Source organism: Camelus ferus, chromosome X (assembly GCF_009834535.1).
Source record: "Camelus ferus isolate YT-003-E chromosome X, BCGSAC_Cfer_1.0, whole genome shotgun sequence".
Classification (NCBI taxonomy): Eukaryota; Metazoa; Chordata; class Mammalia; order Artiodactyla; family Camelidae; genus Camelus; species Camelus ferus.
The window spans coordinates 74,932,609-75,004,697 of NC_045732.1; the positions used below are offsets into that span (position 1 = coordinate 74,932,609).

General features: G+C 36.4%; 1 pseudogene; it reads left to right on the plus strand.

The window, feature by feature from the left end:
• Window positions 1-51,567: 51,567 nt before the first annotated feature.
• Window positions 51,568-52,074, plus strand: LOC102522452 (annotated as a pseudogene).
• Window positions 52,075-72,089: the final 20,015 nt, after the last annotated feature.

Here is a 72,089-nt window from a genome sequence, read left to right on the forward strand (position 1 = left end):
AGAGTTCCTGCAAGGAGAAAGTCTTTAAAATTTTGATGGCAATAATGATGGATGGCGGACATAAGTAAAGAAATGAGTGTGTTCTCGAATGTTGCGTGAAGGGGGCTGATAAGACCATACAGGAGAGAGAAGATCAGAACATAAAGATTCCGGGAGGCTAACGTCCCAACTTATCTGAGGCCTGCAATAATTGCTAAGAACATAAATAAGGATTTTTAAAGCTAGAGTGACCAACCATCCCAGTTTTCCCAGAACTGAAGGGTTTCCCAGGACACAATACTTCCAGTGCTTAAGCCTGGGACAGTCCAAGCAAACCAGGATAAATTGATCACCCGATTAAAGCTACATGCAGAACAATACAGTCAAGAAAGAGATGTTTTGCTGCCTGAGGTATATTAGATAATGTTTATAAGTGCCGAAAGAAATCACAATTATTCAACTCTTACTTAACATCTATTCTCTGTCAATGAGAATTATTTTACATGGAAAAAGAGCAAAAATGGCTGTGAAGAATTTGAACTTGATGGAAAGAGAGCCTATCACTTCATCAGATTAGTTCATATTTCATTCATTCAGCATTCAGTGCACCAGACACCAATTAAGTCCTGGGGAGACAAGGTGAATGGTATTTCTCACTGTCTACTTGGCACCTTGTAACCAAGAACGGTGGGAGAGTCTAAAACCTGTCATTGGCACTGTACCCCTCCCTCCCAGACCATCCTACAGAACCTCTGCAGCTCTGCTTCGCTGCAGGGCTCCCACCCTGCCATAATTCATGAGTGTCAGGATTCGCAGCTCTAGAAGTACCTGATTATTTGCTGGCTCCACCCTTCAAAATACCACTTTCTCCCTCTTCTGAATTTCACTCCTGATTAGAGCCCCCACCTGCACTGCGGTCTTTGAATCTGAGTCCCTCCCTTACTTTGAAACCTGCTCAAAACTAACATCCATCTGTGTACTGGAAATTTGCTAAGAGTGTTTTTCAGGTGCTCTCACCATACACACACACACACACACACACACACACAAACCACACAGTTAATTATGTGAAGGTGTGAAGGGATGTATACATTAGTTTAACTGTAGTAACCATTTTACTATGTGTATCAAAACATCATGTTGTACACCTTAAACAAATACAATTTTTATCAAAAAAAAACTCTTCCTCCAAAAAATTTTTCTTGATCAAGCTCACTCTAATCACTTATTATTTCATGTCCCCGAGTTCTTATATACTTTACTCAGTAAGTATGTTAATTGTAACTGCTATGACTAAAATTGTAATTGTGAGTTTGGTCCACAGTCTATGTGATGTACACCAGTTCTAGGGTTGTATATCTGATAGGAATCAAAGTATGGGTTGCCATAAGGGAGGGTGATTATCTCTGCTCACTTGTGTTTTACCTTGTACATGCTCTTAATTACTTCCCCCTAAGAGAGGAGGTAGGACATATAATCTGTCAGAGTACAGCAAAGATGAGCACTCCGTATCCTGTCCTGTGTTGTTGATGATTGGCTAATTCTCAGGGCTGATCTTTTGACCCAGTTAGAATTTGCTGACCTGAGAATGCTCTGCTACGCAGGAAGAATTAATTCTAGGAGCCCCTCATGTGACTTGCATTCCAGTCCCCAGACTCAAGTGAATGACGTCTCTACGTCACTGGCAGATATTGCATCACTTAACAGCCCTGAAAGTTACCATTGGTTTTTACGAGCATGTTTCATAGAACTAAATGTTTCAGTATCCCCCTCATTACAAACTGGGTGATGGAAAACTAGAAATAGATTAAAAGCATCTCAATTTTTAAGAAACAACAGTGAGCCTGACATTGTCCTGAACCAAATTCTAGAATGATTTATCACATAGTTTGTGAGCCACGAGAAAAAATGATCACTAGGGTCCAATTTGAGCTGACTAAAAATAAGTCAAAGCAGTATAACGTAATACCCTTTGATATCAGGGAAATTCACCAAACAAGTGAATCTGAAATTCATCAATGAGATTTGATTTGATATTTGGCTAGGTATGGAATGAGATATATGTGGAAAAAATAGAGAAATGTCTCTTAGTACAATTGGGAATCATTACCTGCCTGAATGGCCACACTCAAAGAAAATGATTAACAGACTGTTACTCTGAAGAGAGATTTCCAGTGAGGGATCTGTTCACAGCCTGATCCTTCTAGCAATTTATTAAAGGCTTGCATGTTGTATCAAAGGCATATTTAGAAAATCTGTGTGTGTCAAGATAGTAAACACACTATATGGCAGGATCAAGATATGATGTGATCTAAATATACCAGAGTGATCAAATCTAGTAAGATACAACTTAACATGGATAAATACAAGTTACATACTTACACACAGAAAACCAATTGTATATGTATCCATTGGGGGAAATACAGCAGCCTTTATGAATAAGAGACTAAAATGTTTTCACTGATCAGTATTAGTCAGTACTGCTGAGAAAGCTAGTGCAATCCTAAGCTACAATAGAAATGCAGCATCTGGAAGGAGTGAGATGATAGTTCCATATCTCATAGTCTTTTGTGCTTAACAGGCCACATCTGGAGTCTTGTGTTGAGTTCTGAACCCTACTCTTTAGGTGAATTTTCCCTTCTCGTTTCTCTTCTCATCCTTAAGGTAACAGTTTCAATTCACCTAGAAATCAATGATTCCCAAATCTGTATCTCCAGCCAGAACCTTTCTCTGGTTCTCACATCTACATTTCTTTATTTCCAACTGCTTAACCAGACATCTCTAATTGGTTGTGCCCTTGGCATCTCAAATTCAAGACATCAAAAGTCAGAGTCATCATTCCCACCCATGTGTCGCCATCTATTACCACACCAATGCCCATGCAATAAAACCTGTTCTTCCATGAGTATCTTTAACCTCTGATAATGGCATCCACCTGCTTTAACACATTGATCGTCCACAGTGAATCAGGTGTTTCCTGCAGGGCCCAAAGTCACACTTCACTGCAGTGTGACGCACTAACAGTATATGTGGTTATAATTAATCTATTTGTTTTTCCAGTATAATTGGAATTGTTTTTTTAAAAAACAATTTCTTGTTTTTAATTTTTAACCTCTTTACAGTTTTATTTCTTCTTGGAGTATCATTATTCTACATGGAATAAATTCTGCATAATTGGATGAGGGAAAGCATCACCCATATCTGGGTGATGGGGCCCCTCAGGAAACATAATTGTCACCCAAATCTGGGCGATCAATATATTAACCTGAAGCCTGGGAACTATCCTTGATTCCTGTTACCTCACTCCCCATACCCAGTGTTAATCACCATTTCCTATCATTTCTACTGTTGCATCTCTCTCCAATCCCTTTATCTTCTTCATCTTAACTTGTCACTGCCTGAATTTCAGATGTTAGTTCATTATTTCTCAGATTACCTGCATTTCCTTGAACCCCAAATTTCCCTTATGTCTCTGTGCTTTTGAATTTACTAGTATTTATACTTATAATACACATATTGGACATTGGGCTATGTGCTAGAGAGAAAAACGTGTATTTGCCCTCAGTTTGCTCATGGTTTAGTGGAAGGAAAAACCATATAAATTATTATAATGTTAAGCATCAAGATCGAGGTCTTATGGAGGTGCAGGGGGAAAACCTACCTAAGTCAAGGCTGGGGTGGGAAATTTTCTTGAAGGAGATGAGACCTGAATTCAGAGGGCAAAGGAATTAGCCAATTCTGGAATTCCTGGTAGAAGGTATAGAGCATGAAGAAAGTTATGAAGATATGAAACAGACAAGTATACATGGAAAAACAGAACTTTTGGTATTGATATGTGATAGAACAAGAGACAGAAGGCTGGCTGTAGATGAAACTGAAGATGCAGGTAGAGCCCCGATCATAATGACATGAGAAGGAACGTGAGCTTGATTCTATGAGTAGCAGTGAGGTCATGAAAGAATTTTATTAAGAAAAAATTGAAATGATCTCATTAGTATTTATAATTTTAGTGATCTTTGATAACACTGTTTCACATTTTAGCGTTAACTATTTTTAATAGCTTTATTGAGAGATAATTCAAATACCATACAATTCACCCATTTAAAATATACAATATAGTGTTTTTTCAGTATATTCATAATTATGTGTAATAGCACCACAATTTTAGAATATCTTCATCACTTCAAAAATAAACCCTTGACCCTCTAGATACCACAAGCCTATCATACCATCCTCCTCTCCCTGCCCTAAGCAAACACTTAATCTCCTTTCTAGCGCTATAGATTTTTCCTACTCTTTTATATGAATGGAATCATATAATATATCATATATGGTCTTTTGTGACTAGCTTCTTTCATTTATGTTGTGACATGTATCAGTACTTTGTTCCTTTATATGGCCAAATATTCCATTTCACTTACATATATATATATACAATTTTGTTCATCAGTGGATGGGTATTTGGGTTACTTCAATCTTTTGGCTAATTACAGTATTATTTCTATGCATATTCATGTTCAAATTTTTGTGTGGGCATACTTTTTCATTTTTCTTAAGTATATACCTAGAATATAGGTATATAGGAATTTCTGGATCATATTGTACCTCTGTGTTTAATGTTTTGAGAAACTGCTAGAATGTTTCCCAAGTGGCTGTATGTAGCATTTTACATTCCCTCCAGGAACATGAGGGTTCCAATTTCTCTACATCTTGCCAACACTTGCTAATTTTTATTATTATTGTTATTGTCATTGTTATTATAGTTATCCTAGTGAAGTAGTATCTCATGGCTTTTATTTGCATTTCCCTCATGACTGATGATATTGAGAATTTTTTCATGTACTTATTGGCCATTTGTACATGTCCCTTGGAGAAATGCTTAGTCAGATCCTTTGCCCATATTAATTGGGTTATTTTTCTTTTTTATTATTGAATTGTAATGTTACCAGTCAGAACCAGGACCAAACTCAGGTTCAGCTGCTCATCACTCAGAAGTTAAAGTTCAAGAGACTAGGGTTGGTGGAAAAAGAAAGATACTTTATTCAGGAAGCCGACAACCTGGGAAGATGGCAGACTAGTGCCCCCAAAACTATCTCTCCATTGCTGATCACAGGGCAAGAGCTTTTGAAAGAAAGCTTCAAGTGTGTGCAGGCATGGAGCTATGTGCAGAACAGCATAGTGAACTCCGACAATCATCTTGAAACTAGTCATGCGGTGGTCTGGTCAGCGTCATCTTCATTGTTTTAAGCCCAGTTAATCTTTTAACTCCAGGGTCAGTTTGTTCTCATTCCTTGAGGCCAGTTTCTGGAATTGTGCAAGATGGAGCAGCTTATGTCATGGCTACAGTCTGGTCATCATGCAGTTAGCTTTTTCCCTCCGGTAAGTGGTTTTAGTATTTCAAAACAACTCAAGAATATGTATCAGACACTGTTATCTATGTCCTTCAGGGAGGAACTAAAGATTCTGTGATGGCCATATGGCTGATTTACTGTTTAGATTGTTACCAGTTCTCCTGGCCCAACTGCTACTTTTGTCACTACATGTTCACATCCTTTCAATCATTAATTCTTGATTGTGACTTGGGGCTTTTGTGACTTGGGGGAGGCCTAGGAGATTACTGCTTTTCTACAAACAAGAGGAAGGCAGAGGACATAGAGAAGGGTGGCTGTTCTGGGAAGACCCCATAGGGTCCTGCTCAGTTACAGTAAGAGCTCTCTATATTCTAGATACAGCCCCGATCAGATACATGAGTTGAAAATATTTTCTCCTATTATCTTTCAACTTTCTTAATGTTTTCCTTTGAAGCACAGAAGTTTTTAATGTTGATGAAGTCCAGTTTATTTTTTTTTTCCTTTTGATGCTTGTGCTTTTGGTGTCATATCTAAAAATCCTTTGCCAAATCCAAGGTCATCAAGTTTTACCCCTGTTTTCTTCTGAGTTTTATAGTTTTGGCTCTTACATTTATGTCATTGACTCATAGTATGTTTATTTTTATATATGGTATGAGGTTAGGGTCAAATTTTATTATTTTTCATGTGCCTATCCAGTTGTCCCAACACCATTTGTTAAAAAGACTGTTAGATGGTCTTAACCACCCTTGCTAAAAATAAGTTGACTAGGTATATATGGGTTTATTCCTGTATTCTCAATTCAATTCCATTGGTCTATATGTCTGTCCTTTTTACAGTACCACACTTGATTTATAACATTGGCTTTTATTAAGTTTTGAAGTTGTGAAGTATGTTTTTCACACTTTGTTTTTCATTTTCAAGATTGTTGGGCTATTATGGGTCCCTTGCAATTCCATGAGAATTTCAGAATCAGCTTGCAATTTCTACTAAGATATAAGCTGAGAATCTCGTGGGAGTTACATTCAATCAGTAGATAAATTCTGGGAGTACTGTCATCTTCACAATGTTAAGTCTTCCAGTCTGTGAACATGGGACATTTTCTCAGTTATTGAGATGTCTCTAATTTCTTGCAGCAATGTTTTGTAGTCTTCAGAGTATATCTCTATTACTTCTTTTGTTAAATTAATTCCCAAGGATTTTACTCATTTTTTGTTGCTATTGTAAATGGAAGTGTATTCTTAATTTCATTTTTGGACTGTTTATTAAAAATTCATAGAAATACAGTTGATTTCTGTATGTTAATCTTGTATCCTGCAACTCTTTTGAACTTTGTTAGTTCTAATAGTTTTTAAGTAGATTCCTGAGAATTTTCTATATATAAGATCATGTCATCTGGAAATAGAGATAGATTTTCAGCTTCCTTTCCAATATGGTTGCTTTTTCTTTTTCTAGCCCAATCATCCTGGCTAAAATCTCCAGTATAGTAATAAATAGAAGTGGTAAGAGCATACATTCTTGTCTTGTTCCTGATCTTAGGAGGAAAGCATCTAGCCTTTCACTAGTAAGTGTGAAGTTGGCTGTGTGGTTTTTGTAGATGCCCTTTATCAGGTTGAGGAAGTTCCACTCCATTTCTCAATTGTCGGTTTTTCTCATGCAATGGTATTAGATTTTGTCAAATGTTTTTCTGCATCTAAGATGATCATGTGATTTTTTTTCTTTTTAATTCTATTGATTTGATATGTTAATGGATTATCAAATGTTGAATCAGTTTTGCATTGCTGGGATACATCTCATTTGGTCATGGTATAAGATTCTTATATGTTGCTGGACTTGGTTTCTTAGTGTTGAGAACTTTTGCATCCACATACATAAAAAATATTGGTTTGTAGTTTTGTCTGTGTGTGATGAATTGGGAAGTCTTTCTTCCTCTTCTGCTATTTGGAAGGGTTTGAAAATTTGGTATTTAAATGCTTGGTAGAATTTGATGAAGCCGTCTGGGTCTGGGTTTTTCTTTGTAGGTAGCTTTTTGATTATTAATTCAATCTCTTTACTTGTTTTAGGTGTATTCAGATTTCCTATTTCTTCTTAAAGCGGTTTTAGCAGTTTGTGTCTTCCTAAGAATTTGTCCATTTCAACTGAATTATGTAATTTTTGGCATACAGTTATTCATAGTATTTGCTTATAATCCTTTTAATTTATTAGGGTCAGTAGTAATATTCCCTCTTTAATTTTTGATTCTATTAATTTGAATTTTCTCTTTTTCTTGGTCAATCTAGCTAAATGTATGTCAATTTTGTTGACCTTTGCAAAAAAGTAGCTTTTGGTTTAATTTATTTTCTGTTTTCTCTTCTGTATTTCATTAATTTCTGCTCAATCCTTATTTCTTTCCTTCTGCTTGCTTTAGGTTTAGTTTCCTCTTTTTCTCATGTCTTTATGTGAAATCTTAGGTTAATGATTTGAGATCTTTCTTATAGGCATTGACAGATATAAATTCCCTCTCAGCACTAAAGCTTTAGCTGCCTTCATATTGTAAAGACTGCTTTTCTGGATATAGGATTCTTGGTTGACAGTGTTTTTCCTTTGAGCACTTTGACTGTTACTCCACTACCTTCTAAACTCAATTGTTTCTGCTGAGAATTCAGCTGTTAATCTTATTGGGACTCACTTGTAAGTAATGAGTCATTTTTTCTCTTGCTACTTCGAAGACTCTCTTTCAATTTTTAGCATTTTTACTGTTTCTGTTTGTGAATCTCCTTGTGTTTATCCTACTGGAGTTCATTGTGCTACCCCAATGTGTAGGTTATTGTTTTTCAATAAATTTGGGAAGCTTTCTTGGAATGTTTTTCTCTGCTACTTTCTCTCCTTTCTTTCTGGTGCTCCCATTATGTGTATGTTGGTACATTTTAGGGTGTCCCACATTTCTCTGAGGCTCTATTTTTCTCGAGTTTCTATAAAATAAGGATGTTAAAATATAGGTTGAATTTAGCCTTTTCTCTGTCCCCTTGTTAAAATGGAAAATTCTTGTGAAACTTTCAAGACTCTGCTCAGGCATCACATGCTAAGCCTTTTCTGAATCTTCCCCCTGTTACCCATTCTCCCCTCTCCCTTCCAGGTAGACTTAAACACTCCTCCTCCATGTTCTTAAAAAATACTATTCATAATTTTATTAAAGCACTTGTCACAGAGCTTTGTAAATGTTTGTCATTTTCCCCCAATAGACTAAGTATCCTGAGGGGTGGGGAATTTTATACTGTTCATTATAGTGTCATTTCACTTAGCACAGTGCTTGACACATAGAAGGTACAAAAACCAATATTTTGCAGTGCATGAGATGACTTGAAACAATTTTTTATAAAGGACAGTTGAAGGAACTCAAAATATTTATCAAAGAGAAAAAAACCTCAAGAGTGGTCCACTGTCTTTAGATATTTGAAGGGCTGACATATATATGGAAGAGGGACTTAACTTGTTTTTGGTGACCATTAAGACTAGAATGAATGGAAGAAATGTCAAGAAAAGAGAATTTGCTTAATTTGAGAAATGGTTTACTAAATGATCAATGCAAGTGTCAAATGAACTGTCTTTTAGGTAGTGACAAGTTCCTCCAACTGAAAGTATCCAGTTATAAAATGGATGAGTGCTTGTGGAGGATATTGTAGATAGCATTCACACATCAAATGTGTGGCTGAATTTGGTGATCTTAAAAATATTCTTATCCATCTTGAAGACTTTTATAATCATGTTTCAAAATTCCATGTATTGTCAGCAAGGCACATGTTTCAAAGTCAGCAAACCATGGCCTTGAGGTCTTGGTCTCAGAAAAATATAAAATATAATCAACGTTGTCAGAGTGAGCAGATAAAAATACAGGAAGCTCAGTTTAGTTTGAATTTCAGATAAAAAAGAGAAATGTTTTAATATATATTTACCCCATGTAATATTTGGGATATACATACTTATACTGAAAAAATTCATTGTTTATCTGAAATTCAAACTTAACTGATTATCCTGAACTTTATCTGGCAACACTTGTGATATCATGTACAAAAAATTCAATTGCCATTGTTGATAATATAGGGGGTGGGTTTTTAATGTTTCACAAGAAATGTCATAATTCTCATGTGTTGCTGTGTGAAGAGGGGGTTCCATTTGCAGCTCCTATTCTAAGGGAAAGTGACTTTTCTCACTAAAAGTTGCTTATAGTGCACCACCAACACCACAGTGGCAGAAGAATATTCAGTGTGTAGAGACTAAACACACATTGTATGTAGATTAAAGAGACACAGAAGTGTAGCATTATGCAGCAATAGACACCTCCTTTTGAGCATGTGTAGAAGCAAAGCTTCCCTTAGAAATAAGTAGAGGAAAAACTCAACACTAAATATTTGTATTTTGAGCAAGTGTATACACAAAAGCAAGAGTTAGTAACAAAAGCCTTGAAGTAAGAAATGGATAGCCAGGTGCATACCAGATACTCATATGCAAAGAGTTAATTACCCCAACATATAAAGAACATCCCTAAATGAATAAGAAAAGGCTAACAGAAAAGTAGACAAAGGATATGAACAAGATAGTTTGTAGAAAAGTAAATACATATGGCCCTTAATTGTATTTAATTTAATCTTACTCACTTATAAGAGACCTGCTAATTAAAGTTATATTGAGATGCCACTTATCACCTTTCAGGTTGAAATAAATCCAAAGGCTAGTGAGGCTGTGACACAGGGAAATAGCTACTCTCACATATTACTGATGGAAATGCAAAATGGCACCATTGTATGGAGTCCAATCTGGTGATATCTCTCAATATTCAAATGCATTCACTTCTAAGAAATCTACAGATAAACTCTCATAATGTGCAAAATGAAATATATATTGATATATGTATCTGTTTACTAATTGCAGCATTGTTTATAATACTAAAAGCAATGTAATATCTACCAGTAGGGGCAGACTAAATGAATTATGATATATCCATACAATGGACTGTTAATGTAGATATAAAAAAATGAATAAGGAAGCTCTCTGTTTAGTGATTAAGAAAGATTTCCAAGATAATACAGTTAAATGGGGGAGGGGGATGCAGAAAATTGTGTTCAGTGGGCTGCCATTTTAATAAAGAGGAGAGAGCAATAAGAATAATTATTTCTGTGCCTAAAAACCTCCAGATAGCTAATACACAGGAAACTAAAAAGAGTATTTACCTGTTTGGAAGTGGGATTAGAAATTGGGCAAATATGGAAAAAGGTATGAGAGGGAGACTTTTCACTTTATACTTTTTTATACTTAATTTTTGCATCATGTGAGTGATTCTTCTTTTAAATGTTGAATAAAGAATACTGTGATCATTATCTTTTGGTGAGTAATACATTTTTTTTGTAGGAAACTCTTTTTACCAAAACCCCAAGGGACCCATCTGTCTAGAAATGGGGACACTATATTGGTCTGGATTGTTACACTGTCAGTGGCATTTATCAACATTGAGAAGGACTCTTTTAATCTACCATGTCTTAATATCCAAAACATTAATGTATTAATGTGAAGCTTTAAGTTATTCCTCTGTGGACATGTTTGTATGAATTTGTAGACTTGCTCTAATTCCTTTGCTCTGTGATATCATCTCTTCTCCTTATGTGGGTCCCTGTTCACCTGATTCCATTGCCTTTATTTTTCAATAACCATCATTTAAAAATGTCTGTTAGTTCCACCTCACTTCCCCTTGCCTCTTCCTGCCCCATCTCTCTGCCCTTTCATTTGCACATACTATCGCTATTAGCCTGTCATTTTCAGTTTGAGTTTGTGCATACATTTGCAAGCATGCACATCTGCATGGGACTGTGCATCCGTATTTCCGGGTTCTCCTGTGAATCTATGTTGGTGGCATCAGCCTAATCCCACTTCCGTTTTCTCTTTTGTTTTTCCAAATCCCTTCCACTTGAAAAAACATCAATAAACAGATCACATTTAGAAGTTCCTACATACATGAAATGCTAGCCTGCTGGCTTGGAAAAACAGTATGTGCTGTTGAAAAGAGGACAGTTTTGTCTTTCTTAGGCTCTGTGGGATGAGGGTAGGAGCAGGTAGATACTGATGATATAAATCTTGAGTCTACTGGGATTGGCTCAGGAATTGGGACAGGCTTGAGTTTACAGATGGGCTCATCAGATAAAGAGAGTATTGAGAGAGACCAAATGGGCTGAAAATATGTGATAGATGGTAGATTGATATTAGCTCTGCCGTGGGCTTTTGCCTGAACCAAGGATTGTTTTTTTTTTTTTTTTATTTAAACATTTTTTTTTATTGAGTTATAGTCATTTTACAATGTTGTGTCAAATTCCAGTGTAGAGCACAATTTTTCAGCTATAAATGAACATACATACATTCATTGTCACATTCTCTTTCGCTGTGAGCCACCACAAGATCCTGTATGTATTTCCCTGTGCTACACAGTACAATATTATTTATGTATTCTACATTTTGAAATCCCAGTCTGTCCCTTCCCACTGCCTGTACCCCTGGCAACTACAAGTTTGTATTCTATATCTATGAGTCTGTTTCTGTTTTGTATTTATGTTTTTTTTTTTTTAAGACTCCACATATGAGCGATCTCATATGGCATTTTTCTTTCTCTTTCTGGTTTCACTTAGAATGACATTCTCCAGGAACATCCATGTTGCTGCAAATGGCATTATGTTGTCCGTTTTTATGGCTGAATAGTATTCCACTGTATAAATATACCAGATCTTCTTTATCCAGTCATCTGTTGATGGACATCTAGGCTGTTTCCATGTCTTGGCTATTGTAAATAGTGCTGCTATGAACATTGGGGTGCAGGTGTCATTTTGAAGTAGGGTTCAATGATTGTGTTCTTAAATTAGGGACAGTTTTAACTGTGGACTTTCTGGGATCAGCCTGTGGGTAGGGAACTTTTTTTTTTAATTGAAGTACAGTCAGTTACAACGTGTCAATTTCTGGTGCACAGCACAATGTCCCAGTCATGCATATACATACATATATTTGTTTTCATATTCTTTTTCATTATAAGTTACTACAGGATATTGAATAGAGTTCCCTGTGCTATACAGAAGAAACTTGTTTAGAGAACATATTTTTTGAGGGTAGGGAAAGAGTTGGATTTTTTTTTAGTGCTTCTGATATTCACCAAGTTGGTGTCTCTGTGAAAGGTCAGCCTTACTGACCTCACCTTTCTTACCTCTGCTGACACAAGAAAATAAAAAAAGGAAACCCCCATGGTGGCCATTGGCCTATCATTTATTGGCATGACTCAGGATTAGTAGAGGCAGTATTTCAAGAGGTAGTGAGAGGAGGGGGTTGAGATCTTGTTCCAGGGCATAGGTGAGTGTCCAGTCAGGGCTGATGGAGCTGAGGGTGTAGGGTACAGGGTGAAGGCATGGCCTACCAGGTCACAGCACAGGCTAAAGATGGTTCCAATGTTTCAATCAGGTGGCGAGAATCCAGTCAATCCAAAACTGGGTAGGACGTGTAGAAGATAAGTAGGTGGTGGTAGTCCTCATCTGGGAGATGTGTGCATAAGGAGAGACTATAGCTGACTAGGAAAAACAGAACACGAGCTAACTTCCTCCTCACAACTCCCCGTGTGGTCTCCAGGCTGGGGTGAAGCTCAGGGAGAGCTCTTGACCCATAGGGGAATACTGGGTCAGCAAACGGGATAGCTGAGTGAATAAGGATATTAGTAACAATGGGGAACATTTGAGCATGTCCTTGCTATGCTGAGACACTGTTAAGTGCGTTAAATGTACCATCTCATTTACTCTTCCCAGTGACCCTCTGCAGCATGTATGATTATCCTAATTTTACAGTTTTGAAAATTGAAATTCAAAGAAATTGAGTTATTTGTACAAAGTCTCATAGCATTTTAATGATAGTTAGGCTATGAACCATGAAATCTGATTCTAGATCTCAAACTCTTAAAGGACTGAAATGAAAACTATGGACTCAGTCTGGAATGGCAGTGGCAAGGGACAGCTGCAATTTGGGGGACAAGCCAGGCCCCTGTGTGTCTCTAGGCACAAAATCACATGTTGACATCAGCCATGTCAAACTGGGAAACAATTTAGGGGCCCCTAACTTGTGACTGGGATCTAGCCTGGGGTTGGTAGCTTACTTCTAAGCCCCGCTAACTGTTAGGTTGAGATTACAGTTCAACTGTCTCAGTCAGGAGCTGGGACATACTGTTAGAGTGGGCAGATAGCTAGATATGAGCAGAGAAAGGGAAACACAGACCAAATGGCAGGAATTGGGCAGAAAGGAGGGGCACAGGCCAAACGCAGGAAACCACACATCATGTAAGCAGCAGGGATCCTGGGGCAGAGAAAGAAAAGCAGGAGCCTTGGGGCTGATAAGGGATCATGTTTTTTGGGGTGACAAGTGGCCTGGAGAGGAACAAAAAAGGTGAGAAAAGGCAGGAATTTCTAGTGTCCGAATGTAACCTTTTGCTTATTATGCCCTCATTTCAATAAAATTAGCCTTGCAGATCAGAAGTACCCATCATGCACCGACGCCATGACACTTCTCTTCCAGACTAAATAAAGACAAAAATCCCTCCTCCCTTTGGGTAGGTGGAGTTGGGATGATAATCAGGGAATACGACCCCAAACCCTTCCCTCCCCAATGAATATTCCGCCCATTCATTTTTACACCCTGTGTAACTCACTTGCCAAAGAAACTCAGGGCAGCCGCTCACCTGAGCCTGCCTGCTCTCCCCTGAGAGTGGACTATCCATCCTTTAATAAATCCTCACTTTACCTTTTTTTAACCTCTAAGTCTTGTTTCTGAATTCTTTCTGGGACGGGACAAGAACCTGGAACACCGGTTGCATCTATTGGTAACAATACCTGGACCTAATAAAAATTTCAGCTGTGAGGAACAGAGGGAAGCGGAAGCAACATTATGGGGTGAAAAGCCCTGCTTCCCAGCCAAGGCGAGTCCTTTTCACATGGGAAGGAGGCCTGAAGTGACGTCACACATGGGGGAGGGGAGGGGTTTGCTGCCTTTTCTTTTGTCTGGTGGTCCTGTGTTTCTGTTCTTGTCATTCAGTCCAGATAATCCTCCTTCGGATTTAGACATTCCTGCTTGAGAATGACTAGATCTTTCAGGTCATCATGGTAGCCTTCAGTCAGCGACTTAAATTTGTTGAACAGGACCCTTGATGACCTGAAAGGCTAATAAACACGGCATTTTGAAAGTGAATACTACTCAGAAGCTACCAGGGACACACAAACCCCTCTGCGATGAAGGTACTCCTTAACAGCAGATCAGGGGCCATCTAGCTTTCACCAAACGGGAGCGGCTGCTGAAGGGGGACTGTGGCCTTCTCTTACTGTGAATCACTGAAGGCCACAGACATTTCAGGAAGGGATTTTGAATTATGTAGTGGCACACGGATGCATGTCAATCTAACTATGAACCCTCTGTGCTTCCTCCTTAAGCATCAGCACCTCTTTGAACCTTCCAACAGTGGCAAAGAAGCAGGAGGCATGAGTCTGCACATTTGCTTTTTCTACGTTTGGATAAGCACGGAATATAAAAATAAAAGTTAATAGATGACCTGAGTCATCACGTGCCTTTTTTTAGGTCGAGTACTATAGCGCAAAGGCAGGCTGACATCAGCACAGTTCCCAAACCCATAGGAGTTCTATGTTATCACTTGATCAGCAATCGGCTAAGGGGCAGACCTTGCACAATAATTTGCTCACTAAGGACATTTGCAATTCTCACAGAACACCAGGTCCTGCAAGATGAGAGGCAAAAATGAGACAGTCACTATAGCAGGGGACTTCAAGTATCTTTCCTCCTTAGGAACTTTTCCATATTCTCATAGTTTGTCTTATTTGAAAGTTGCCTTGAGAGGAAACACTACTGACAGGTGATCAAGTCAGTTACCAAGGAAGGAACTTAGCAGCCATCTCTCACTCCTTTTGCAGAGCTCTCTTGATAGATACAGAAATCATGTGCATTGTGGAGGTTATCGGTCAGCTGGCTGTTCTTAAGGGATAGGAAATAAGAAGGCACACTGATGGATGAATCAAGAAAGACCTCCTCACAGATCACTCACTGCCTGTGGGCCGCCAAGAAAAGCTGTTGCATACAATGACCTAAAATTTCAACAAACATAAATCTGAAGGACTTTGTCAATTGTTTTACAAAACAAAACAAACAAAAAAGCCCACAGTGCTTTATTAAAATATAAAAATTCCAGATGAAGTCCTTCCTGAAATAATCTCTTCCTTAAAGATAAATCTCTGATCAGATCCCAGTGCTCACCTCCCAGAGTAGAGGGTTGGAATGCAGGTTTGAGTGGGAGTGTAGTGGTGCTATAGCTGTCAGTTTGGATTCAATCTAGAGTCAAATCCCAGCACGCAATTTACTAGTTTAGCAGTGGCAGTGCCTTTACCGCAGCCTTCCCCTGCCCATAATTACCAGTAAACCACTAATTGGAGCCACTATCATTACCTAAGATGATTTACTCTGCTAACAAAACCTCAAGTCAAGTTCCTTTGCTTTCCCCTTTGTTTACCATTCTTAAACCCCTCCTTTACAGAAATTTTCTAATGTTATTCTTTGACATTGGTCAAGGTACTTAAACTTTCATTTTGAAAAAGGTAATAATAACTTACTAAACTATAGTTCAACGTGAGGAGATTGAATCAAATAATGTATGTAAAGAGAGAACTTACCGTACTGTTGAGATAGATTCACCACCAAATAAATTCTATCTTATTTTAAAGTTAACAGCACTAATATTTTAATAACAATAAAAATAACAATATTCTGTTTTTATTATTGGTTGTGCTTGGCTTGACTCAAGGGATTCCCTTTTTCCTGTCACTGTGTTAATCTTGATTTTTCCTTTTTTGGTTCAAATGATATTTATACTACACAGGGGGGACATCCATACCTGAAACTGAGCAATTAAGACTTATTTCATGCACTTTTTTTTTTAATGCTTCACATTAAAAATCACCATTTGCATAACCACTTCAAATGTGTATTTATCCCTATTATGTGCAAGGCTGTAAGTCAAGCAGTGTTTAGATCAGGCTTGATATTTTTAATGGCATTAAGGTGAAAAGTACTGAGGGGATCAGGACCAGGGAACTAGATGTCTCTCTTGGATTGGAGTAGACTCTGTGAGGCAAACTCAAATGTAGGTCCTAGAAAGAAGTCCAGGTCAATAAACAAAATATGATAATAAGGAGACCACACGCATGTAGTTCACTATCACAGTCAACATCAAGGAATCCATTCAGGGAGCAATGAAGTAAGTGGACCAAGGACAGCAAGCAGTGAGCAATCCTGGGTCAGCAGAAAGCCGACAATTGAGGCAGAGAGTTGGAATAAGGCATGTCTGCAATATGACCACGTAACAGACCATGTCTGGTTGCCCGATCCTATTCGCTAGCTTAGAGTATACTATGGAGAGCTAGCCCCTGATGTTCAGCATAGAGAATAATAGGAGAGACATGGATTTTGAAGCCAGATGAATCTAGTTAAAACTCTAGGTCTTTTACTTATTTGCTGGATGAGTTTAGACACATTATATAATCTCCCTGAGTTTTAATTTTCTTATCTCTAAAATAGAAGTGATATATATATAATCAATGATTCAGAACTGTACCGAGAATTAAAGCAGCTAGACTGTGTCTGGCATTTAGTGGGACTGCTCCTTTATTATTTATGTTTACTAAAGTTGTGATCAGGTTGTAGGAGCTTCAGTTTTGAGCTTTGGTTTTGAAAGTCTTTAGTCCCTGGGAAGGAAATTGGCAAGGGCAAAGCAGGACTTGAGTCTTTTGTAACCAGCCGAGGACCATAGTTCTAAGACAGGGAACTACTCTGGCACAGGGGAAAAATACAAATAGAAATCTACAAGGATAAAGGTGGCCACTCTGTCATAAAAACAAGTTATGAACAAGAGAAAATACTGAGTCTTGTGACCCTGGTTAGAGTTCCTAAAACCCCTTCCAATTTACATGATTATGGTTTGTTCCATAAATAAGACTAAGTTTATAGATGTGCAGAGTGGGAGAAGTGGCTTTAAAAAAGGAATTGAAGAGATTCAGGAACTGGGAACTAAAAAGGACCAAAAATCTACATAAAAGACAATGGCTTTATATTCTAGGTCACTGTTTCCGGCAGAACTTTCAGCAATTATTGAAATTTTCTGTATCTGCCATGTCCAGTATCACAGCCATTAGCTACATGTGGCTATTGAGCATTTGAAATGTGGCTTTGTAACTGGGGATTTATTTTTTAATTGTATTTAGTTTACCCTACTTGGAGTTTGAGCTTCCTGGATGTGTAGATTAATATTTTTTTTCCATGAAATTTGGGATATTTGGGGCCATTCTTTCCTCATTCATTCTTACCCCTTCTTTCTTCTCCTTCTGATACTCCCACTGTGTGTATCTTAATATGCTTGTCAATGTCCCACAGGTCTCAAAGCTCAATTCATTTTTCTTCATTTTTTTCTTTCTACTCTTCATATTGCATAATTTTTATCAATCTATTTTCAAATTCATGGATTCTTTCTTCTGATTGCTCAAATTTGCTGTTGAGCCCTTCTAGTAAATTTTTCACTCCAGTTATACTTTTCAACTCTAGAATTTCTACTTGGTTCTTCTTAAAAATAATTTCTGTCTCCTTATTGAAGTTCTCTATTTAGTAAGACATTGCTTTCATACTTTCCTTTAGTTCTTTGACCATATTTAAAATAGCTGATTTAAAGTCTCTATCTAGTAAGTCCAATGTCTGAGCTTCCAAAGGGACAGTATTGATTGATTTTACTATGTATGGGCAATACTTTCTTGTTTTTCTGCATCTCTCACAATTTTTTGGTTGAAAATTGGACATTTTAAATAACATGGCAGCTCTGGAAATCAGATTCTCCCTTCTCTCCAGGGTTTGTTGTTAGTGTTTGTTGTTTGGTGGTATTTTTGAACTAATTCTGTAAAGTCTGTATTCTTTTGTGATGTGTAGTCACTGAAGTCTCTGGTTAGTTTAGTGATCAGCTAACCAATTGGTTAATTTAAAATAAATTAATTTATTTAAATCTAAATAATCATTTGTGACTATTCAATTGAAGAATGCAGCTCTAGTTTCTTAAAATTATTTGAACAGTATTTACATACATGAAAAGTTACTAATTCATCCATATAAAATAGTGGTCAACTTAGTGTTATCTCACATGATGAAGAAATAGTTTTCAGAGTAAACACATGAAAAAAAGAAAGTCTGTCTCAAAGAAGTAAGACTTGATTTTGGGCCTTAAGGGATTTTTACAGTTCAGAATGAGGAAAAGGAGTAGAGATTTTAAGTGGTCAGGCAAATGATATGAGAAAAGCCACAACTAAAAGGTATGTTTCAGAGACCATGCTTAGATTAATGTCTTTAACACAGTGCTCAAAAATATGATTGATCAATAACAACTTTGAAAATTTAGGTTGAGGACAGATCATGGAGAGCCTCAAATGCTAGACTGAGATATTTTACAGTTATGCAGAGTTGGGCAGCCAGTGGAATTTTAAAAATAAGATTTAGTGTTTTTCTTTTTCTGGTTGGAGAAGTAAATACATTTATGTTGATTTGCTATTGGTTTTCAAGAGACGAAGACTGCTACTTTCTCCTATTTATTTATAACACTTATCAATTCTAAAAACAACACATGTATATTTTAGAATTTGGAAAACACAGAAAAGTATGAAGAACAAAATAAAGATTGCACATGATCCCAGAGCAATCCAGGTTTTCTGACAAGATTAAAAGAGTGTTTATGGTAAATTAATTTGGTGATAGTGTGCAGGATAGATTGAAGAGGGTGAGAGTTGTTTAGTCTCTTCCAAAGCAGAGATGTTGGTGAAATTTAGAACATCTTGGATTATGTCTCTAAGAAATCTAGAGGAGTAGTTGCCACTTGGGACCCATGTTTAGGTTAAAAAAAAAAATTATAAAGGGGGAAGGGTGTTCTTCCAAGTAGGTCACTCAAATCTTAACTCTTACTAGAACATCTCTTCTTTGCTACATGTTCAAAAACAAACAAAATCTTACTATTTGGCAATATATCTAAACTAAAAATGTGTATGTATTTGACCGAACAATTGTACTCGTAAGAATTTATCTTAACAATATTACAGTTACCCACAAGTCATATATGCCAGATATTTATTGAATATTTTTAAGAGCAGGAAAATTGGAAAGATTGTTAATAGGCATCAAAAAAGCAGTTTTTAAATAAGTACAGTGGAATAATATAAAACTGTTTAAAAAAGGAAACAGTCCCTCTTTTATGTACTGATATGAGAAGATTCAGAGCCAGTATGATTAACATGATCTGATTCATTCATTCTGTAAACACTTAGTGAACCTGGCATTGTGCTAGACACTGAAAATCCAACAGTGTTAAAGACACAGTCACTGCCCACATGAAGTTTACATTACAGAAGAAGTGTTTTAAAAGTCACATGATAAGAAAGCACTTTATCAATTTATAAAATAATAAACTTTGTAATAATGGAATTTTAGGTTTTATGAGATACATTAAATAGATAAATGAAATAATCATACACTGTAATTTTAATAAAGACCAAATAAAAGTGAAAAAAATGTACCCAAGAGAATGAACAGTAGAAACAGGAAGGACATCTTTAGAAAAGGAAGACATCCCTGAGAAGGTCACACTGAAGCTAAGTCCTAAAGAATGAGAAAGGGCCGGGTATGAGAATAATTCTAGACCATCATGACTTTTTGTATGACTTGACTTTTTTTTAAAAATCATGGCCTATATTGTTTGTATAAAGTGTCATTAACCAATAGTTATTAAAAAACATAGCCCCATCATACTTGCTATTTTATATTTAGTATTTATTATTCTAAGACATAATAATGATGACACTTTGTAATGTCGTGGATAAACCTAAGGGCCCATCCAAATGTCAGATTGCTTGTGGGCTCAGAATATGTTGGTCCCAGAGTTGCAGGGGAACTTGAAAAAGCTGCTTCTTACGGCTTTTTATGTTCGATTTAGGATACCTGGCAGTGCAATTCATCAATAGCATGTGCTGTTTGATGAAGCTGAGCAGCTTATTTTTTTAATGCCTGGTATGTAGTTGGGGTAGAGGGGGTGTATCTTGAGGGGTATAATCAAACCTTTTTCTTTTTTTTCTAAATGCCCCTTAGCTCCCAAAGGAGACATGCAAATTTGGAAAATAAGTTTCACTGTCTTTATCTTCTGCTTTGTTTTTATTTTACCCAAAGGGTGAGATGATGATCAGGGATTGGAGAGACGGCAATACTTACTTTATTGTATCTCAGCACTGAAAGGAATCCTTGGGGATGGGCATGCTGCATTCTCAGTCTGATCCAGTTTGCAGTTGTTCGTGTATGGTTGCTGTCCACCAGACAGGGAGTTAGACTGATTTGCAAGGATATTAGGCATGGCTTGAAAACATTTCTAGTGAAGTTGATTACTCAGTTTGGGAAGTAGTACCACAAACTTTGAGCTGTCTATTTGGGTCAGGATATAGCATCCTTTTGGGAAAATCAGTTGTGGCATAAATGATTCCATCGCTTCTCCGAGTGACTTCAGGTTGCTAAGTGACTCAGTTTTGTTCCTGTCCTGCTATTTCTTCCCAGTCTATTGTTAGAGTCACATTACCGTAGTAGCTCAGTCCATTGCTAGAGCCAGATTATTTATCAGCAGAGGATTGGGGAAGGGTGAGTAAAGGAAAAAAAACAAAACAAAAACAAAAATCAGAAATGAAGGATAAGTGATTAAATTAGGTATACATACAGTCATCCCTTGGTATCTGCAGGGAATTGGTTCCTGGACTCCTGTGGATACCAAATTCCACAGATGCTCAAGTCCCTTATATAAAAAGGTGTAGTATAGTTGGCCCTAGCCATTGGTTTTGCATCTGTGGGAAGTCAATCCCCTGTTGGTTAAATCCCTGGATGTGGAACACAGGGCTCTGGAGATCCGATTGTATAGGAGAATATTTTTGTGTACTAAGCAAGCCATTAGCTGGAAACATCTTGGCTGTTTCTAGACATTTGGGACCTTTCCCTGTACAGCCGTTACCCCACCTTAGGAATCATATGGGGAAATTAGGTTTCCAAATATCTTTACTTACAGACAGTGGTATGCTGGTAAATATTTAACAGCTGGCTGGAAGGGGGCAAGAGTGAGAGAGGCTGATTATAGCATTTGCTGATTTCTGTGGTATAAAATGCTCCCACCATGGCTGATTTCAGGCTACCAACATACCATCCCTGAACACATACTTGGGAAGAGATGTACACAGGCATTTTTTGAGATCGCTGTTAATTCTACTAAAACATGGTGGGAGGTGGCCCTGAAATTGCCACTGGTATTTAATTCCAAATGTTGATAGAAATAATCAATAAGCAGTCTATAATAGGAATAGAAAAGAGTTTTATTCAAGCCAAACTGAGGACTATAACCTGGGAGACACAGATTTAAGAAGCACTTGAATTGTGTTCCACTGCAAAGTGGAGGCAGCTTATACAGGCCAAAACTGCAAAGTTACATAAGTTGTCTGTCAAGAATTATAATTAGAGCCGGCAAGAAGTAAGGGTGCTTGTTAAGTAAGGATTGCTTGGGGTTTGGAATAGTTGCATCATTATAAGGGAAGACCTTGAGATCGTAAGTTTGCAGCTGGCAGCTGCTAGCAGATATTATTTTGAGAATGGTTGGTGGTGTCCTTGAGTCTGATTCAGTTCAGGAAATTCAAGTTCTCAGTGAAGCAGGAATGTGTCTGAAACCACATCCACAGTGGTCATCAGCTCCATTTTGCATGCCTGAATCACAGTTACTCCATTTTGAGTTTTTAAATGCATTCTTTTCTTTAATGGTTAAAGCAGATGTGCAATGCATGTTTGATGGGCCATAAGATAGGCTGTTCTAGTTAGCATAAAGTTCAAACCAAATCATATATAAGCTAGTATGACTTCCCCATACCTCAATATGTGAACATTTCTTCCATTACAGATAACCCCTACCTCGGGCTCTGCTTGTGGGAAATGTAACATAATAGAGCCCCTCCCAATACTTTGTGCCCTCATCATTTAGATAATTGCTAAAACTAATTGATAATATTGAGCTCTTATTTTTTTTCAATTCTTCCCAAAATTTGTTTATTGATTTAATGCAGTCTCAATCAAAATTTCAGCAAAATTTTATTTATTTTATTTTTTTTAATTACCTAAAGTCACTTTGCGGTTTTTTTTTTTTTTTTTGAGCTCTTATGATGAACCAAAAACTCTGCTGTATGCTATTTGTATTTATATTATTTCACATAATTTTCCCAGCAACTTACATTAGGGTTATTATTATCATCATTTTACAGATGAGAAAATGAAAGCTTAGAGAGGTGAGCTATTTTGCCTAGGGGCAGAGTTTTCAGGTGGTAGAGCTGGGATTCAGGAGCACAGTTCTGGCTGGTTTCAGTGCTCCTGTATTGCATAAAGTGTTCAGGAAGCTTATGGGTCTGCATTTTCTGGGTTAGTGCTTCAATTCTTGCCTTTCCTTCATCCCTTTGCAGGCACAATCAGCCTGGGGGCCTGTAAGTTATCTCATTAGCTATCTAACTGAGCTTTCCAAGTTTTCTCTTCACACACAATATGTTAGTCCTTCCCACATGCCTTGACCTGCCTGACTGTCCTGGCTCTCTCCATTAAAGAAGGCAAATACAATTAGACTTTTCATCACACAATTGCCATCTGCTCACAAATGCCTTTTTATCTATTTGGGATCCAAGGGCACTTTGAAAACCAACATTCAGCTACCAGGGAGATGTGTGAGCACCGTGATGCTCTGTACTAATGCCATGATGTCTGCATATGCAAATTAGGAAGGCTGGAGTCTATCATACCCTCATTAGGTGGCCATGAGAGGTATTTCCTGCTTTATTGTCCAGAAGAAAAACAACTTCAGATAGAAGCTGCTTTTCTTTCTAGTTCCCTAACAAACCTTTTGGGCTTTTTCCCGCCCTCCTTTGCCCTCAGACCTATTTTAAGCTTATAAAAAACTCAATTTTCTGACCAAGAGCTCCGCGTTTCACCAAGAATGATCTTGTCGCTGGTGATTTATCAAAGGGTGGCTGGTTTGACCTTCAAGCATGAGTGAAAATCATTTAGTTTAAGAACATGTCAATAAGCAATACACCCAGGCCTTGTACATTTAATAGCATCTATCAAACATTTTCCCTTAAGAATTTGCTGACCTTCCTGTAAGGAGGTGTTCTCTGAAACACACAGATTCTGTTCATCACATTGATCAAGAAAATTGATGTCTACTCCTTTTGCTAACTGATAAATTATGTCAACAATTAGTAGAAACAGTGGTAAAGTTTCTAAGTTCATTCTTTTGTATTTGCATTAAGCATAGTGTCTCAAGTCACCTTTGAAACCTAGAGTATTATATTTGCATACCTCCCTTGTGTTGGCATGCCTTCCTTTGGTATCACCAAAGTGAAAAGTATCTGTGACACCATCTTGAGGTTATCTTTGTGGTATCAAAGGTCAGTAAATAAATGTCAGTTCTGCAATATTGAACAGTTAATAATAACATACATTTTAATGAGTTGGTCATAAAATTATTTTGTAGTTGTCATATGGAAAAAGATGTCATGGGAATTTTACAACTTGCAATTCTTAATTTAATAAGAGATTGTGAGAATGGATTTTTCTTAAGAATCTAGACTTTTCTCCAATACAGATTAATTTCAAACCCTTGGGGGAATTTTTAACTTCAGGGAAAAAAGTACTCTTTTCTCTGAGGGAAAGAAAAGAGATTCCAAATACTGACATGAACATTTAAAATTGAAACTAGAAAAGCTTCCTGAATACGTAATGAACTATTATATGTAATGATGAAATTCATTCAATAAATTCTGGCATCTAAAATTAGAAAAGGAATCTGGCCCCAAATAGAAGCACAAGATCAATCCATATTTGGGATTTTTTGATTAATAGTGTATAAACTTTGAGATTCACAGTGCTGTCTGTAAAGTGTGTACCCATAATTTCAGCTAGAATAGCTGATGAAGAAAAGTTACGTCCTTGATTTCTGAATCAAGACAAATAACATCAACAAGGTCTGTATTGGCTGCGAAAATATTGTTTTATTGACTAAAATTTCCACATTTTAAGGAACAAGCATCATGAGACTTTTCAGTAGTAGTATACTTTTGAAATATTTCAGTCTTTTAAAAATATTCTAAAGCTGTACAGCTCTCCTATCTCTCTGTCACTAAGATGGAATTTGCAGATGCACCGAAAGACTGAACAGATGGTGTGCTGGAGGAGTTTGAATATTGAAGGGCCTTACAGAATAAAAAGCATTTTTATGAGTCCACTATGAATTAGCTGAAAGGGCAATTAATTTTCATTTATCTCAAATTCTATGTAAATATAGTGAATTTCTATTTAATGCCATTTTGCCAGAGGTCCTTCCAAAACAAATGGGGAATATGCAATGTAAATGTTCCTACTCACATCAAAGCCTGAGCATTAAGTTAAGTTACATCAAATTCTCTATCCAAAACTAGTCTTTCAAATGTTCTCACCATCCCATTAGGCTACTTTTCATCTCCTTTTGCAGTAGTCTGCCAAACTCCCTTATTTCCCAGCTGCATATAAAGTTGTCTTTCTCAAAAATGTCTTGAAAAAACCGGGAAAATATTAGAGCAGACATCTTTTTCTTCGAAATGATGGGAGCCAATTGATATGTTGCCACCATAACCAAAATCATGAGTCATTACATCTAAGAGTGTGCAAAATGTTATTACTTTGATCTTATAGAATCTGTAATACAGACTCCTGCAGTACATCAGAATCACCTGAGAGATGTCCTTATAGTGTCGATTCCTGGACTCCACTTCCAGGGCCGCCTTTTACATTAGCGCTAGGGTTGAGCTCAGAAAATTTGATATTTAAAAACCAATACCGGGGAGGTGGAGAGATAAATTGCGTTTGGTATTTGCAGATACTAACTGCTATATATAAGATAGATAAACAGCAAGGCCCTACTGTATAGCACAGAGAATTATATTCAAAACCTTGTAATAGCCTATAATGAAAAAGACTATGAAAAAAAATATATAGCTGAATCACTATGCTGTACACCAGAAATTAACACAACATTGTGAACTGACTATACTTTAATAAAAATTTTTAAAAGCAAATTACTCAATAAAGTTAGCTACTATTAAAAAAATTAAATAAATAAAAACCACTACATTTTGAGAAACACAAAGATGTTATTTTTAAAACACTTAGCACTGTATTTTTCATCACACAACTATCCGTTCTTTTTGCTCTTCTTGGTGCCTGCTCTTTAGGACTCAGCTTAAATGTGGCCTCCTCTATGAAGTCTTTCACAAATTCTGCCCTCAGACTCAAAGCTGTGATCTCTAGTGTTGTGATGTAATGGAATCGGGGTTTTGGGAGTGAGGTGGTCATGAGGACACAGAGGAGGGTTAGATATTGTGATGTGATATCTTAGATGGATCTGGAGTATTTTATGCTGAGATTTTGTACATTGCTTGTGCAGTAGTGTTGAGGTTGTTAATAAGTGTTGTAACCTGGATCAACAAATAACAAATACTGTCTCTGAGTGTTGGGAGCAGTGAAATCCAACCACAAAGTTTCCATGTCTGGGGAAGAGGTTTAGCAGTCATTTTATGGGAGTATATGAAGGAAACAAAGTGACTATACATTAGGCAACTGGGCATGTGCAATGAAGAGGGGGCAAGTAGCATGTAGTGAGGTGGCTTAGACAGAATATACCTAGCCAGACAATAGGCAGTCTTCTGTATTCCTAATAATATCTAGGCTATATGCATGCATGTTTTCCAGTCAGAAGCAAACTGCCTCTCACTAGGATATTGCCCTCCGCACCTCCTAAAGTTTCTTTCTTTTTTTTTTTATTGCCATATAGTCAGTTTACAATGTTGTGTCAATTTCTGGTGCACAGCATATTTCAGTCATACAGATATATACATATATTTGTTTTCATACTTTTTCATTGTAAGTTACTACAAGATATTGAAACTAGTTCCTTGTGTATTTTCAGTATAGGTTTTAAAAAATAAAAGCAGAAGTATTTTTAAAAATACCCAATTACAGCAGGGAGGGTATAACTCAGTGGTAGAGTGTGTGCTTAGCATGCACGAGGTCCTGGGTTCAATCCCCAGAACCTCTGTTAAAATAAACCTAATGACCTCTCTCCCTTCCAGAAAACAAAACAAAATGTTCAGTTACATAGTGCATTTCTCCTAGTTTGCTAATTTGTCATGCGTAAAAGAACTACATCCATAATAGTCTGTGTGACTGAGACCAATGAGTGATAACTGTACATTAGGATGCCAGGGCTCAAAAACCTTGAGATCATATGTGAAAAAAGAGAAAGAGACAAATGAACTTATTTATAGAACAGAAACAGACTCACAGACATAGAAAACAAACTTATGGTTACCAGAGGGGAAGGGGATGGAAAGGGATAAATTGGGAATTCGAGATTTGCAGATACTGACTGGTATACATAAAATAGATAAACAAAGTTATACTGTATAGCACTGGGAACTATATTCGTTATCTTGTAGCTTACGGTGAAAAAGAATACGATAAACGAATATATATATACTCATGTATGACTGAAGCATCATGCTACATACCAGAAATTGACACAACATTGTAAACTGACTATACTTCAATAATAATAATAATAAAAAACCTTGAGAAAATCATTAATTCCTCAAAAAGGGAAATAAATGAAATATTTCCTGGAATAATAACAGTAACAACAATTATTATCTAATACTTCTTTTTTTCCTGATAGAAGCTAGTTCTAGACATTGGCTATAAAGTACATATATTTAGACTGCAGATTAGGGGCTGTGTAATGCTCTTCTCAGTGTAGCCAATCCACCTAGGGACCTAGTCACTGAAATATTTGTAGGAAACTTCCAAGTATAGATGATATTATAACATTTAAGAAGGAATGGAGGTGGGAAGGGATAAATTGGGAGTTCGATATTTGCAGACACTACTATATATAAAATAGCTAAACAACAAGTTTATACTGTAAAGCACAGGGAACTATATTCAGTATCTTGTAGTAACTTATGATGAAAAAATATGAAAATGAATATATGTATGTTTCTATATGACTGAAGTATTGTGCTGTAGACCAGAAATTGACACAGCATTGTAAACTGACTATACTTCAATAAAAAATATATTTAAAAAAAAAGCATCGTACGGAAAAAAATGATGCCGATCTATGAGCTCAAGTAGATACATTTGCGTATCTTTGACTTTATTTAGTGCCAGTATTTGCCAAGAAGCCTTTTTCTGGACTTAGGAATTATCATCATCATCATCATCAATCTGCTGATGGCCATTATTCTCCTGGTATCATTATAATAGTTTTCTTTGGCATGTTAAGTTGTGGTATGTTGTTAGTTATAAAGTCTCAGTGTTGTTAGGGATTACCAAATTTCTTCCTTTAGCTAAATTCTGTAGATACTTGTTTTGTAAGGAATTTCTAACAACAAATCTTACAATGTTAATTCTTGTCAAGAGAGAAATGGAAAACAGTAAATTCCTAATATATTTTCCATTCCAAATTGAATTCTGTACTCATCTTTTGCACCCAGGCCTCATCTACAGTTCTTGCAGGTTACATTTGTCATATCAGTTTATTTTCTGCTTCCCTCTTTTAGACTGTTAAGGAATAAACACAGATTACAGGAGAGTTCTAGCTCTGAGCTGCTCATTGGTATGGCTGTAATTTGATCCCTTGAGGCTGATGTTTTTCTCAGCTGAACTCGATGGTTAGTCCTATTACTGTCCCCACATCCTTTCTTAGAGTAACTGGTTATGCTTCAAGCTTAGCTGTTTGTTTACCTTCTTGCATCATTCTGGCTAACTCAGGGAAGGACAAATTAAAGAAGATAATTATTTCTCTTTCTGACTTACTTCACTTAGAATGACAATCTCCAGGTCTGTGCATGTTGCTGCAAATGGCAGAGAAAGAAAAATACCAGGTGATATCAGTTATATGTGGAATCTAAAAAAAAAAAGACACAAATGAACTTATTCACAAAACAGAAACAGACTCATAGACATAGAACACTAACTTATGGTTACAGGGGAAGGGGGTGGGAAGGGATAATTGGGAGTTCGAGATTTGCAGATACTAACTAGTATATATAAACTAGATAAACAACGAAGTTTCTTCTGTATAGCACAGGGAACTGTATTCAATATCTTGTAGTAACATATAATGAAAAAGAATATGAAAAGGAATATATGTATGTATATGTATGACTGAAACATTATGCTGTACACCAGAAATTGACACAGCATTACAAACTGACGATACTTCAATTAAAAAAAAAACTTATAGGATGCAAGAGAAAACACAAACATGAAGGGGAAAAAAAGCAAAAGGAAACAGAAAAAACAAACAAAAAAAACAAAACAAAAAGATAATTATGATGTGCAAAAATAAGATGTGTTTAGTTCCCTCTCCTGTTTCCTCTTACATCTTTTTGGAGATGTCTCTTTCTAACCCTGTCTTCCTACCAGGTACCTATTCTGGTTTTCATTACCAGCTAATTCCTCCTCATTCTATTTAATTCATACTTACGTATATGCATATCACATCTCCTCTCCTAAGGTGATAAGGTCTTGAAAGCAGGGATCAGATCATATTTATTTTTGAAACCTCTTAAAGTACACTGTGCGTAGGAGAAACTCAATATTTATTTTAAAAAGTGAATGGATTAATGAATAAAAAAAAAAAATTGGGGGCTGTGTCCGTACACAAGAACACTGCTATTTTAATACAAAACTTGAGCAGAGCAGAAAACTCAGGCCCAAAGGCACAAACTTTTTGGCCGTAGCCCTGCGTGGGGCCTCTTCGGCATACCATAGAGGCAGCACCTACTCATTAGGCTGCCTCTGGTGATCACTGTATAGATTAGCACAATCAATAGCTCAATTTCACAAATGGCTTCTCACAGTGTTCCGGGGATTTACAATCTATGAAATCAAAGATGCTTTGTCAAGTATTCATGCTTAATGACTGAACACATCCATTTCAAAGCTATTTGACATTCCCGAATGGAAGCAAGATTTCTGTGATTTCAAAGACAGCAATGTTGGCCCTTCCCCAGTGGACAGTCTTAAGTATTTAAATTTGTAGGAATTATACAATTATATTTGAGAGTCACCTCACTTGAATTTAAATGAACCGATGTTCTCAAGCCAAAACATAAAGCATGCTTCTCTTGGATCCAGCATTTTCTCCCTCTCTTCCTCTTTGAAAAATGTCTTCACTGTAGAACACCTGCATGCTTTGTAGTAATGGATTATTATTTCCGAGGGTTGAGCATTCTGTGCACAAGCAAATCAATCACCCTGTATCTCATTGTCAAGTCATTGCTTATTATTTTCATCTAAGATGCAGTGTGTGGGGTAAGTGTGAGGCCAAACTCACTGTATTTACCTATTTAGTACAATTTGCTTGTTTGTTCAAACAAGTACAATTGAATAGCTGGGTGTGAAGTATCTTAGTGTGACTTGAAAACCTTTTTTTCTTCCCCTGAAAGTGTCTCCCACAGACAAAGCCTTATAAAAAGTTTGTTGGCAAGAGATTTCCAGAGATAGAGAACCTGAGTTCTCATGGTCATATTAGATCAAAGAAACTTCACCTTGGAAACATCTAAGTGAGATGGACTTTCAGATGGGCAGATCAAAGGAAATAAATTCAGCAAGCTTGTGTGCGTGGCATAGCAAGGATCTAACCTAATGCTTCTTTTGGGTGGCTGGATTGAAGAGCTCATGAATTAAGTGTTCTTCTATGAGACGTAATTGTTATATTTAAGACATTTCGTCAGATGAACAACCACATGGAAAAGACCAGTTTGTTACCTTTCCACTAGCCAATTATTCATGGCTTCCTCACCTACATGCCGCTAGTAAGGGAACAACAATTAAAAAAAAAAAAAAAACCTGAATAAAAAAAAAACCAAACAAAATGTCTCCAAGAGTTCATTCATCTGTCAAATATATCTTCTCACAAAGGAAATAGAAAACTATATTCACATACCAAGAAAATCTTGGTTTAGAATTTTGAATAGCTGGCTTGACAGGGAAATTATGCACCCAAATATTTTCACATAAAAGACGATTGGAAATCTGTTAGATGTGGTTTGTCACACAGGTTTCTGCTATTTCTTCCATTCTGCCAACATTAATTTGAACTCTTACTCAGATCCTGTGCTGGTAGTCCCATTTTCTTTAATTTATTTCCTTTCTTCTCTATGATCAGATACCCTTTCTCCACCGCATTGGCTGTTACATCACTGGCAAAGAGTTCTGTTTCGTACTTACCAATGAGATCTTGTTATTTCCCTGTGAAAAATGAAGAGATACATCCTGTCCCTCTTTCCTGCTCAGCTATGAGAATCTTGTCCATTTGAAGGAATCATTTTGTGGTATTCATTTGCTTAGCAATCAAAACAAAAAAGACTTTTAGGTCACATTAGTGCTTTTGTGGGTAGCCCTCTCTGCACAACGGAAATAGTTGATTCAGTCAACTGGAACCCCGGAGACTGCTATTAACTTGCTGAAAGAGGCTGGCTAGTCAACCTATATTTGGAGAAGGGTGGATCCTTCTGGGCCTCCCATCTCCATCCCAACCCTGTCACGGTGGGCCCAGGAGCCAGATATATCTGATCTATCAATTAGATTCAACCACAGGCAGACCACCTTAACAGAAGCCTGAGCTACAGGGAAATACCTCAGCTGGTTTTCTCTGCCATACCGAGACAGAGGTCCTCCTGCTGGAATGAAAATTCTCTGCCTTCTCTCTTTCCCCTCCTCCTTCCTCCCTTGCCCTCACTCTCCCATGTCCCTCCTTCTCTGTGTTGCTCCTCCTCCTATGCGGTCACTTACACATAGGCACAGTAACAGTAGAGCTAGTCATGGGGAATGTTGAAATCCAACGGTTTGAAAATCTCATTGCCCGCTGAATCAACGGTGTTGCAGGGGCTGGCTGTTGTGTTTTTGTTTTTTTCTTTAAATTGTCAAGACAGAGTTTGCTACAAAACAGATACACTTCCTTCTATTTTGCTTCTTCAGTGAGAATTGAGGCGATTTTCCAAGAGGTATTATTAATATCTTTCATTTTTCTAATCCTCTTTTGGTCAAAAAATGTAGTCTTCTAACTGAACTATTATTTGCTGGCAAAGAGGTAGCCAACAGTGATTACAGACCGTAGCAAGAGGATCGTAGCTGCATCTCAGTCTGCCTAGGCCCTAGGGATCCAGGCAGCCCTATGCCTCCTAGTCCACTGCCACTGTAATTGTATTACACAGGTACAACCTCATTCTTTCTCTGTCATGAAATATTTTGACAACCATTTTCTCTGCCCTTTGGAAAAGGTTACAGATACTCCAGTTGGCCTTAGCTTGGGCTCCACGTTGCTAGGCTTCTGGATAAAGATTGAAAAATTCAGTCAATTATCTAGATTTTTCTAAACAAGTAGGTATGTAGTATCATAGAGTCTGCCTTTCTCTGTATAAAGTTAAGGAGAATTAAGGGTTAGGTTTCATGTCACTCGGGCCAAGATACACTTTAAATGTTCAGATAATTATAATAAAGGTGTGAAACTTCTGGAATCATTTAAAAACCACCTCATATCTTCATTTTGTATGTTTAGAGACGGCCTTTGCCAATATCAGTGCCAGCTGCTAGAATGCTTTACATATTTGGCTTTTTTCCCCTCTGCATTGAATTCAAGCTCTTTGATGCAAAAATTTGTTTCCATTTGAGAACAGCAATTTCACTTGCTAAAAAAGGAATGTAATGTTTCATCAAAGTTAGAGAAGATGTTTTAAACTATCTAGATTATAAAAAAGCAAAAACTTTTTGAAAGAAAAAAAAAATTTGGCATCATAGGTAACCCACACAGAAGTGTTAGATGAATAAGTAAATCTGATCAGCTCTGCTTTAGGAGAGCTGTCCATAGAAATCCCTCCCCTCCAGCCAAGCCTGCCATCTAAGCCGAGTACCCTTTCTCAGAAGCCCCCTGCAGGGTATTCTGACAGACCGAATCAGGGCAGTGCCGATCCACTGAAGGTCATCTCCCGCAAGACTTCAGAGACTCAATATTACGTGGGATGAACCTCTTGTCTGACTCCATGTGACATTTATTGAGGTGCTCTTGTACCCTAAGACACAAACTGAAGGTCTCCACCCACCTGTCATATGAAACACCTAACAAACTACTCTGCAGGTTCCAGTTACTGTCTTAGTCAGTGTCACCCAGTATGTCCCAAATCTGCTTGGTCTACCCTCTATACAATTGTATTGGTATTTCCTACCGTCACCAGAAATGTTGATCATTAAATATTAATCTGGTGGCGTTTTTGCCATCATGGGTTGATGGGCAAATATGGGCTTGAGACAAAAGTAGGAATTGTTTGTCATGGAGTTGGCTTCTATAATAAATATCCTTTCTTTAAGGGTCATGATGGATTTGAGTCTAGTCAGAAATAGAGGACTTGACCTGGAATTAAAATACAATGCATTAAGAGTTTCTCTAGTATGTTAATTGCCTACATGGCAAACCAAGCTTTGGAGATCCGGATGGAGATGTCTGTGCAAGAACCAGATCTGCTAATAACACTCAGTGGTAATGAGTGGAATTGAAGGAAATGTTGGCCACATCACTATTAAGTGCAGAGACTGGATAGTAATGAGCTCACTAAAATAAATAAATTAAATAAATAAATAAATTAATTAATTAAATAAGCACAAAGTTAGGCAACAAAGAAGGGAAGGATGTAAACAAAAGGAAATATATGTGTTGGTGGAGATAAATCACTAATTTCTATTTATTCATTTCATGTATATATTGTCTATTTTGTGCCAGGTGTTGTCATTAATCTTGGGGGCATAGTTATGAATAAGACAGCTCAGGAGACCTCCATACTCACTCAGAGAAATTGCTGGAAGCATATGTGTACACAGAACCTTGAGAAAGGCCTGGTGGAGTTTGTCTCAGTGCCTGAGTCACACTGAGTCAGAATTGATGGAGGAGCAAGTTAGGGAAAGGGGTTGTGTGAGAACTTACTTGGACTTAAAACTCAAGAACTAGTTCGAAATAGAAGCCAGATTTGCTAAGGCTACAGGTAACAATGGAAGGCAGGGAATCTTAGAAATGAAGACATAAGCAAATAGACAGTGAACACACAGGCTTGGCCTTGAAAGACAAATAAAACAATGGGGAAGGAAATGGTTCTGGACACACACACACACACACACCCAAACTCACAGCTCACCCTCTCCCACAAATACACCAAGAATTACATCTACAAACCCATTGAATCGCACAGAACACCTACTGAACTCTAGTAGAGTCTCTCTCGCTTCGAAATACAGTAAGATTTTCACAAAACCCGATAAACAAGTTCATATTGTATAACACAGGGAGCTATGTTCAATGTCTTGTAACTTTGGTGAAAAAGAATATGAAAACGAATATATGTTCATGGATGACTGAAGCATTGTGCTGTACACCAGAAATTGACACAGCATTGTAAACTGACTATACTTCAATAAAATATATATATATATATATCTCCCCCAAAAATCATGAGAAACTTAAAAAAAAAAAAACTGGTAATTGAGGGTTGCCACCAGCCAGGACCATGTTTGGAAAGGCCATGACCCAGAAGGATAACCCCATCTTCCACTTCTGTACTTACCACGCACCAGGCAGAATTGTAAGAACATTGCCCATATTACCTCATCTAATCCTCAGAATAACTAATGAGGAGGGTTCTAGTTCCATTTTAGAGAGGTAGAAATTGAGGCAAAGAGAAGCTATATACATTTCCTGGGTCATACAGGTAATAGGTGGCAGATTTGAGATTGAAACCCAAGAATTCTGGCTTCAGAATCACTTTTATAACCGCTTTCCCTCCCTCACAGTAAAAACAATAATTACCCAAGAAATCCCGCCACCCCATTTTGTAATAGATTCATCTTAATTCCTTCTGAGAAGATGGAAATCCAGACCTCTTAGAGGTAACTCATAGGAAGGAATCAAAGATATTTCTTATAGTGGGATAACCTTATAAAAACATGGTTTTTACTCAAACTTACAATTAAGGTCCTTTTTTCCCTTCCTAACTATCTCTGGATGTGTGGATGTATCCTTAAGTGACATCTGCATACACAGGGGTTTAAACCATTCATGATCAGGTCAATCAAAATCCAGTTCTGGCCCCAAAGCAGTCAATCTTTGGTCTAATGACTAAATTAGACCAATTTTTTTTTTCGTCTGATGAACAACCAAAGGTGAACTAACTGTGCTTACGATAGCAACCTCTGGTGAGGGTGTTCGATGTTAACTTTAGACACACTCTTAAGGGGAAAGTATTGAAATACTAAATTTGGGGGGAAAAGGACTGTTGCAGAATACTGAATCCTCACTGGAGATGAGCTTCGTGCAGTGGTTTCATGTAGTGTTCTCTGGCCTTTTATTAGAGTTGCAGCCGAATAGCAGATTGAATTGGATTAAAATAATTAGCTTTCTCTTGTCAAAACACTTCCCCACGCTGCTTCTCCTCCATTCGAGTTTGCTCTATCATGACCATGCCTAATATTCAACAAGTCATTTCCCTTTATTAAAGGGACACTGCATTTTATTTTTTCGAGAATGCTTTTATTCCTATCTGAATGTGATTAAGTTGAATTTTCCTCACTTTCATGAAAATTAATGGAAACCAATTTCATGACCAATTTGGCATTAAATATGTATTAATCAAAGAAGTATAAACAGAATAGTTCCAAGTGGGTCTTCTGTGTGGTTAGAACAGAGCAGTGTTCAATGTTTAGTATGCTCGTAAATGATGGGTAGGGAAATCCTGTCATCCAGGTAGTCACGATTTCTGCATTTGTAGGAGAAAGTCGCAGTGTTTTTCAAAATATAGACCTAGAACACCTGCATCGGAATTACCTGGGTTGTCTGTTAAAGGTGCAGATTCACTGGCCTCACCCCAGAGCTGGTGAATCCGAAGTTTTCATACTGTGTAGCCTGAGACTTGATATTTAACAAATTCCCCAAGTGATTCATGAGGAGAGTGAAGCTTGAGAACCACTGCCTTACAAACATGTACTCATATCTGATCCACAAATGCCTAGACTTTGCCAGGCTGCTCCTGCAACAGAAATCAGGATGTTTCTACCTGGAAGAGCCCTTAGAAGTTACCCGTGTCATCCTGTCCTGAACTTTGCATTTTACCACAGGGTTGCTAGACTTAGCAAATAAAAATATGGAACTCCCAGTTAAATACGAATTTCAGATAAACAATGAGTAATTTTTTAGCATAGTTATACCCTGTGCAATATTTGGAACATATCTATACTAAAAAATTATTTATTGAAAATTCCATTTTAACTGGGAGTTCTGTTTTTTACCTGGCAACTGCGATGAGTCCCAGAGAGGCGGAATGACGTTCTATAATCCTATACTGTCCCTAGGATTTCAGGGATTTCTTTAGTTTCTATCTTTGCTATAAATCATAGATTTTTGCTCTACCGAAGGCTTTCTTGTTTGACAAGTAAATACTATTTTAAAAATACATAACTATAGTATCAACTTTCAAATGCCTAAAGACCTAGGCTATTTATTTTAGAACAGAGGAATTACTATACATCAAAGTGTCTTCTTTTCATAAATCATTCAGTGCTACTTAGTTTGCTATAAGAAAAAGATACAAATATGCTTCTACATAATTATGGTTTTATATACACTTCCCCTTCTTACTTGGAACTTTCTGAAAGTCCTTTTTATCCATCTATCTACCTACCTACTTACCTACCTATCTCACAAAGAGTCATCAGCTGACCAAGAGAGCATGGATGGAATTCTGAGATCTCAATTCTGCTAATTTCCCAAATTATGAGGTTTTAGGAACTAAGGCAGGTCAGTCTGAAAACAGGATTCTATAATGTGGGTGGTTTGAGCATGGAAAGGAAAGCTCGACTTTATGCTTAAAAAAAAAAAAAAAGGTGTTTGGAGACAGCCAAGAAGTGGGTGGGAGAAAAGAGCCCTGCCCCCACCCCCCATGCTTCCGTCTTAATAATAGGAGTGTCTAGACAACCCATGAAAAATGTTTTCCCCAGAGATTGAATGTTTAAAGGTGATTGGTTCATTTCATTTATGGACTGTATCTTTGGGTCCTAGAGGGTGATAATTTATTAAAAAATAAAAACCAATACAGTTTGATGTACTTGATTTTTAAATGAATGGATTCCCAGAGCATTTGATCTAGTTTCATACACTTATCCAAACTGAATCCTCCTCCATAGAATTCATAGGTTTGGAAGCAGTCATCTCTGTGTACAGATAAGGATGTTCCTTAAATACAAGGACGAATTCTACTCTGTAACATGTTTCATGTACAAGTCAACTTCGAATACAGTACTCTATTTTGCCCATAGAAAAACCTCCCAAGGAGTGGTGAGAACACACCTGGCTTCTTCTCTAAGCCCAATTCAGGTCCATATAAATGCCATGGAAGGGGTTAAGAAGAAGCTTCATGCCAAGTAACACTTATCTTTATTGCATCTTTGTCTAACACGTGACTGCTTTTTGTAGTAATAATCTTTTAGACGTCTATTAAATTTAGTAGGTATCAAAGTGATTTTACATTTAATTCTTACAACACTCCTGGGAGTATGCATACCAATTATTACCATCAGATTCTAGGTTTGTCCATGAGAAAACAGGCAGGCTCAAAGTGATGAAGTAACTTGCTTGAGGTTACACAGGCACTGTGGCAGAAACCCATATTCTTCACCCCCATTCTACAGCCACCACTACTAGTTCTGCTGCTTTTCCTCCTCTGTTTTCTTTTCCTACATCTCACTCTTGTTCCTCCACCATCTTTCCCTCCTCCTCCTCTCCCTTCTCTTCCACCGATAGGATTTGTTGGTGCTGGGAATGATGCTTCGTGCTTTAAATCCATCTTTTCATTTAATTTGTACAATTAGGATAGTCCTCATTACAGAGATGTGAAAACTGAGTCTAAAAGAGTAAAATGTCACACAGTTAATATGGGATGAGCCAAAGTTAGAACATAGGCCTTCTAAGAGCTGATTCATTGTTCTCTGACACGTGTATCAGATCCACTAAAGCACACTAAGTATAATAATGCATATTCTTTCACTGAAACCAGATGAAAAAAGATGTGATGTAGAGTAAGCTTGTCTCTGGAACTTTCATTTCCTCTGCTTTGACTCTTGATTTCTTCTTCGGTTGAACATATCTAATGCTCTGTGTGTGTGTGTGTGTGTGTGTGTGTGTGTGTGTGTGTGTGTGTGTGTGTGTGTGTGTGTGTGTGTGTGTGTGTGTGTGTAATGGTTTACGTAAGGCCTTGAACATAAGGGATAAAGGCAGTGCCCTGCTATTTAGTGAAAAGAGGAGGCAGGTCATTGTGACTGGTAGTATGTCTGACTTGATACAGAACCTCAGAACTTTGGATCTATGAGTGCCGTTCTTACACTTAACTCATCTAGAAGGTAGGTTTTGCCCTTGAGCTGCAAGCCAGGCTGAACCTGCAGATGGAAGTGAAGTGGCTTTTGCCGAAGCTCCTGACAGTGGAGGCAGTAAGCCAGGCTTGTCATTACAGCCTGTGGATAAAGTACTGCTTTCATGCTTTGAGAGGTGAGAAAATGCTAACCTGCTATCGACTCAGAGAGTTTGCAAGTGTCTTCACTCCCCAGTGCGTGGCAGATGTGCCTACAGAGTTTTAATAGCCTGTTAGAGCTGTCTCTAGTTTGCTTTGGATGAACTCTGCATGCCAAACTTCCATATAAGTAATCAGTATTTCCTACATATTCTTAATTATCCTCAGGTTGTGCTTTCCGATACCTTACAACTTTCTATTTTAAATTAAGCTTGGAAAGATACAACAACAAACCACTTCCAGGCAGGCACTTTTTTCTTAGGTTGTGGATGGTAATTATACATGCTGGAGTGTAGGGATTTGAAACCACATGTAATATTATTAATGGGTGGCTGGGACATACATTCTTCATCTCAATGTAAGTAAGGGTTTCAGAATATCTTGGGGGGGTTTTCATTACGGAAAAAAAAAGAAAGATAGCTAGTTTATTTTTGTGAGACATGATCAATATTTGAGCTGCTTGGACATTAATTATACTCCATACATGCCATCTTGTCCCATTTTCTCTAAGTGCTGTTTCAAACCAGTGGTTGAAAGTCACATGCTGAATATCATTCTTGCCATCTTTTGTCTTAGGGAAAAGATATATGATGCATAGGAAGACCACAAGAAGTGGTTGCCCAGTATGAACAGTATTTCTCTTGGGAGCATTTGTTAAAAGCAACTGGAAGCAATTGTTGAACATTGTGGCTGCCTGAGGGGGTGGATAATAACTGGGATATACAATAAACTAACAAAAATTAAGAGAATTTGTTGCTATCAAATTTGCCCTATAAGAAATACCAAAGGAAGTCCTTCAGGCTGAAATGAAGGAATATAGACAATAACTTAAACCTCAAGAATAAGTAAAGAAACACCTAAGAAAGCAACATAAAAGGAAACATAATTGATAGTATAAATGTATTTTTATAAGTTTTTAATCTATATTTCTATAAGTTTTACCTGATTCAAAGCAATAACAAAACTCTTTGCTGATAGGCATACAATGTGTGAAGATGCTTAATATCATTACTCAGTAGGGAAATGCAAATCAAAACCACAATGAGACAGCACTCACTAGGGTGGCTATAATCAAAAACATAGTTAATAATAATTGTTGGCAAGAATGTAGAGGAAATGGAACCCATACATTGATGTGGGAATATAAAAAGTGCAGCCTTGGAAAACAGTTTGGGTTCCTTAACATGTTAAACATAGTTACCACATAACCCAGTAATTCCACTCCTAGGTATATACCCAAGAGAATCTAAAACATATGTCCACACACTTGTACATGAAAGTTTATAGCAGCATTATTCATAATAGCCAAAAAGTGGAAACAACTGACATGCCCATTAGTTGATGAATGGATAAACAAAATGCGGTATGTCAATACAATGGAATATTATTCAGTCATAAAAAGGAATGAAGTACTGATCTGTACTATAAAATGGATAAACCTAGAAAACATGATGCTACGTGAGAGAAGCCAGACACAAAAGGCAACATATTGTATGCTTACATTTATATGAAATGTCCAGAGCAGACAAGTCTATAGAGAAGGAAAGTAAATCTACTTCAAAGTACCACTTGACCCAACTGCCTGCTTCTCCAGATCTCATCTAGCACCCTTTCTCATGCACCTGCAGGTAAGATCACCATCGTCCTTTCATTATCAGACTCCTTCCCTTCTTGGGTCTTTGCCCTTGTGGTTTCTTTGCCCCAACAATTCCTCCCTCAGTCACATGGCCAGCTCCCATTCAGGTCACAATTCAAATTGTTACCTCAAGTGATTCTTCTCAGACTTCACTATTACATCCATCCATTTTTCTCTTCCAGTTTTTATTGACATATAATTGAGATACAGCACTGCATAAGTTTAAGGGGTAAAGCATGATTGGATTTGCATAATCATGAAATGATTACTATAATAAGTTTAGTGAACCTCCATCATCTCATATAGATACAAAACCAAAGAAATAGAGGAAATGCATATGTTTTCCTTGTGATGGGAACTCTTAGGATTTACTCTCTTAACAACTTTTATGTATAACACATAGCAGTATTAATTGTATTTCTCATGTTGTATATTACATCCCTAGTATTTATTTATCTTATAACTGGAAGTTTGTACCTTTTGAATGCCTTCATCCAGTTCCTTCTCCTGGTAGCCACAAATCTGATCTTTTTTTCTATGAGTTTATTTTTTTGTTTGTTTTTGAAGTATAATTGACCTACAACACTGTTAGTTCCTGGTACACAACATAATGATTCAATATTTCTGTACATCTCAAAACGATCATTATGATAAATCTAGTTACCATCTGTCATTGTACAGAGACTTGTGCCGACTGGCTGGTGGTGCCGACTGGCTGGTGGTGCCAGCACTAATAAGCTAAAGGGAGGATTCCAAAATGGCACTTGCCAGCACTAATGTCCTTGAAGTAGGATGAGCTCCCCTAAATGGCTGCTGCCAGCATCTATGTCCCCAGGATGAGTCCCAGTTGCCTCCTACCTCTCCAGGAGGCTCTTCAAGATCAACAAGTGGGTCTGACCCAAGCTCCATTCAAATCACTGCTTCTACCTTGGGTGTTGGAGAATGTGAGATTTTATGTGCCCTTTAAGAGTGGAGTCTCTTATTTCCCCCGAGTCTTCTGGCGCTCCTGAAAGTAAGCCCTGCTGGCCTTCAAAGTCTGATGTTCTGGGTGCTCATCTTCCCAGTGCAGGACTCCCAGGCTGGGAAGCCCAATGTGGTGCTTAGACCCTTTGCTACTTGGGGAGAACCTTTGCAGTTTTAATTATTCTCCCTCTGTGGGTCACCTCCCTGGGGGTATAGGTCTTGATTATACCATGTCTTTACTCTTCCTACCTGTCTCCTTGTGGTTCCTTCTTTACAACTTTAGTTGCAGATCTTTTCTGCTAGTCTTCAGGTAATTCTCATCAATAGTTGCTCTGTAAACAGTTGTCATCTTTGTTGTGCCCATGGTAAAAGGTGAGCTCAGAGTCTTCCTACTCTGCCATCTTGGCCACTCCTCCTACTTCATTTTATTTTAATGTTCTTTTTATATTTTTTTTTGTTGAGTTGACTTATTAAGTGGCCATGGAGAAAGACAGCTCAGGAGCAAGGAGTAATTCTCACTCTTCAGGGGCAGATTGACCTCTCACGATAGACCCAAACTTGGTCAAATCTAAGAGAAGTGTCTTGAAAACAGCTGATTTTCTGAGTTTAAGCTGCCATTATTACCACTGCCATGTGCAGTACCTCAGTCTCTGAGGTGAGGAAAAATAATAAAGGACTGAGAATTGTAGCCAGTCTCTCCCACATGGAAGCAAAATAGTTGTGACAGTTTCTCAAACTTGCCTTACTTTTGCCAACCTTGACAGCTTTGAGGATCACTGACAGGTATTTTGTAGAAAGTCTGTCAATCAGGATTTTTCCAGTGTTTTCCTCATGATTAGACTGGGGTTATGGGTTTTGGAGGAAGACCACAGAAGTAAAGTGCCAGTTCCATCGTACCAAGGGGCCACTTACCAGTTATCACTGATGTTAACCTTGACCTGAGGCAGCTTGTCAGGTTTCTCCACTGTAAGTTTACTGTTTCACCCCCCTACCATACTCTATACTTTGGAAGGAAATCACCATGTACAACCCCCACTATGCCCCACCTCCTTGACAGCAGAATGTCTAGATAAATCTTACACAAGGAGATTTGTCTATTCTCCTCCATGTATTTCCTTATTCAGTCATTTATGTCAGTATAGACTTGTGGTTATATATTTTATACTTTGGGCTATAATTTAATATGACTTTATTTTGTTACTCTTTTAAATTGTTCTAGCTTTGGCCATTGAAAGCTCTTCCAATTGGCTCCCATGTCCCTTTCACATACTCCCATCATTTTGATTCTTTGAGCATTTCCTTAATTTGTGGCACTAAAAGATGCTCCAGGCTTCTCTTGTATGTTACCTGCCACAGTCCTTGAATCAGCCTTTCTCCAAGAAGAAGCCCTGGTTCCTTTCTTAGTGGAGAATAGTAGAAACCAAGATCTGGGTGTCGGGTGTGCTCATTGCCACTGGGGTGTCACTGCTTCTAGGTCCTTGCACCTGACAGAGCAAAGAAATACATGTGTGTATACCAATCTATGTAATGTACATATCTATAAAATTTCTATATGCGTCTATCTGTATTCAACTACACATGACTTCAGGCTGATGTTTTCTACTCTAATCCTTTACCACATGATCTTTCAAGCCTGCTCCCTCCCGTTGCTTGTAACTTCCCACTCCAACAGCAAGAGACCTGGCACTACCATTTGCCATCCATTTACTTAATTGTTCAATTCTAGTATACATGTATAGTGGACTCAGAATTGTTAACCTGGATTTCCATAGGAAATAATTTTATCAACTAGAGTACAGTGTTTATATACTATTCCTTTTGCCTTTAATCTTACCATCTCCACTCATTTCCAAAATTACTTTGGTCAGTCTTCCTCCCCCCACTTTCTTCAGTGAGACTGTTGCACCCATTTGTAATAGAGTTATATCCTTTTATCACAGTCTGCATTCCATCCTAAATTATTTACTTTAAATTTATAGACATTAAGGTTCACTCCTTCTGCTGTAAAGTTCTGTGGGTTTTGCAAATGCATAGTGTCGTATATCTACAGATACAGCTATTTTGCATTTGGTCATATTAACACACAAGAGGCCAGGATACAGTGTTTGTAGAGGAGATTTTCCAAAACTGGTGCCTTCAGTGAACACAGGACTTTAAAACATTTTTGAAAGAATTTATTTTCCTGTTATTTCAAATCCTTTATTCTCACAAGATAGTTTTCTTCTTAAAGGTGAGTTAGTTAATTCTTAATCTTTTCATCAAATGGTGCCTTATGAGACTGTAAACATTTTATCTTTTTATCTCAAGTGTGTTCTTTCCATTTTAATATCCCTCTGTGGTACATTGCTATATGGAACATAGCAATCTACTCTGCAATATCACATCTTATCAAGTGAGGTTTTGTTTGTTTGCTCTGTCCTTGTTTTCATTCTCCTTTTTCTGCAGCAATAGAAATATGTAGTAGTAGGTTCAGAAAGGAATTGCAAGGCAGCCTAATATCAGCAGCTATTTAATGGACTGAAAGTCAGTATTTTACAAAGCCAATCAAGATCTGGGGGGTTTCCTTTGCCTCCTGTATGAATGGCTACCTGATTCCAGCACAGCAGAATCTAAGTTATAAGAAAAACTGAAAGCCAGTTTGCACTCAGCCAAACATCATGGCAACACTGCTGACACAGGGGTATCACTGATACAGTATATCACATATATTGGTATGTGGCCCCAGGAAACTTCTTGAAAATACACATTCTTGTACCCTCCCCTTTACTTGTTAAATCAGAAATGGGGAATTGCTGGGTTCAGTAATCTGTGTTTTAACAATTTCTCCAGGTTATGCTCAATGTTCAGAATCACTGAGCTAGTGGTAATGATCGCACTACCAGTAGGACATTGTCTCTATTTCAGTTTATTTCACCTTATACCTTTTCCTTAATTTTCAGTGGAATTACTTGTCAATGAAACCACTTGAATACCTACCTCTAGATATCATTATCTGTTCATAGGTGGATAAAAGACTTTATTAAAATAGTATAGGTTGGGACTTTATGTATCCTTTTGGAATGGGGGAACTATAGGAGAATGCATGTGGTCCCAATAGTAGGTCACTGCATGACTAGATGCCATGGATCACTCTCTTCTCTCTACAATCTCCATTCTTCACTGGTCATTATGCCTTAATAGCAAATCTATTTGGCCTAACGTGATTTTAGTCTCCTTGAGGAACATAAAGATGACTGGAGAGTTGTGGGATAACCATCTTATGCCAGATGGAGAGAGAAGCTATGAAAGAAAAATGAAAACATCAAATAGAAGCAACAAGGAAAGGCCATGCGTTCACAAGAAAAGAGAAAGACAAACACACAGGATGAATAGTTTTCAGATGACTTTCCAGTTCATGTTGCTACTGTCTCCTGAGGCCTGACTGTATTTCTGCCCTTAGAGTCTGGGAGAAAGAAGGGCCTTTTTATAATAAACCCTCCCCATTGCTTATGCTGGTGTGAGTTTCCATTGCACACCAACCAACCCCTCTGACTCCCAGCACTTACATTCTTTTTGTATCTAAATCTGCCCCCACCTTCTTACACTGCTACGGCTTTTGCTTATTTTGAAGATGCTATAATAACAGCTGGGAAATGTCTTGGAGTTAACAGTGACTACTACATTGCAATAAAAATTAGGAAGTAATTTCTTGTATTTGTGACATTATGTGTCTATCAAAGCTAATAAAGAAGAAATGCATTTTCTCCCCTAAATATTAATAGGTTTAAAGATGATATTCTTATATAACTTGAAAGGTTCTCAGAAAATAAAAGAATCTTTCACAACTGAAGTGACATTGCTATTAATCATTCAAAATCCCAAATTAAAGTTCTTACTTCTGATCAAATGCTTTCTCTAAAATACAAAATGAAGTCCTTGGTTGTTTCATGAGAAACACTCATCATTAGAGTTTTGTGTCAATGTTCCATGAGATGAAAAATATATAATTACAGTCATACTTAGCCTTATGTTATAATTTCATTTAGGAAATTGAATTTTAAATTAAAGATGAAGAAAACAATGTTCCAAATTACTCAATAAAGAGTAAGAAGTAAGTTGTGGTGAAATATCAGAGGCCACCCTGCATTACTTTGCTTCTTCCACCCCTGGGGCTAAAATGAGCCCCAAGTCTCCTCTCTTAATAGCCTTACAAACACAGCCTCGCCCCGCCCCATGCCATGACTGTCTGTTACATGTCCTCGTCAGTACTAAGTCAACAGCAATAGTTAAGAGTATAAGAAATTAATCTCACAGAGTGAGTCATATTGGGCTATAAGTAGATACATTTCCAGGTCACAGTTAATTTACTGTACCTAAGATCCTTTTGGGTGCAGCTTACCTTCACTTCAGGATTTTACATCTTTTTTAAAAAATTGAAGTATAGTTGGTATACAATGTTGTATTAGTTCCTGGTGTACAGCACAATGATTCAATTATACATTTATATATATATATATATATATATATATATATATATAATTTTTTTCTGTTCTCTTCTGCCTCACTTTTTTAAAAATTGAAGTATATTCAGTTTACAATGTGTCAATTTCAGGTGTACAGCATAATGTTTCAGTCATGCATATACATACATGTATTCGTTTGCATATTCTTTTTCATTATAGGTTACAAAGTATTGAATATAGCTCCCTGTGCTATATACAGTAGAAACTTGTTGCTTATCTATTTTATCTATAGTAATTAATATGTACAGATCTCAAATTCCCAATTTATCCCTTCCCACCTTCTTTCCCCCCGGTAACCATTAAGTTTGTTTTCTATGTCTATGAGTCTGTTTCTGTTTTATAAATAAGTTCATTTGCATCATTTTTTTAGATGCCACATATAAGTGATATCATATGGTATTTTTCTTTCCCTTTATGGCTGGCTTAGTAGAATGACGATCTCCAGGTCCATCCATGTTGCAGCAAATGGCATTATTTTATTTATTTTTTATGACTGAGCAGTATTCCATTGTATAAATGTACCACAACTTCTTTATCCAGTTATCTGTAGATGGTATTCTTTTCCATTACAGGTTACTACAAGGTACTGAATATAGTTCCGTGTGCTATACAGTAGGACCTTGTTGTACATGGTACAATTCTGTAGATAGTAGTTTGTATCTGCCCATCCCAAACTGCCAATTTATTCCTCCCTCCCCCCCAGGATTTTGTATCTTTAGTAAGAGAAAACTTCACACACACAAAAAGAGAAACATGAGTGAGAATGGGATTTTATATCTTAATTCTATCTGCTTCTTTACCCCTAGGCCAGGTAGATCTCATTCAGTATCTCTAAAAAATTAAGGTTCTTTCTATCTCATCATCTAGTCAATCTGAATTTGTAGTAGGTTGCAGAGATCAGGTCATATTCAGCACCATATTTTTAGGGCCTCCATTAGCTCCTATTTCACTACTGTGTAAACTGAAAAAAGGACTTCTTCTGTGGCAAATTTATGCCCTTAGGTTCCAGGATTGGCAAGAGGATCATGGGCTGGATTTTAACCCCTTTTCCCCTCGGTTGGGTGTAACTTTGCCTAGCAACTGTGTGTAACTTGTACAGAAGCTTGCACCAGGCAGGCAGTGGATACACGTGCACAGACGAAATGAAAGGAACACCTAAATTTAACTAAATTGCAGGCCATGCCTACACAATTCAGAATAATATCCCCTGTCCTTTGGTATTTAAACCCAGAGGTCTCTCATGGTGAAAGAGAACGAGTCAGATGTGCTTTGATTTGAACACCCACTGATACCTAATAGCTGTGCTACCTCTGTTACTTGGCAGCTTTTGAACCTTGGATAAGTTCCTCCATGAAAGCGTCCTCATTTGTAAAGCAGGGTTGCTATTTACTTAGCCTGCTGTGAAGGTTAAAGAAAATTATGTACGCCAAGCACCTAAGAGGGTTTGGCATTGTAGAAGAGCAGTACGTGCTACTTTCACTGGCTCTCCCCTCCAGCCTACTTTGTCCACTTACTTGGATAGCTGTTTTCCTCTGGGAAGTATAGAGCCTAAAACTCCGTTAAATTCTGTTCTCCTCTGTCAGGTATTAATTATCATTATAATAGTTAAGATTCATTAAGTGCTTACTGCATCTAGGTACTATTCCAAACCCTTCCACATATTATCTCATTTAATGCTTATCACAGCTTTATGATATGGTCATCAGTTTACATTTGATGAAGCAAGTGTAAGGGAGGATATGTCCCTTAACCCAAGTTACACAAATTAACTATTGGTGGAGTGGGATTAGAATTTAGGCTCTTTTACTCTAGAGTCCTCATTCTTAACTACTCAAATTACACATCTCCCAGGGAGTCTCTCATTCATTACAAGTTAGTGTTTGTCCTTGTTAACATTTACATCTGTCATCTGAAATTTTTGTTCTGTGATCAAAGAAAACATAACACTCCATACGAAGAATGCAGTCCCAGAGTTGAACGTGGGTTCTTAGTGCTAGTGTTCTGGTGTGGTTGAGACAGTACATTCTGGATTCCAAGTGCCTGAGTTTGAATATTCTTGCTGTGCGACTTTGGGCACGTTGATTCACCTCTACTGCCTTCCACGCCTGTTTCTTCATGTGTTAAATGGGAGTAAAAAAAAAAAAAAAAAAACAAAAACTTAATTTGCTTTTTTGGGGTGAGGATTAAATACTGTAATACATGTAAAAAGAAAAGCCCTTTGAATAGTGCCTGACATACATTAATAACTCAGCAGAGTTTACATATTTGCATATTTTCATTTATGACCTAGCTACCCTATTTCAGGTTATAGTATGCACCCTTAAGGGGATCTATATAAGGACATTTATATAAAGGATATTTATATATATAAATTATATACATACATAAGAAAATTAAATTGAACAAAACTAAAAACTGGAGGTGATTACATTTTACTAAATTACCCTTTATTTTCAGAAGAATATTTTTAAATAGAGATCTTACTCCTCTCATACATGTAAAATGGAATGCTTTATAAAACCTAAACATAACTTTTCAGAAAAAAATATTTATTGCTACATAGCCAAGTTCCCCCCAAACTTAGTGTTTTAAAAGAGCAAACATTTATTATCTGCCAGGTTCTGTGGGTCAGGAGTCTGGAGGAGACTCTGCTGGAAGATCTCTAACAGAGCTTAAAACAGGGAGGACTTGCCTTCAAGCTCACTCGTGGCGTTTGGCAGACTTTAATAAAACATTAACTTCCCAGCTCACTGGCTCAGTGTTAAGCTGGCTGAAGTTTCTCTCTGGCTATGGTTAGTGATACCGATTCCTGACTACCTGGGCAAAGAATTACTCAGAATATGATAGTTGGATTCCTCCAGAGCAATGGCCAAGAGAGAGAATATGAATGGGACAGGGTGAGAGATGGCAAGTAAAATGGAAGCCAGAGTCTTTTGGTAAACTAAGCTTGAGAGGTGACTTTTTTTTTTTTCCATGAACTGATATTTAAAAAAAATTATTTTAATTGAAATATAGTCAGTTTACAATGTGTCAATTTCTGGTGCACAGCATAATAGTTAAGTCATACATATACATGTATTTGTTTTCATAGTCTTTTTCATTATAGGTTACTACAAGATTTTGAATATACTTCCCTGTGCTCTACAGAAGAAATTTGTTTTTTTAATCTATTCTATATATAGTAGTTAGTATTTGCAAATCTCAAACCCCTAATTTATCCCTTCCCACCCCCATAGGTTTGCTTTCTATGTCTCTGAGTCTGTGTGTGTTTTGTAGATAAGTTCATTAGTGTCTTTTTTATTTTTTTATTTTCAAATTCCACATATGAGTGGTATCATATGGTATTTTTCTTTCTCTTTCTGGCTTACTTCACTTAGAATTATGATCTCCAGATCCATCCACATTACTACAAATGGCATTATTTTATTTTTTGATGGCTGAGTAGTAGTCCACTATGTATATAAAATTATAATGGAATTTTATATACATAAAAATGGAATTATAATTTTATGTATGTGTATCTTTATCCAGTCGTCTGTTGATGGACATTTAGGTTGTTTCCATGTCTTGGCTATTGTATATAGTGCTTCTATGAACAATGGGGTGCATGTATCTTTTTGAATTTGAGTTCCCTCCAAATATATGCCCAGGAGAAGTGACTTTGTATTACATCACTTACGCCGTATGTGGTTTGAAGCAAGTCACTAGTTCTACTCCACATTCGAGGGGGAATTACACTAGGGCATTCATCTCAGAAGGTGGGGACCTTTGGGGCCATTTTAGGGACGGACTGCTTACCTTAACTGAAATGGAGTAAAGCAAGAGATACCCATTCATCCATTTTGCTAAACCCAAATTATTAGCTACAGATCAGTTTTGGAAACGTGAATGATTTAGAAGCCTCTTAGAGGATTTTTCTTCTCCCTGCTTAAGTGTAATTTGCACAACTATGCCTTCTTTAAAGTCATTCTGCTTTCAATATGTAGTATAACTACCCTGGATACCCACCTTTTCCTCCTCTTCTATCAGGTTTCCACCTATGCTTCCCACCGAAAATGTTCAGGAAAAAGACAGACTGCATTAAATCAAGAGCATAGTTATTTCTATTGCCCCAGATGTGATGCATATGGTTGGGGAACTGAGTCCTTTCTTTGAGCTGGATTTAATTAAAAGACCATGAAATCAGAATTAAGATGGGGTTACGTTTTAACAGTACTATGAGACTGTAGGTTAGAACAAGAGAAATCACAACCAGAAATGACTTTCTGGATGTCAGCTGAGTAGCCCCCAGGATTCTTGAAGCTCTTCTAGGATGCTATTTCTTGGCCTGCTTATATGCATTGAAAAAATGGTCAAAACGTGTCAAAAACATTTATACCTGCTCTCCGTTTTGCACACGAACAGTGGTAAAGTTGGAAGCTGGCAGAATTTGAACATTAATATACAGTTCTGTGAGTTTCAGGTGCTATATATGAGTTTTCCTCACCTTTGTACATGACTCTGTGGCAAATAATTGTCAGTCCATCATGGAAAGGGGAAGATTTACTGGCCTTATAATTTGTTGTATCGTCTACGTTTCTGTTCCAGTGTTCAAACAGAGCTCTTGTCACTGGTATCTGGTCTGGGAATGTCAAGAACATTCTGGGCCCTGTTATATATGTATTTAACTAACCTGGCTTTGTGTCTTTTTTTAATTCTTATTTTTTATTGAAGTGTAGTCAATTTACAATGTTAGTTTCAGGTGTATAGCAAAGTGGTTCAGCTATACATATACATACATATACGTATATTTTCAGATTCTTTTCCATTATAGCTCATTACAAGAAACTGAATATACCTATAGAGTAGGTCCTTACTGCTGATCTATTTTATGCAGTGGTGTGTATCTATTAATCCCAAACTCCTAATCTATCCCTCCCCGCTTACCCCACCCTGCCCCCTCACCCCCGGTAACCAGTTAGTTTTCTCTGTCCATGAGTCTATTTCTGGTTTGTAAATGAAATTTGTACCTTTTTTTAGATTCCACATATAAGTGACATCATATATTTGTCCTTCTCTGTCTGACTTACTTCACTTAGTATAATGTTCTCTAGGTTCATCCATGTTGCTGCAAATGGTATTATTTTATTTTTTTATGGCTGAGTAGTATTCTATTGTATCTAGATACCACAACTTCTCTAGTCCTTTGTCAATGGACATTTAGGTTGTTCCCATGTCTTGGCTATTGTAAATAGGGCTGCTATGAACGTTGAGGGTGCATGGGTCATCAAATTAAGAGTTTCCTCGGAATTTGGCTTTGTGTCTTAATCTGGCTCTGCAGATAGAGTAACTCAGGGATGGCCTCATCCTTAGCTTATGTACCAACCCCATTAAAATTATTAACTGACTCTACTCCTTTGATTCTGGAAGTGGCAAAAATATAATGCTGAGGCTAGTATTTTCTTTAAACAAATACAGGCCCATTTTGTAGTCCACCCCTTTTTCAGAAGCCGTCACTTTAGCATATGTATATGCTTTCAGGATGGTTCTACACATTCACAAAAAGCTATGTCTAACCAACTGTCTAACCAACCCATTGGGTCTCATGTATCTTATTTATGTGGCCACCTGGCATCATAATATGCATTTTGTATTATAAATTATTTTATTTGCTTAGTAATATCTGAAGTAACTTTTTATGGCAGTGTATATAGCTATTATGTTATAACCCACTTTACTAGCTGTGTGGCATTCTATTTAATAGCTGTATAGTGTAACTGAACTGTGCTTAATCCAACCCATCTGATACTGATGAACACTTACATTGTCACCAACTTTTCCTTACTAAACAATGCTACTGAAAATTCTATCTGTATCTTTGCCTGCTTATGAAGTTTTAGTATGACAAATTCCTTTGGAGTCAAATGATACATGTGTTATAAATTTTTATAGGGATTGTCAAATTGTCAGTGAGCTACAAGAGGACAAAAGATAGATAACGATATCAAGAAAACAATGAATGAATGAAGCAAGAATTTTAACAATGAGATAGAAATCAAAAAAGAACCAAACAAATTGTGGGCCTGAAGAATACAATAGAAATTAAAAATTAAATAGAAAGCTTCAGCAGCAGACTTAATTAATGAATTTTAAGACAAGTCACTTGAGCTAGAGGAGGATGGTGGTCCATGAGGCTCATTGCAGACAACATGGTGGTCACGTTGGCAATCCAGAAGAGTGCCCCAGCACATCTTTCGCCTCCCCTTCAGCCTGAAATGGGGGTGTCCAGGTCACCCAGTTGGCTGCAGAGAGGGGTCAGCTGCCCAAGAATGGGAATTCTCTTCAACAGGATATAGAGACTGTCACCAGGAGCACAAAGTTATTGGGGCAGATGACGCAGGGAAAACGGTACCATCTTTTACCAATTTTCTGTGCCTAAAATTGTACATACATCCCCTACCCCCTACAATAGGGAGTAATGTAGAAGAGATAGTGATTAATAATACATGTTTCCTAATGTGGGATACTGGTGGTCAAGAATCCTTTCATTCTTCTGGGAACATTTACTATTCTAACACAGAGTTGCTAATAGTTGTTGTGGACAGTACAGACCAAGAATTTCTGTAATTAGAGAACCCTGTAATGTGTTAGCACATGGAAAGCTGGAGTGCTAATTTTTGCTAATAAGATGTATGACTGTAGAAGAAATGTGCCAGTTTGGGGAATTAACTTTTATTAGAGATCACCAGTGACATAAGCAGGCATGTTGCACTCTTACTGGTGAGAGACTATGCTAAGGACCTGACTGGGTGATTTCACAATTGAAGATCAGATGATCTCTACTGACCTCTTCTCATAGACTGTGTAAATGAAGTGTTTGACTTTACCTGAAAGATGTAAAAATTAATGGTTTAGATATAGATATAATAAACTAATTTTTCTTCTTATACAAAAAAGTTATAGACCACCTATTTGAAAACAAACATGAACTCTCACCTTCCAATCTGCTTTCTCATCAGCTCCTTCCAAAGCAAGGTCCTAAAGCTGATTGATCTTTTTCTCATCATCAGTCCTCTCAGGACATTATGTAGCCTATGCTTGGAAGAGAGAGGAAGACATTTTTAATTTTAACTTTAAGAGCTTAATTATCAGTATAACCCTCCCTAGTTCAATGTTGCCCTCATCCTGTTCCATTTAATCAAAAGACAAATCAGCACAGATATTCAGTTTCTGATATTTTAAAATGATATTACTTAGAAAAAGTATATTGTGTAAGGTTGTGTATGTAGTGTGTATATACCTCAAGTTCAAGTTAATGGCTTTGATTTATGTTCTAAAGAAAAGCAAATTATACAAGTTAACACTATTCTTAGTGATAACCATAATTAGATGAGTATGGGTATTGATTTTAAGTGCCATTTTGTATTTTTCCCCTCTGAGCTTCTATTAAAATAATAAAGAAAAAAAAATCTTGACATTGTATACCTATTGCTTTGTTGATTAAATCACATGCAAATATGTAATCCGCCTACTTGGACTATCTATCAAGTTCTTAGCTTAGTATTACTAATGGGCAGAACTGCACTTTGAGCAATTATCAAACTGTTACCTTTATTGGACTTTATGCCATCTAAATTACTAAATAGGCTGACTGACTAATGGATTAAGTTTATCGTTAATTGTATTAAAATTATCATTTTTTTAGCATTAATTAAAAGCTATTGTGTGAAACATGTCTACCCAGAGAAGTATTACCCTATAAATACCATCCAATAATTTAGCTAGAGTCTTCTTAGGTATTAAATTACATGTCAACCATTTAAAGTGACTTTGAGATTAAAAGTAAAACATTTGCTAAGCAACAGATACTTTAATTTGAAAACTTCTTATTTCCTAGGAGTTGGAAGAGTTTGGCAATTATAAAATACAATTTTTAATGCTTTTAAGAATTTGGCTTAAAAGCTGATCAACATGATGTATCATTTTTAGTTAGAAGTAATGTGTCCCAAAATACCTTTCATGTTTGCTTAGGGTATTTTCTGTCCAAGTTGAAGGTGTTTCTATTGCAACTGTAAACAAACATCCTAAATGTGTTAAACAGAGTACCCAAGAATATCTTTTATCTCTCATTCCCCGAAAACCTGAAAGTTAATCCAAACTGGCATGTTGTAGAATATTGAGGAAAAAAACTACTTTAAATACCAGTGTTTTTAGATTTCATGAAGATTTTGATGAGGAATAATAGTACATACTATAAGCATTGACAGACCTTTGAAAGTTCCTTTCTATGAAATATAAACTACCAATATCAAAATCCAAGGCAACCATGGGAGATCAATGTTTAACACTGAATGTTTTGTGTTTTATACTTATGATTGTCAAAATGCAAGTATAACAATTTAATACTTGTCAACACTTTTACAGAAGTAAATCTTAAATTACTAAGCTTTAAAGAGAAGCCATTTGAAATTACACAGTCAGAAGAACAAAAAGGAAAAATAATGAAAAAGAGGAAAAGTACTGACAAGATTTATGGGACACTATCAAAAGAAAGAAAAAAAAAACCCCATGAATTATGGGAGTCCCAGCAGAGGAGAGAGAAAAAGACAGAAAACTTATTTAAAGAAATAATGACTAAAAACTTCCCAAGACTTGGGAGGGAAATGGACATCAAGTAACATGAAGCTCTAAGGATTACAAAGAGGGTCAGTCCAAAGAAGAGTACACTCAGATGCAATGTTCAAGGACTAACTATTAAAGCAGCAAAGTAAAATGGGGTTGCATCTAACTAAAAGCTTTTGCTCAGCAAAAGAAACAATCAATGTAGTGAAAAGGCAACTTAGAGAATGTGAGAAAATGTCTGTATACCATATATCAATCAGATAAGGGATTACTATCCAAAATATATAAGGAACTTATACAACTCAGCAGCAAAAATCCAAATAACCTGATTTTTAAAATGAACAAATGACCTGCATGGACATTTCTCCAAAGCAGACTTACAAATGGCCAAGAGGTAAATGAAAAGATGCTCAGCATCACTAACCAGGGAAATGCAAATCAAAACTGCCATGTGATATCACCTCACACCTGTGAATACATCTTTTATCAAAAAGCCAAAAGATGACAAGTGTTGGCAAGGATATGGAGAAAAGGGTACTTTCGTACACTCTTGGTGGGGCTATAAATTGGTACAGCCATTATAGAAAACAGAATAGAGATTCCTCAAAAAATTAAAAACAACTATAGTACGATCTAGCAATTCTACTACTGAGTATATGTCCAAACTAAATGAAGTCAGTATGTCAAAGAGATTTGCACTCTCATGTTCATTGCAGCAGTATTCACAGGAGCCAGGATATGGAAACAACCTTAAGTGTCCACTTATGGATGAATGGGTAAAGAAAATGTGAGATAGATACACACGAAACACAATCTTACTTAAAACTCCTAAACAGAGTAGAATGTTGGTCACCTGGGGTTGGGTGAAGAAGGAAATGGAGAGATATTGGTCCAGGGTTACAAAGTTTCAGTTATACAACATAAGTTCTGGAGATCTAGCATACAGCAGTGTGTGACCGGTTAACAAGACTGTATTTTATACTTGAAATTTGCTGAGAGTAGATCTGTGTTCTTGCCACAAATTAAGAGAAGAAAATGGTGACTGTGAAGTTGCAGATGTGTTAATTAGCTTGACTGTGATCATTTCACAATTAAAACATCAACTTGTGCACTTTAAATATATTCAACTTTTGTTAATTATACCTCAAAGCTGGAAAAAGATTAAAGAGAGGCAGTGGTGTATAGTGGTTAGGGGCACCAGCAGTTTTACAACTGGTGTCAGGCAGCACCTTGTTCACATGCTAGCCCCTCTACTAACTAGCTCTGTAAATTTGTGCAAGTTAATAAATCTCCGTGAGCCTCACTTTCCTCTGCTTATGTAATGGCGGCAGTAATAATACCACCTATATTGCATAAAGATTCTTAAAATATTTAGCAGTGTCTGGTCCACATTAAGTATTTATTACTTTTATTATAGAGCCTTAACTGAATGACAAATGAAATGAACTGCTTGAGTTTTTAATCATGGTCTGGTAGGAGTCTGCTTTATTGATCCAAGTATGTAAAGTCGGTGTTTTATGAACCTGACCCTAGCCATGCCCCTTACTGTATTGGATACCTCTCCAATATATATCTTATATCTATATTCTGACTCTTGACCCTATTGTCTTGTCTACGCTTTAAAGTCATTTCACATTCTCAAAGAGCAGTAATTTAACAAATGTAGATGGATTTTTTTTTTTACTTTGCTGATCTGTTTTATTATGGCTTATTGACATATAAATGTTTAATAACCAGCTACCTAGAAAAATGCATGCATCTATGTACATGATTATATATTTTACTAACAAAAAGTATGTATAGCAGACAATTTAAAAATACTAAAATATACCCTTTATCATGAATTCCATATAATGAATTGATTTGCACTGAATGCTATCATTGTTTTTGGTAAATTTCTGTATTCATAGCCAACCTGTGATGGTAACTAACAAAAATATCAGTCAACACTTGTGCCAGAACTATACTCATTTGCTTCTATTGATTAATAAGATGAAAGTGAAAGGGGTCAGAACATAGCATGTTTGTCAGTGATGTATGTGAGTGACTTTTCTGCTGAGGTACATAATAGTTTTCGAATACTGAAATAATAGTCCTTCGGGTTTTTTTGTGCTGTTCACAGGATAATGATCTCAGATCTATTTTTAAAGTTTAATCAGCATTACGATTTTCTCATGTTTTTCCCTAGACAATCAATAACAACAAAAATGAATAAATCAAGCCCTTATTTGTAGCACTTACCAATTTCTGTCGTGTAAATACTCCCTTCATGTTCAATTTCTAGTGACCAACATGGTATCACTGAAAAGAGAATTGAGAAGAGATGTGTAGCAGTAAACATATCTGTGTGGTGGAAATATTAATTATAATGATCAATATAAATAATCTCATGTATAGAAAATAGTACACTATAGTTAAATAAGAAGTGGTGAGTTTTTTCCTTTGATTTGAATATAATTTACCTAAATTTACATAACTCACTTTCTTAATGGCTGGGTTTAACAGTAGTTTGCAGAATTTTTGAACATGTAACAATTGACCCTTAATAGCCATCTCAAGCATAACACTGTTACAAATGTTGTAATATTTCTCTTCAGTTTTTATAAAAGCCTTCCAACTCCTCTTCTCCCTCTGGCCACTTCCAACTATAGCTCTGTTTTCTATTTTTCTTAGCCAAAAATCTTTAAAAATGTCTTATTCACTGTCCCCATTGACCCATTACAATTGCGCTTTCTGCCCCATTCCTCTGTAAAGACAGATCTGGCTACAATTACCAGTGTCTCTAAATTAAATAGACTTTACTATTCTCATTTTGTTTGACCTCTTAGCAGCAATGGTTACTGTTGACAAACTACCTGATCCTTCTTGAAACTGTCTTTTCCCTTAGGTTCTGCAATACTTTTCTTTGTATTTCATCTTCGTCTACCCAACTGTTATATGTTGTAGTTAATAACATTGTTCCTATACCCACTGGCTTCTTATTCTATAAACCTTCCCATGATTTTAATTACCACACATACTCAGATGACTAAATACATACTGTTTTGTATATGTATACATCGCCACAATCAAGATAATGAACATATCCGTTAACCCCTAAAGTTTCCTGGTATCCACTGGCAATCTCTCCTTCTAGTCCACCCCACCACTCTCCCCCAACCACTAATCTGCTTCCTGTCACTGGAGATTACTTTGCATTTTAATCAAGCTTTATATATAAATAGGATTCTACAGCATATAGTCTTTATTTTCTGGCTTTTTTCACTTAGCTTAATTATTTTAAGATTCATCTATGTTGTTGCTTATATTAAGAATTTATTTTCATTGCAGAGTAGTATTCCATTATATGGATACATTAAACTGGAAACAACCCAACTATCTTACTGATATAAGGGGATGAATGAACAAATTTAAGATCATTACCAGTAGAGCTGCTATGACATTTATGTACAAATCTTTGTGTGGACATATGTTTTCATTTCTGTTGAGTAAATACCTAGGAAAGCAAAGGCTGATTTATACAGCAGGCAGGTATATTTTGAACATTATAATAAATTGCTGTTTTCAAAGTGGTTGTATAACTTTGTATTCTACCAGCAGTGTATTTGATTTCTGCAGCCTTACTAATGCTTGGGTATTTTCTTTCTCTCTCTCTCTTTTTTTTTTTTACTTTTAGCCTTTCCAGTGGGTATGTAGCAGTATCTTATTATGGTTTTAATAGGTAGTTTATCAATGGCTAATGATACTGAGCATAATTATTTGTTATCTGAGTTTCTTTTGTTACCATTTCAAATATTTTGCCCATCTTAAACTCAGTGGTTTCCATTCTAACGATTAAGTTGTAGAAGTAAGTGTTTTTAGATATTTTAGATAGATAGAAGTTCTTTGTTAGATATTTGCTTTACAAATATTTTCTCTCAGTCCATGGCTCATCTTTTCATATCTGTATCATTGCCTTTTTAAGACATGCTTTTGATGAACTGTAATTTACTGAGTATCTTCTTTATTAATTTGTTCTTCTTTGTTATTTTTAAGAAATCTTTGTTCAAACCAAGGTTGCTAAGATTATCTCCTGTTTACCTGTTTACTTATAAAAGTTGGATAATTTTCATTTCTCTAGTTGGGTTGTGATACATTTTCTGTTTATTCTTGTATATGGAGTGATTCAGGTTGAGATTGTTTTTCTTTTCTTGCATGTCTAATTTTTCCAGCACCATTTGCTCAAAAGATCATCTTTTTACCAGGAATTACCTTGGCAAACCTGTCAAAAATCAATTGACTATATATGAATGAATCTACACGTGGAATCTCTTCTATTCCACTGATCTATACATCCATAAACTCTATACTGCCCTGATTATTGTATCTTTATTTTTTTCAGCTTTACTGAGATAATTTTACAGATAACATTGTGTAAGTTTAGGGTGTTCAATGTGTCGGTTTGATACTTGCATATTGCAAAATGATTACTACTGTAGCATTAGCTAATGCCTCTATCACATCACAGAATTACTGTTTCTTTTTTGTGGTGAGAACATTTAAGCTCTAGAATGTCATAAAGTCAGGGAGTAAGTCCTCCAGCTTTCTTCTTTTTTTCCCAAATTGTGTATATATTATATATTAATATGTGAGTAAAGGGGCACACTCAAGCAATTATCAAAATAATTCTGATATCCTCAATGGATTTCATTTTCTACTTTATTTTCCAAATGTAGAGATGGAGAGTGAAAGTTATGTAAGCCCAAAAAATGGCACATAAAAGCCTCCTTCTGGAGGTACTCAATTTTAATTGCACTTGGCCAAGATTGATGAAGTTTAGCCAGGGCATTTATCTGCCAAGAAGATTTTGTGACATAAATTCATGGCTTGAAAGGGCTACCTAGAGGAAATCCCTCAGCTTCCCTGCCACTATATGATTCTATTTTATTAATTTGAGGAGATGAATATCTATGTTGCACAATACCCTTAACATTCAAGTTGCTTCCATATTGAGAATAGTTATGTCCATACAAACATAAAAGCAACCAGCTACAATTTGAATAATTCATTCAATCAAGTAAGTGGATTTTTTTTTTTATGACATCAAATGACCAGTTTGACTTTCACTGAATGGACTGGTTGGTTGACACTTTGAGGAGCATTAACTTGTCATCATCATCATTACCATGAAATAGCATTTATTAAGCATCCACAGTTCCAAAGGATATAAAGTTAGCCAAATAATCGTAGACTCTGCCCTTTAGGAGTTTATGATCTGGAAACTCAACACATCCAGATGAGCTGCATGCCATTTAGCAGAGTGCTGCTGTAGGACGTTGAGAAATGCTACTAAGTGGCTATGAAAGATCAGTTTTCTTCACAAAGTGCCACATTGTGGACTACAAAGTAGAGTAGTGCACATGTTAGGTGGGTGTAAGTGATCTTCTCACTTGAGATGGTGTTATTTGGGCCAAATTTGAACTAGAGATATCCTCTCCCTTCAAAAGATTGAAGCAGCACTTTAGAGAGACAAAATGCCATGTCTGAGCTTATCAAAAGCACATTAGTCCTTCAGGACTCTGGAAGCGAGTAATGATGGTGGGGGATGCAGCAGGGAAAATGGTATTTTTGGCATCAGAATAACTTCGCTCTATTCCAGCTTAGTGCCTCATGGGTGGCCACTGGGCAATTTATTTAACTTTTCTGCATCATAGTTTAGTTACTCACCTGTAAAATAAATTTGAAAATTGTGCAGAGATGCTGCAATGAAAAGTGAACCCAAAATGAATTTATACAAGAACAGTCACAATAATGTTTTTTTCTAACTAGGCTGAGAGGTCTGTACTTCTGAAGAAAATTAAGTATTTGTATGAAATGCAGTTCTAATTGCTGCAGAGTGTTTATGGGTTGCAATCATTGTACCTCTTAAAAATTACTTTTTTATAATCCAGTTATTTTGTAACATGGTTCGTTTAGAGCTTATTTTTTTTTCTGTTACAAATATATCTAATCAACAGTTCATCTATTAGAATTCCCCCTTTTTGGAAGAATCACAGAATGTATGATTCAGGAAGCCTATTAGAAAATATGTTTTCATATAAAGAATAGGATCGCATTATGAACCTTTGAGTGTGAACTACTTGCCCAAGGCTGGTAGGAAAGCCAGTGCTAGGATCCAGGTTTCCCGACTCTTTATTTCAGTACTTTTGTTAAGTATTCCTGTCTTACCATCTTTCATTTCTAGAAAGTGTGGCAAAATGGACGCCCACGATAGTAAGCAAATTTTATGAACTCAGAAAGGACAGCTAATATTTGTAGGTGGGCACTAACGTGTGCCAAGCATAGTGATAAGGTTGGGCACATGCTATTTCATACAGTCCTCACAATCCTTGAGGAGGGTGTTAGCCACAGATGAGGAAACAGCATGAGAAAATGTAAGTAACTTAACTTAAAGTCACACTACGAGAAGTAGCTGAGGGAAAGTTCACACTCTAGTCTGTCCAACACAGAAGCCCATCATCTTTCCTCTACATCGAACACTCGCTGGGAAAAGTGCCATTACCCTCTTGAAAATTCTTCAGAGCCCAACTATTTGAGTCAGCAGCACTAATCAGAGATGACATTGGGAAGTTCATCTCAGGGTTCTCTATTTCCTCTTCCCATGCTCTTCTTCCATATTTCAGTGATCATGTCAGTTCCTAGACATTAAGCTCTCCTCAAGCTGTTCTTAGTATCCTTTTGGGGCCTGGCATCCTTCGACAATATTTAAAATTACCTTTTTTCATGCTTATTCCCTGTGTCTCTATTGCATTATCTTTGCTCATATTTTTCTCCATTTAAACTCGTCATTGCCTAATTAACTTCAATATTTATTTGAAATAATAATGATTTTACACTATGCGGAAGTGATAGGGGCTTACTGTATGTTTTTCTTCCAGGCATTATTCCATTTGATGTGTCACCTTTTCCATATCTATAAGAAAGAACTGGGCCCTCTTAGTCTAGTTTCAGTGCTTCAAATTCAAACTATGACTAAAAAGGAAAAAAAAAAAAAATCAACACAAGCTGAATGAATTTAGGAACAAACAGCCTAAGAGCAATCTATTTATTTGATGTTCACAAGGGAAAATTATGGGTAGTTTGCAATGCCTATTATTTAAACTCTTGGTAATGTTGTTTACATTAAATAATGAATATAAAATGCTTAGCACTTATATAAATGGTCAAAAAGGGTTAGTTATTATCATATATTGCCTTGGATACTACAGAAAGGTGCAGAAACTAAAGAGCATATGATTTAGTTTGGAGTGAGGAAAGGTCCACTTAGGTTTTAGAGTTGTTTTCTAAGTTAATAGCTATTTAGAGATTGACTCTGTGTGTGAGGGAGGGGAGGAGACCACCTAATTATGCAGATACACTATAGAAGTTCTAGATTGACTTATATAATAAACTGGTATGATCTCAATTTTTCCTTTCTATTTGGGAGAAGTTGGTAAAAAGTATTCTTACTAATGATATAATAACTAAATCCTGAGGTCCTTAATTGTCAAAGATCAATTTTTTTTCCAGGTAGATATGTATGAAAAAAAAAAATCATTGCTTGTCTCCAATGAAACATGTTTAAATGTAAGGAGGAAACCTGCACATTTGCATGCTCTGATTACTCATAATAGGAGAGAATCCTGTATATTTTAATATATAATTAAATTCAGTAAATAACACAGCAAATAAAAATGGATTGTTCATTCTCATTCTGATGAAAAACAGTTTCTAAAAATATCCAGGATTGAATCTACCTTGAGACATGTAATGAAAGCTTTTATTTGGCCTTAAAATCATTGATATGATTTGGCTGTCAGGCAGGTATGTGAATATAGGCTATGTTTCTGGCCAGGGCAGTGTCTGCTTTGCCTGAACAGACTCCTCTGCTGTCACTGTGTATTTATAGAAATAATAATGCAGAACAGAGTAGGCATATCTGCAGGGCAAAACATTGTTTTATCTCAATTGTAGGGTTGGATGTGAACCTGGGAGTAGCAAGCTACCTTTTCCCATCATCTACTTTTGAAAAATTACTCTTTGCATTTGTTTTAACTGTTATAAATCTATCGCTTCTATTCCTTTCTTGAAAGGTACTACCATGTTATCTCATATTTAGCTGAGTAAGTTACTTGTTCCACCCCTTGAGGGAGTTTCACTACTTACAAAGCTCAGAATTTAATGAAATTAGACTTCAGAGAAGGGATAATACAAAATGTTAGCTTTCTTTTTGTAAATACTTGATGTATTACCCGAGAGAAAACTAGAAAAACATAGGAGGTCTCTGAGAAAATTTGGCATTGTATGTAGCCATTTTTATACAGTGACTCTGACAAATAGGCATGTCCCACTCTTAAATGCTAAATATATATTACTAAACATAGCGATCAGACAAAACAGTGATTTGGGAAAGCTCCTGATTAAATTTTCAGAGAGTTTTGTTATTCAGTGATTCAAATTAGTGGTGTACTCTGAAAATCTTTTGGGGGGAATAAAATTGCAGATAATCTAACTATCTTCAGCTAATCAGATCCTTTAGCATGATTTTGAGACATGTTTGATGATGTGTTAATCTATATGAAAATGATGAGCTAGTAACTTGAAACAGGGTCTGGGGAGTCCATAGAATTCAAAATATGGGCTTGATCACAAGCTGGCCTCAGTCAGTCTAACCAATAAGCATTTACCAAAGTACTCGGGTTTGGGAAAGGGCATTGTATAAGACACAGTGGGGTCTGTATGACTGTGTCTTTAAATGTGTGTGTCTCGTGGGATGATGGAGGAATGGATATTATTTTCAGTATAAAAGAAACTAAACACTATCATTTCTATAAGAAATATCTCCCATTCAGCCTTTCCCTCGTCCCTTACTTCCAGGATCATGCTGCTTTTAACACAACAAATAGAGAAGTAGGAGACAGACTGGCTAGTCATGGTTAAAAAGCTTTCTATTGATGCTAATAAGTTAATGAACAGACAAAAGGGCTTTCTGGGCCATCCCCTTCATGCAAGGCAAACAAAAAAGACATTATAAAAAAACAATGAAAAATAACCCATGATTTCAATCATTTTTTTTTTCTTCTGACTGGTCTTTTTGTCTCAAAGAACTGTGTCAAATCTCGCCTCCTTTTTCCCACAATGTGCCTACTGTGTGGAGTCCACACTGTGTAGCCAAAAAATACAGAGTTTAGAAATACACAAATGTGAGCTCCACCACTGTATGATCCTAGGCAAGTTGCTTCACTTTCTGATACTTAGGTTTTTTGGTTTTTGTTTTTTTTTAAGTGGGAGGATATAATGATTTCAGCAGAATTAGTTTACCATGTGTGAAATTCTGCTGCACAGGAACATCTGTTGACCTCTTCCTCAGCCATAAGAGTTTTGGTTCAAGTACTTATCTGAATTTCAAATCATATCTGATTAGGCTAATTATAAGTAAGAGGGGGAACTATGGATTCCACATGAAAATGGAAAGTAAAGCACATGAAAAGGGTAAAGATGGAGGGATTTAGAACTGAAAGTTTAGGAAAGATAAAAGAAATAAGGAAAAGTAAATCAGCCTTAGGAATCTCTTCCTCAGTTAGACGTGAGAAAGCTGAAGTACTGGCCGTGTCAAGGAGAAGGATTAGTTCCTTCAGAATCTCCACTGGATCCTCACATATATTGTCACCCCCAAATAAGAATAGTTTTAAAACCAAAACAATGTGCTGGCTATGTAAATGCAACCTCAAGATGAGTGTCCTACAGTAGCCTTACAACTAGACAAACACAAACAGAACAAAAAACACTGGACCCCCATCTTGCAGAAATCACAAAAATTAGCTCAAAATGGATCAAACACATAACCATAAGAGTCAGAGATACCATAAAACACCTTGAAGAAGCTCCTTAACATTGTTCTTGGCAATGACTACTCGGATATGACACCAAAAGCAAAAATCAACAAATGGGACTACATCAAGCATAAAAGCCTCTACACGGCAAAAGAAACCACTAACAGAATGAAAAGTCACCATAAAGAATGGGAGAAAATTTTTATAAACCATGTACCACACATAAGGGGTTAATATCCAAAATATATAAATAGCTCATACAACTCAATATCAAAACAACAAAAAACAAGCAACCCAATTTAAAAAATGAGCAGATGACCTGAATAGACATTTTTTTCCAAAGAAGACATCCAAATGGCAAATAGATACATGAAAAGATGCTCAATATCATTAATCAGGAAAATGCAAGTCAAAACCACAATGAGCTATCACTCCACACCTATTAGAATTGCCATTATCATCAAGAAGACAAGAAGGTTCTGGTTCAACATGACATAGGAAGAGCCTGAAATCACCTCCCACTAAAGCCAATGTACAGCTACAAATGGAACAACTTCCTCTGAAAAAAACCTTAAAGTAGCTGAATGAATGAATCCTAAATAGTGGGCAAAGAAGAAAACAACATATCAAGGTGGGTAAGAGAGGCAGAGACACAATCTCACCATAATTCCACCCATAATTGGGAGGATCTCAAAACCCAGATTGTCTCCCTGGGGAGTGAATGGTTTGAACCCTACATGAGGCATGCCATCTTTTAAGATCTTCACCTGAAAGATGAGCCCCCAAAATATCTAGCTTTGAAAACCAACAGGGCTTGTGCCCACAAGACTATCGTGAACTGAGAAACAGCTCTTGGAAGGGCTCATGTGCTCAGACTCACTACCCCAGGGCCCAGTGCAGAAGAAACCAATCAATCCCAAAGAAACTGGCACCAAGACATATAAATTTTAAAATGTTAAAGACAGGGAAAGAATCTTAAAATCACAAGAGGAAAAACAACTTGTCATGTACAAGGGAACCCACATAATGCTCTAAGCAGATTTGTTCAACAGAAACTTTGCAGGCTAGAAGGGAGTGGCACAGTATAGTCAAAGTGCTTAAAGAAAAATGTAACTGCCAACCAAGAATATGCTACCTGGCATAGCTATCATTCAGAATTAAAGAGGAGAGTTTTCTAGACTAAAGCTAAAGGATTTCATCGTGAAGAAACCAGCCTTACAAGGAATTTTAAATGAAATTCTTTAAGCTGAAAAGAATGAGTACTAGTTAAGCACATAAACATATATGAAAGTGTAAGTCTCACTGGTAAAGGAAAATATATATAGTAAAGGTAATGGATTAATCACTTAGCTAGTATGAAGATTAAAAGACAAAAGTAGTATAAATATAAGAATTAAGAGATACACAAAGTAAAAAGATGTAAAATATGAAATCAAAAAATGGTATAGAGGGGTAAGGGAGAGAAAAGATGTAGAACTTTAGAATGCCTTCAGACTTAAGATTATATCAACTTAAAATACGTTATAAATATAAGTTGTTATATGTAAGCATCACGGTAATCACAAAGCAAAAACCTATAGTAGATACACAAAAGAGAAAGGAATCTAGGCATACCGGAACATAAAATCATATCACAAAGGAAGAGAGCAAGTGTAGAAAAAAGGAACAGAGGAATCAGCCTACAAATACACATCCAATAATTACTTTAAATGTAAATGGATTGAATTCTCTAATCAAAAGACAGTGTGGCTGAATGGATTAAAAAAAACAATACTGAAGAAATCAAAGAGGAAATCATAAAATACTTGGAGACAAATGAAAATGAAAAAACAACAATCCAAAATCTTTGGGACACAGCAAAAGCAGTTCTGAGATGGAAGTTTATAGCAATCAAGCTTGCCTCAGGAAACAAAAATCTCAAATAAACAACCTAACTTTACACCTAAAGGAACTTGAAAAAGAACAACAAACAAAATCCAACAATAGTAGGAAAGAAATCATGAAGATCAGAGCAGAAATAAGTAAGAGACTGAAAAAGCAATAGAAAAAAATCAATGAAGCTGGTTCTTAAAAAGATAAACAAAATTGATAAACCTTTATTTAGCCAGACTGATCAGGGAAAAAAGGAGGGACCAAATCAATAAAGTCAGAAATGAAAAAAGTTACAGCTGACACCACTGAAATACAAAGGATTATAAGAGACTACTATTAGCAACTATATAGCAATAAAATGGACAACCTAGAAGAAATGGACAAATTCCTAGATATGTACAATCTCCCAAGACTGAACCAGGAAGAAATAGAAAATCTGAACAAACCAATTACCAATACTGAAATTAAACCAGTAATAAAAACAAAATTCCAACAAACAGAAGTCCAGGACCAGATGGCTTCAAGGTGAATTCTACCAAACATTTAGAGAAGAGTTAACACCTATCCTTCTCAAACTATTCCAAAAAATTGCAGAGGAAGGAACACTTCTGAACTCATTCTATGAGGCCAATAACACCTTGATACCAAAACCAAAGATATCACACACACAAAAAAAGAAAAAATTATAGGCCAATATCACTGATGAATATAGATGCAAAAATCCTCAACAAAATACTAGCAAACAGAGTCCAACAATACATTCAAAGGATCATACACCATGATCAAGTGGGATTTATTGCAGGGATGCAAGGATTTAGTATCCACAAATTGATCAGTATGATACACCACATTACCAAATTGAGGAATAAAAACCCTATGATCACCTCATTAGATGCAGAAAAAGCTTTTAACAAAATTCAACATCCAATTTATAATAAAGCATAGCAGGAACATACCTCAACATAATAAAGGCCATGTATGACAATCTACAACAAAGGAGGCAAGAATAGAAAATGGAGGAAAGACAGTCTCCAATAAGTGGTGCTGGGAAGACTGGAGAGCTACATGTGAAAGAATGAAATTAGAACAATCTCTAACACTATATACAAGAATAAACTCAAAATGGATTCAAGACCTAAAAGTAAGACCAAAAACTGTAAAACTCCTAGATGAAAAACATAGGTGAAACACCCTTTGACATAAATCAGACCAATGTTTTTTTTTGGATCTGTCTCCTAAAGCAAAGGAAATAATAGCAAAAATAAACAAATGGGACCTAAACCATCGACAAAATGAAAAGACAACCTAATGAATGGCAGAAAATACCTGCAAATGATATCACCAATAAGGGGTTAATATCTAAAATATATAAACAGCTCATACCACTCAACATCAAAAAACAAAACAAAACAAAACTCAAACAACTCAATAAAAAAAAAAAAATGGGCAGAAGACCTGAATAGACATTTCCCAAAGAAGTCATACAGATGGCCAATAAGCACACGAAAAGATGCTCAACATCATTAATCATCAGAGAAATGCAAATGAAAACCATAATGACATAGCCCTTCATGACTGTCAGAATGGCTACTATAGGGAAAAAAACAAATAACAAATGTTGGCAAGAATGTGGAGAAAAGGAAACCCTCATACACCGTTGGAGGGAATGTAAATTGGTGCAGCCACTGTGGAAAACAGTACAGTGGTTTCTCAAAAAAAAAAAAAAACAAAAAAACAAACACCTAAAAACAGAACTACCATAAGACCCAGCAATTCCACACAAAGGCATATATTCAACAAAAGATAAAACCACTAATTTGAAAAGATACATGCACCCCAGTGTTCACAGCAGCATTATTTACAGAGCCAAGATATGGAAGCAACCTAAGTGTCCATCAACAGAAGAATGGATAAAGAAGATATATGTATGTGTGTGTGGGGGTGTCTGTGTGTGCACACAATGGAATACAACTCAGCTATAAAAAAGAATGAAATCTTGCCATTTGCAAAAATGTGGATAGACTTGGAGGGCGGGTATTATGCTAAGTGAAATAAGTCAGAGAAAGATGAATATTGTATAATATCACTTTTATGTGGAATCTGAAAAATAAAACTAGTGAATATAACAACAAAAAAAGTAGACACAGATACAGTGAACAAACTAGTGGTGACCAGTGGGGAGAGGGAAGGGGGGAGCAGCAAGATATGGGGTAGGGAATTAAGAGGTACAAAGTATTACATATAAAATAAGATACAAGGATATATTGTGCAACACAGAGAATATAGCCAATAGTTTATAATAACTATAAATGGGGTATAGCCTTTAAAAATTGTGAATAACTATTTTGTACACCTGAAACATATAATATTGTGTACCAGGAATTTAAAATTTTTTTAAAATACATAGACAGCCTGAATGGATAAAAATAAGATACAAGCAACAAATGCCTAACATCAAGAAACAAAACAACCCAAAAAACTTCATACAACCTAACACTACATTGCAATGAACCAGAGCAGAAGTAAACTAAATAGAAACTAAAAAGACAATAGAAAATGTCAATGAAGTAAAAGCTGGCTCTTTGAATAGGTAGACAAAATTGACATTTCTACATTTCTAAAATCAGAAAGAGGAGAGATTACAACTGATACCCCAGAAACCTGAAACTTACCAAGACTAAATCATGAAGAAATAGAAAATCTGAACAGACCAATTACTAATAAGGAGATTGAATCAGTATTCAGAAACCTCCCAACAAACAAAAGTCTAGGCCCAGATGACTCCACTGATGAATTATATCAAACATTCAAAGAAGAATTAATACCAATTCTTCTCAAACTCTTCCAAAAAATAGATGAAGGAATACTTCCAAATTCATTTTATAGGGCCCTGATAACAAAACTAGAGAAAGATACTACAAGAAAATTACAGACCAATACCCTGATGAACACAGATACAAAAGTCCCCAGCAGAATATTAGCAAACTAAATTCAACAATACATTAAAATGATTACACAGCATCATCAAGTAGGAGTTATTCCAGGGATGCAAGGATGGCTCTATTTCTGCAAATTGATCATCTGAGTAGATGCATAAAAAGCTTTGACAAAACTCAATATTCATTTATGATTAAAAGCTCTCAACAAAATGGGTTTACAGGACATACCTCAACATAATGAAGGCCACATATGACAAGCCTTTGGCCAATATCATATGTAATGGTGAAATGCTGAAAGTTTTTCCTCTAGGTTTTGTAACAAGCAAGGATACCCAAAAACTTTTATTCAACATAGTATTGGAATACCTAGCCAGAGCAATTAGGCAAGAAAAATAAAAGTCATCCAAATTGGAAAGGAAGATATAAAACTGTCACTATTTGTGAATGACATATTATAAGTATATATATATATGGAATCCTAAAGACTACAGCAAAAAACTGTTAGAACTAATAAATTTCAGTTAAGTTCCAGGATACAAAATCACTACACTACAAGTCAGTTGTGCTTTTGTACACTAATACCAAACTATCAGAAGGAGAAATTAAGGAAACATTCCCATTTACAAATGCACTAAATTGAATAAAATACCTCAGAATAAATTTAACCAAGGAGATGAAATACTTGTGCATTGAAAACTGAGAAATTAACAAAGGAAACTGAATCTATAAATACTTGAAAAGATATTTCATGCTCATGAATTGGAAAAATTAATGTTAATGTCCAATGTACAGATTCAATGCAATCCCTAACAAAATTTCAATGGCATTTTTCATAGAACTAGAATAAAGAATTCTAAATTTTGTATGGAACCACAAATGACCCCAAAGAGTCACAGCAATCTAGAGAATACTGGAAGCATCACACTCCCTCATTTCATAGTAATGAAAACAGTATGGTATTGACACAAAAACAGACACAGATCAATGAAACAGAGAGGCCAGAAATAGACCTATGTATAGATGGTCAATTAATTTATGACAAAGTAGCCAATGTTATAGAAGAAGGAAAGGACAGTCTCTTCAAATAAATGGTTTTGGGAAAACTGGACCTCTATCTTACACCATACACAAAAATTAACTCAAAATGTATTGATGACTTGAAACCATAAAACTCCTAGAAGAAAACATAGGCAGTAAGCACCTTAACATAAATCTTAATGATGACATTTTGGATCTGACAACAAAAAGAAGGACAACAAAAGCAAAAAAAAAAAAAAAAACAAACAAATGGGACTACATCAAATGGTAACCTACTGAATAGAAGAAAATATATATAAATCACAGATCTGATAAGGTATTAATATCCAAGATAAAGAACTCAAACAATAGCAAAAAAAATTGATTAAAAATGGGCACAGAATCTCAATATTTTTCTAAAGACGACATACAGATGATGAACAGACACATGAAAAAATGCTCAACATCACTAATCATCAGGGAAATGAAAATCAAAACTAGAATGAACTATTATCACACACATGTTAGAATTGCTATTAAAAAGACAAGAAATAACAAGTGTTAGTGAGGATGTGGAGAAAAGGAAGCCCTTGTGTACTGTTGATGGGGATGTAAACTGGCAGGGTAGTACCAGAAAATGTGGATTAGATTAACACAATTGAATTTTGGAGAACAGATTTTTAAGGTTCAGGAAACCTTTTTCTGGTCCAGAATCCAATCCACAGTACATTTAGTCATCATATCTCCTCGGTGTTTTCTGGTCTGTGAAAATTTCTTAGCCTTCCTTTGATTTTCATGACCTTAACAGTTTTGCAGAGTACTGGTCAGATATTTTCTAGAATGTCCCTCAGTAGGGGGTTATCTAATATATTTCTTATGATTAGACTGAGATTATGGGTTTTTGGTAAGGATACCAGAGGTGAAGTGCCCTTCTTTCACATCACATCAGGGAGTAAAGTAGCACATGATGTCTGCATGACTGATCATTGGTGGTGTTCATCTCAATCACTTGGTTAAAGTAGACCTGTAGGAGTTTTCTATGGCCGACATAACAAATTGTCTTAACTCAGTGAGTTACAACAACTGTATTCTCTTACAGTTCTAGAGTTCAGAAATCTGACATAGAACTGAGCTAAAGTCAAAGTGTTGGCAGTGCTGCATTCCCTTCTAGAAAATCTAGGGGCAAATCCATTTCCTTGCCTCTTCCAACTCCTAGAGATCACTTGGATTCCTTGGCTCATTGCCCCCTTTGGCTATCTTCAGTCAGCTACTGTGGGCTGAGTCCTGCTCATACCACATCATTCTGACTCTGCTTTCATAGTCGTATCTGCCTCTAAGAGATTCTCTCTTCTTTTGCTTTCCTCTTCCCTATTTAAAGAATCTTGTGCTTATATTGGACCCAGCTAGTTAATCCAGGATAATTTTCCTATATTAAGATCAGCTGATTAGCAACTGTAATTTCCCCTTTGCCATATACCATAATATATTCTAAGATTCCAGGGACTAAAACTTGGGCCTCTTGGGGTGGAGGGTGGTAATTCTGCCTACCACAGGTAGTAGTTGCCAAATTTCTCCACTGTCAAGGTGTTATTTTTATCTTTCCATACTCTTTTCTTTGGCAGTAAATCATTAAATCCACTCTCAAGGTGGGAGGGTGATAAACACACATGCATGTGTGCATGCACGTACACACACCATTTATAATTCTCCATAAGGAAATTTTCTCTCCTCCATTTACTTATTAAAACATTGTGTCTATCAGTTTTGACTAACAGATAAATTTATTTTATACTTGGATTATAATCCAAAACTTCTTAATTTTGTTGCTTAAATGGTCATTTCTTTTTTTTTTTTTAATGGAGGTACTGGAGATTGAACTCAGGACCTCACACATGCTAAGCACACACTCTTATCACTGAGCTATACCCACCTTCCCCCATTTTTCTTGTTTAAATTACCAAAATCATGCACAATTCTTAGGTTTAAAATGATCAATATAAAAATGTGTATAGTAAAAGTTAAAAAGTCTCTTTACCCTTTCTCAATCTTATTCCCTAGAGATAATCATTATTATCCATTTATACATATATTTTAGACTTCTTTCTATAAATGTATAACTATTTGGATACAATATATAAAGATGTTTTTCATTTTACATAGGATTGTACTTAATATGAATGTTACACAATTTTCTTATCTCATACACCAGTATGTCTTAGAGATCATAGCCTGTCAGTGCATTTATATGTGCCTTCCTCATTCACTTAAATGACTACACGGTATTTCCCTAGTACTATGTACCTTATTTACGTAGTCTCCTCTTGATGTATTCATAGGTTGCTTCCAGTTTTTCACTATTGCAAGAAATACTATAGTGAACTTTCTTGTATATTTTGTACAAGGTGCTAGTATTTCTATGTAATTAAAAGCTTTCAGGTCCTTCTAGCTCTGATTCTATTTTTCATCAGTATTTCTAGAAAAAGAAAACCAGAACTGGCATTGGCATTAAAGCCCCATTTTCAAATAGTTAAATAAAACATGACTCATAAA